General features: G+C 35.9%; 1 protein-coding gene and 8 non-coding genes across 9 annotated transcripts; 8 read left to right on the top strand and 1 right to left on the bottom strand.

The window, feature by feature from the left end:
* Positions 1-12,949: 12,949 nt before the first annotated feature.
* On the top strand, positions 12,950-13,062 carry LOC130460514 (small nucleolar RNA Z107/R87). Its single transcript, XR_008920371.1, has one exon. It is a non-coding gene; the product is annotated as a small nucleolar RNA Z107/R87 (small nucleolar RNA).
* A 560-nt stretch (positions 13,063-13,622) lies between these two features.
* On the top strand, positions 13,623-13,716 carry LOC130460562 (small nucleolar RNA SNORD96 family). The gene has a single exon (XR_008920416.1). It is a non-coding gene; the product is annotated as a small nucleolar RNA SNORD96 family (small nucleolar RNA).
* Positions 13,717-13,786: 70 nt separating this feature from the next.
* Positions 13,787-13,882, top strand: LOC130460511 (small nucleolar RNA R44/J54/Z268 family). Its single transcript, XR_008920368.1, has one exon. It is a non-coding gene; the product is annotated as a small nucleolar RNA R44/J54/Z268 family (small nucleolar RNA).
* Positions 13,883-14,149: 267 nt separating this feature from the next.
* LOC130460482 (small nucleolar RNA Z103) lies at positions 14,150-14,247 on the top strand. Its single transcript, XR_008920339.1, has one exon. It is a non-coding gene; the product is annotated as a small nucleolar RNA Z103 (small nucleolar RNA).
* An 11,180-nt stretch (positions 14,248-25,427) lies between these two features.
* LOC110792968 (SKP1-like protein 1A) lies at positions 25,428-60,505 on the bottom strand. Its single transcript, XM_056841411.1, has 3 exons — positions 60,394-60,505; positions 60,226-60,311; positions 25,428-26,059 (listed from the first exon to the last, which is right to left on the bottom strand). The coding sequence occupies exons 1-3, from the start codon at positions 60,503-60,505 to the stop codon at positions 25,550-25,552; spliced, it is 708 nt and encodes a 235-aa protein (XP_056697389.1). The 3' UTR covers positions 25,428-25,549.
* Positions 30,031-30,143, top strand: LOC130460516 (small nucleolar RNA Z107/R87). The gene has a single exon (XR_008920373.1). It is a non-coding gene; the product is annotated as a small nucleolar RNA Z107/R87 (small nucleolar RNA).
* On the top strand, positions 30,696-30,789 carry LOC130460564 (small nucleolar RNA SNORD96 family). The gene has a single exon (XR_008920418.1). It is a non-coding gene; the product is annotated as a small nucleolar RNA SNORD96 family (small nucleolar RNA).
* LOC130460510 (small nucleolar RNA R44/J54/Z268 family) lies at positions 30,860-30,955 on the top strand. The gene has a single exon (XR_008920367.1). It is a non-coding gene; the product is annotated as a small nucleolar RNA R44/J54/Z268 family (small nucleolar RNA).
* Positions 31,222-31,319, top strand: LOC130460485 (small nucleolar RNA Z103). Its single transcript, XR_008920342.1, has one exon. It is a non-coding gene; the product is annotated as a small nucleolar RNA Z103 (small nucleolar RNA).
* Positions 60,506-72,089: the final 11,584 nt, after the last annotated feature.

Genomic DNA, 72,089 nt, shown 5'->3' with positions numbered 1-72,089 from the left:
TTTAATCTTATTTTGTTGTAATTTGGTGTTTGCTTCCTATAACGTGTTTGGCTTTAGTTTGACAATAGTCCAATCAAGATTACCCCTTCTAATAAGGTAAAGTAATGCTACTAATTACAGAGTACTCCGTATTAATTAGATGTTTATGATTAGCTAGAGTTTTTTCTAAATATATTTGTTAGAAAAATAGAATATGGTCATATGCTAAGATATTCACCTGTATGGCTGTATTAATATTGACGCCCTTAATTCATACGATGGTAGGTCACATATATATTCAAATTCCCCTAATTCATTCGAACCTTAAAAAAAGTACGCACCAAAAAAATAATCTACAGTCCTATGATAAAGAATATTACTACAAACCAACTAAGATAATTTCAAAAGTTCAAGAACAATAGTTAATAGCGTAGGGGAAATTCTTCTTAAAACTCTATTGCAATACATTTTCTTAATCCCACAGTCACACACTAATATCAACATGATTTAACATAATTAGAAATTTATAATACACAATTAAATAGTATTAAAAAAAATGTACATAATTATGAAAAAAATGTACATAATTATGAATAGAAATTAAATATAGGGATATTTTTATTATGACACAACATATTGTCATATACTCCGTATGAATTACGTGTTACAAGCAAAACAATTCGCTGCACAAGGCAGACAAATTCGTAGGAACTATTATACCCCTTGAAGCACCACGAACCATTGCATTTACACGCGCAACATAATCAAGCAAGAGTATACAATTGTCCACCTTCAAGTATACCTTTGATTTACATGCCATGACACCACACATGGATGCAAATCCACAAAAACCCACATCAAATTTGATGTTCAACCAAGTATTAAGGAAGGGGATTGTTTGTTGACTGCCATCTTTTAAGAAAGCATTACCTCGGAACCCACTTGTAACTGTGCAGCAAGCTCAGCCACGGCAATCTGACTGCATTCATGAAGTCTTTCATTGATTTCTTCAGCCATAGCATCCCAATAAGAATTTGATATAATTTCCCCTTGAATTAACATAAGGGCGGGATCATCGGAAACTCAAACTTGTGTTTGTCTCTCTACATACCCATAGTTGATTATAGCCTGATGAATTTATAAGAGAATTAGATACGTTTAATCACAATCCTTAACTTATCCGAGCATCGTTTGATAACATTTGAAATTCTATCTTATTTTTAAAACCGGATAATTAAATCTTTTTTCTCTTATTATCTTTTACTTAACACTAATTTATCTTTTTAATTACTTCTAACAAAATTTATGTAATACCCCGAATTTTTAAAACTCGATTAATTATGCTTAATTATTTTTATTTAGCTTAAAATCGTTTTAAATCCTAAATTGAACTTTGTTTTAATTAACGAAGCTTTATTTCGCTTGAATTTTTAATAATTGCTAAACGATTTATTTATTATTTTCAGATTATATAATTTAATTTTTATCTTTACGTGCTTAAACGATCTTTTTAAATCTTAATTATTTTCGGATTTTTCATAATTTAATAACGTTCTTATTTTATTCGAAAACGAAATTTATTTTTCGTTAACGACACTTTTATAAAAGATTATTTTGAGACTTAGTTTTAATTAAACATTTCCATTCTAATTAATTTTCTAAAAACAGAAATTGATTTTCTGAATTTTTGCCTAACTTTGGGAAATGACTAAAATGCCCTTAGAAGAGCCAAAATCTCATTTCACCTCTTCTCTTTGCTCTCCACGTACCAGCAAGAAGGAAACCAATCCTTCCTTCTCCCTTTTCCCTCATTTCGGTCCCAATTCATAGCAAAGACAAATTTTGCTTCCTTCTTTTCTTCAGTTACAAATTCTAACATTCCAGATTTTTAATTTTAAACATCAAAACCAAAAATAAGTGAGCAAAAGAAATTGAGAACCACCCCCCCCCTTGTTCTCTTCTCTGTCGAACCACCACCACCTATTGCCACCATCATTCTCAGCCACCCGCACCCGAACCAAACCTGTCACCGTCTCCGTCTCCACCCTGACCGCCGTTGCCCCCTAGCACCACCGTACCCCACCGTACTCCCTCTCCTTTCCTACGCAACTCCCCTGCCCTCTCCCTCTTTTCTCTTCGCAGCACCACCCCCGACAACCACCACCACCTCCAGCCACCTTCATCACCTTGCCAATCAACCACCGCCACCAAACAACCCAGCGAGCCTCGCTATCGCCGCCCAGAATCGCCCAAATCACCACCCCTCCCCTGCTTTCCCCTGTTCGCGCGACACGCCCTCCCCTTCCTTGTTGTTTCGCCGCCGCGAACACACCACCACCATCGCCTAACCGGCGCGATTCCGCGCCTTTGCGCCGTCCAGAACCCGAGCGCAGCCCCAACCCCCTCTCCTCTCCTCTCCTCTCCTCTCCTCTCCCTCCCCTGTTTCCTTCGTGCCCCCTTCCCCTGTTTTTCGTGCTTCCCTTTCGAATGAAACAGGTTCCAAATTGGAACCTTGTTTCCTTTATTTCCCACGCCCAAGCCCAAAACAAATTGGCCCAAATTCTTTTCAAAGTAAATTTTACTATTTATTTAAGCTCTAATTAATTGTTGCTATTTTCTCGTATCTTAATTATAAGGATTTTAAATGATAATTAGAATGTTTATATTTTGGGCTGAAAAGTTGGATTTAATAAATATTTTCGTTGATTCATGAAATTAAATAACATTTTTGTAAATCGATTTAAGAAATGTATATATATGTTTTGATTGAAATTTCGTTTAATAAATATTTTCAAGAAATTATAAACATTCATATTTTTATTAAATTCATCATTTCAAAATTCACTATTTATAAAATTATTAATTATAAAGTTGTCAATCTAAATGTTTTATGAAAATAAATAGTTTCTTAAACATTTCAATAAAATAAATTATTAATAATGATTTAAAAATATAATATGACAGATTTTTGGAAATAAATAATATTTCATTAATTCCGAAATTATAAGATACATATTCATTATTTTAAAATCGTATCAGTTTTAAAGAAATTTATCGTTTTAGTAATTAATTCAATAATTTGATACTTTGAAAGAAATCGGACTCGGAGCTCAGGACGAACGAACTAAGGAAAAAGGCCTAGCAATCATGGAATTGAGGTAACGGCTATTGCTAGTACCCGCAATCCCCTTATAAATATGATTTATGAAATTATGACGTTATGATTGAATTTATGAATTAAATGTTTTGATGTGTTTTATGGATTGTGGGATGAAATATGATTTGTTTGAATTGTCTATTATAATATGATTTGATTGAGTTTTCTCATAAAATTATGTTTATGCAATGCTTTGAAAGAAATAATATGTTTATTGATCCCAGGATCAAAATGATGTTTTATGAGCTAAATGAGTTATGTTATTTCGAACTGAGATACAAGCCAAGGCTTGGTAAAATTATACAAAACATGATAAATGAAAGTGAAAGACCTGGTTTGTCTGGCGGTATATAAACTACCATCTTCCTATCTACCGGTCATGCATGCACCACGGACACCTGTCCACCCATGGATTACGAGCCCAGGCTCCCATGGTTTATGAGCCCAGGCTCAGGGCCCAGGCCCATGTTACGATGATGAGCCCAGGCTCAGGGCCCAGGCCCAGTGGAGAAATCCTTCACGGTTCGTACTTGCCGACAACTAGCATGTTAAATTGCAAAGTTTATGAATGAATTAAATATGATGTTTTATTAAATGTTTTACCCATTCTATTCCCCCTGTGTTATTAAATAAAATGAGTTGAAATGAATTTACGTTGCTAGGGTAGTCGTTACTGAGTCTTCGGCTCACCGTTTTGTTTTCCGTTTTAGGTACTGCGGGGAACGATGGACACGAGTAGTGGCGAGGAACTTCACTATTACATTATTCACCTAGTTTATGCTTAATGTTTTAATAGTTTAATTAAAGACTTTTAGTAATTTATGTACTTATATTTTGGGAATATAAAGGATTATTATATTAGACTTGAGGTTTTTATGGCTTATGTATGATGTTGCCTTGTAACTTCCAAAAGAGAATTACGGCAGGTAATGTCCCGACCAAATTAGGTTAATTCCGCTGCTAATTATGCCTTAATAAGTGATTTAGAGGTCGGGGCGTTACAGTTTGGTATTCAGAGCAAAGGTTCTGGACCATAAGTGCTAAACCTTACGGGTTTTGCGCATAGTAGAATTCAATAGGCTTGAAGCAAAGAGTTTAGTTAAAAAGAATATGTTCAAATCATGTTAAGTTAAAATGAAATGAGTGTGAGCGTAGGAACGCACGGGATAAAAGGGATCCATTTCTTATGATTTTGATGTTTTCTTGATTGAATATGTTATGCGAAATATCGATTATCGAACTTACCAACGATGCCACGAACGAAGCTCACAACAAAGCGCAACATTCACGATAACGTCGCCCACAATGATGTCCCCTATGATGATTTCTATGACGAGCAATCTATAATAGACTCCAAGGAGATGATGGAACGATTAAGAACTGCAAGTACGTTGTCAACTGAAGTGGTCAAAGATTCTCGAAAAAGAAAGTCACTAATGCGAACGAAAATGCGTCACTATTTAAAGTTTTCACCCTCGAATCCACCAATCTTTGATCGCAAGCCAATTCAATGGAATTTAAAAGACTAGATCAATCATACGGATCAACTACTCGAAACTTTCGACATGCTCTAACGAATGGAAGCGAATATCGTGCGAAAAACGAATACTTGTTATTTATGTCAAGGAAAAGATTATTTCGTTAAAGATTGTCCTAAACCACCTCCAACGAATACCGGAACATTAACCTCGACCAATCAGGAACGAAGCAACAACAATGCTAAATCCATCACGCCCGTCAACATATGTAAGAGCTTACATGATGAAAGACAAAGATGACGCCAACGTTGATATTATTTTAATTTAGTTTTCTCTCGCTTTGAAGTTGATTTCACTTTTATTGTTATATGTCATATTATGAGTTTCCTACCCTATACAGTCTAGGAAAAGTTGAAGTATTACTATTTTCTTAGAAGGAGTTAAGTTAAGCATGGTTCGAACTCAAAGATTCTGTGGATATGGATTGTTTTAAGGAACTTTTATGAAAGATTTAAGGATGGTATAAATGTTAGAGTGCCAAACAAGCATAAGGTTGTATTTCATGAGTGGTTGATCCCCAGTTCAGATGAGGTTATTCGAAGTTTAACATGTTAACGTTATGAATAAAAGTGATCCTTGGTCTACCTTTCCGATGCATATTTTGGTGTTTATAAGTACAAAGGCCTATTATCTAAAAGCTGATTGATATGCCCCTATTAATGAAGCTAAGAAGTTATACATAAGTGTTATGAACCCAACATGAGTTATGATAAAAGACCTATCTGAGTTGACACATGAATAAGATCTTGAGGATTTTTCCAAAAGAAGTTACCAAGAATTAGCTTGTCAATAAAGGTTGAATGATAGAGTACCGAAAGAGCATGAGTTGTAATTTTGTAAGTGGTGAACCATCGATTAAATCAAGGTTATTCAAGGTTTAAAGCGTTCAAGTATGATTGATTCTTGAGTTACTATTCCGCGCCCTTTATAATGATTGTTTTTGCGATTGCAAGTACCTAAGTGTATTTTCAGATATGTTAAGGAAGCTAAGCTAGAATTTTAAAAGTTGTGCAAGAATATTATGCGCAACCAAACATGATTTATGGTGAAAGGATGAAATTAAGGTTACACATGAAGTTCTGAGAATTTTAAAAAGAAGTTATCAAGAATTGGTCTTTCAATAAGGTTGACCTTCTGCATCATTTATAAGGAATGTTTTTGTGTAATTATCTGAAAGGATGCTTGATTATCTCCATAAAAGAAAAGTTGAACCAGAGAATGTAAGTTTTGCAAAAATGTTGTGAGGAAAAGTATGATTTATGGTGAGGAAATGAAATTGAGTTTGCATATAAAGCAAGTTATCGAGAATTAGTCCTTCTATTAGGTTGATGATATCAATGGATGTTATCGAAAAGAATTATGAATGAGTGAGGGATGCAATGGAATTTAGAATAGAAAATCGACAAAATGACATGTCAATAGAACCGAGTAGTCTGAACTGAGTTTTCTAGGAGCTAGATTGTTTCTGTTAAAAGCACACTTGATGGCTTAGCGTTATCCGCAAAATACGAGATTTACCGACTTAAAATATTAAGGATAAATAACGAAGTCGCATGTCTAGCAATGTAATTCCTGTAACATGATTGGACTCGAACCCCTGCAACGAACGTAGTCAACGAAGTTGTTCAACGTAGAAGAAAAGAGCGGATATCAAAATCAAAACAAATCGAATAAAGAAAGACAACGACAAGATTCCTGCAGCAAAGAGGCTCAAGAGCAAAACGAAAACGCAATATGTCCAAATAATCGCCTAAGAATGATATAATAAACGAACCACGATATTTTATGTAAACATGTTATGAATCAACCATACCCGTGTGTTAGATCAAATGATTATGATATGAATGTTATGTTTATGTTGAATGTGAGATTTTCAATTAAAGAATTATGTCTCTATGATATGCTTTATGAATTATGTGTATGCTGACATGATTGTATTGGTAATACCTAATCATTATACATGGAAGCCGTCTCCAATGGAAGTTCTCCTGAGCTCAGAGTACGAGATTGTGATAATAAATAACTTTTACAATTATTTGAGTATTGCAATTGATAGATAAGTATTTATTTCATTATATATATACATATATTTTCAGAATTATAATTTTGCAATAAAAACTACTATTTTTGGTGGAAAATATTTTCAAACAGGATCTCGCAAAGTAAAATAGGAGCCTAGTCTATGCTAACAAGTTTGCCCCTTTTATGTTCTTTGCTCCTCGATCCTATTATATGAAATCAAGTGGAGATACGAAAGACGATGGCGAGATGTAATTGACCTTAATGACGATTAAGGATCAATATATGTAACGCCCCGACTTTTCGGCTCCTTAATTATCGGTAATAAACCGTGCTTAACTGATCATTGCCAGCGCAATTAGGCTTAATTAACCCTGGGACCTGTGGGTATGGGCCCACAAATAAAATAATCCTCAAATAACATTTCTTAAATAATACAAATTTTCCCAAAAATTAATATAAATCATTATTCTTATAACAACCTCAGTAACATGATTTCCATAATAAATAAATTCTCGTCTCGATGTCTCCATAATAAATAACCAACTCCAGTAATAACTCTCATTTGAGCAACTTGAGTTCCTTAATCGAACCTGTACATCATCGTAAAAATAGAAAACAGGAAAAACACAGAAAATACAAAAATGAGTGGAAAACTCAGTAATATTACTCCAGCCCGTCAAAACGGTTTTATTTTGAAAATCATTTGGCACATATCAATCATTAACATTTATTGTTCGGAAATAACTAACTCAATCTCGTTATCTTGAAAACTGTGTCGGCAAGGAATCATTTCCTTTACAGCTCATTGGCAAGTACAGGCTTTGGCGGGACTTTTCTTACATCTTTTCAGGGGGGAACTGTTTCCCTTTAACTTTAACTTTGACTTTAACTTACCTCCACCTGTAACTTGCCCATTTACTAGTTCAGTTCACTTTTCCAGGCCGACAAAAGCAACATCGTCTTTAAATATCATAATTATTTCCGAACAACGTCTTTAACATCATAAAATAATAAAATACTTTAACATATCATCATGATCATAATCATAAATATAAACATATATCATATCATTTAGCACATAAATCACATAAAAATCATGTAATCTCACATAGTACACATAAGGACATAAACATAATTGCTGGACATAAGTATTACATAACGTATACGGACATGTAGAATAAAATGCTAGACATAATAATTACAGTAACATAATATAATACTTTTATATACGGACATATAAACATAATTGCTAGACATAATAGTTACCTCGGTCGTAAAAATCCGAATGCTTAACTTAATGTCGAATTCTTGCTTTCAAACCCATAATCCCGAATCATCGTAGTTGAACTCCAACAACTGGAAAATCTCAAAACCATGCTGCATTTTTCCTTGAAGCTTGCGGCCCACTCACCAAAACCCATAATAATTGCTCCATTATTACCCAATCATAACCCACTAAATAACAATCCCCTTTAATCTTTTTGGGCTTTGGACAAAAAAAAGAAACATAAGCAGTAGAAAGGAAATAACGAAGCAACAACAACAAAGAACAGGGGGAGCAAGCACGGTGCAGCAGGGTTGCGGTGGACGCCGACGACGGGCAGTGACGCCGGGTCTTGGTTCTGGGCAACGAAGGAAGGAGTTGCTGGAATATGGTGGTGGCAGCGGCGGCGGTCAAGGGGTGGTGCCGCGGTGGTCAACGGAGGAGAGAGAAAAATGGTGGTCAAAATTAATGGGGTAAAAAGTTCCAACCTTTAACAATGGTGTTTTTAATTTGATTACTCAAATTTGAGTTGGATTTGTAAGCTTGAAGATGACAGAAACTTTAATGGCTATTTATAAGCTTTCTTGACATGGTGAGTCATGAAATTGATAAATAAATTGGACATTTGGCATTTCAAATTAACAAGGTTTTGCCACGCATAAAGGAGAAAGAATGAGAAATGAGTTTTGCTTTGTTCTTGGACTGAAGAATGAAAAGTCAAGAAGCTTGATGAGAAAGTTCTCATACGTGTAAAGGAGGAAGAAGAAGGCAGACAAAGAAAAAGATGGTGTTTGGTCTTTAATTGACTTAAAGTCAAAATGAAATTTCCAAACCCCATAATAAAAATCAGATTTTTGGGAATAGATGGGCTTGAAAGATAACTCACACATGAAAAAGAGATTGGGCTTCTATTATTATGTCACAAAAAAAAGTAGACATAATAAGATAATTAAAATAGATCGGAAAAAAAAATTTGGGACGTAATTACGTTACAATCGTAATTACAGAATAATAAAAGAGGCTTAAAAATACGGGGTGTTACAATATATATATAATTTTGCCCCTTTTGCATTCTTTACTCTTCGATTCTAGATCTCGAGTTGAAGCGGAGTCCTAAAAGATGATGGCGGAATGAAGGCTAGACATTGTCAAGAATGAAATAAAATTTTTGAGATCTGGGTTTTAAAATAAAACATCATACTTTTATTCGAGCGTGTTCAATTTTCAACAAACATTTAATAAATCTAATTTTCAAGTTTCGAGGACGAAACTTTTTCTAAGGGGGTAAGAATGTAATACTCCGAATTTTTAAAACTCGATTAATTATGCTTAATTATTTTTATTTAGCTTAAAATCGTTTTAAATCCTAAATTGAACTTTGTTTTAATTAACGAAGCTTTATTTCGCTTGAATTTTTAATAATTGCTACACGATTTATTTATTATTTTCAGATTATATAATTTAATTTTTATCTTTACGTGCTTAAACGATCTTTTTAAATCTTAATTATTTTCGGATTTTTCATAATTTAATAACGTTCTTATTTTATTCGAAAACGAAATTTATTTTTCGTTAACGACACTTTTATAAAAGATTATTTTGAGACTTAGTTTTAATTAAACATTTCCATTCTAATTAATTTTCTAAAAACAGAAATTGATTTTCTGAATTTTTGCCTAACTTTGGGAAATGACTAAAATGCCCTTAGAAGAGCCAAAATCTCATTTCACCTCTTCTCTTTGCTCTCCACGTACCAGCAAGAAGGAAACCAATCCTTCCTTCTCCCTTTTCCCTCATTTCGGTCCCAATTCATAGCAAAGACAAATTTTGCTTCCTTCTTTTCTTCAGTTACAAATTCTAACATTCCAGATTTTTAATTTTAAACATCAAAACCAAAAATAAGTGAGCAAAAGAAATTGAGAACCCCCCCCCCTTGTTCTCTTCTCTGTCGAACCACCACCACATATTGCCACCATCATTCTCAGCCACCCGCACCCGAACCAAACCTGTCACCGTCTCCGTCTCCACCCTGACCGCCGTTGCCCCCTAGCACCACCGTACCCCATCGTACTCCCTCTCCTTTCCTACGCAACTCCCCTGCCCTCTCCCTCTTTTCTCTTCGCAGCACCACCCCCGACAACCACCACCACCTCCAGCCACCTTCATCACCTTGCCAATCAACCACCGCCACCAAACAACCCAGCGAGCCTCCCTATCGCCGCCCAGAATCGCCCAAATCACCACCCCTCCCCTGCTTTCCCCTGTTCGCGCGACACCCCCTCCCCTTCCTTGTTGTTTCGCCGCCGCGAACACACCACCACCATCGCCTAACCGGCGTGATTCCGCGCCTTTGCGCCGTCCAGAACCCGAGCGCAACCCCAACCCCCTCTCCTCTCCTCTCCTCTCCTCTCCTCTCCCTCCCCTGTTTCCTTCGTGCCCCCTTCCCCTGTTTTTCGTGCTTCCCTTTCGAATGAAACAGGTTCCAAATTGGAACCTTGTTTCCTTTATTTCCCACGCCCAAGCCCAAAACAAATTGGCCCAAATTCTTTTCAAAGTAAATTTTACTATTTATTTAAGCTCTAATTAATTGTTGCTATTTTCTCGTATCTTAATTATAAGGATTTTAAATGATAATTAGAATGTTTATATTTTGGGCTGAAAAGTTGGATTTAATAAATATTTTCGTTGATTCATGAAATTAAATAACATTTTTGTAAATCGATTTAAGAAATGTATATATATGTTTTGATTGAAATTTCGTTTAATAAATATTTTCAAGAAATTATAAACATTCATATTTTTATTAAATTCATCATTTCAAAATTCACTATTTATAAAATTATTAATTATAAAGTTGTCAATCTAAATGTTTTATGAAAATAAATAGTTACTTAAACATTTCAATAAAATGAATTATTAATAATGATTTAAAAATATAATATGACAGATTTTTGGAAATAAATAATATTTCATTAATTCCGAAATTATAAGATACATATTCATTATTTTAAAATCGTATCAGTTTTAAAGAAATTTATCGTTTTAGTAATTAATTCAATAATTTGATACTTTGAAAGAAATCGGACTCGGAGCTCAGGACGAACGAACTAAGGAAAAAGGCCTAGCAATCATGGAATTGAGGTAACGGCTATTGCTAGTACCCGCAATCCCCTTATAAATATGATTTATGAAATTATGACGTTATGATTGAATTTATGAATTAAATGTTTTGATGTGTTTTATGGATTGTGGGATGAAATATGATTTGTTTGAATTGTCTATTATAATATGATTTGATTGAGTTTTCTCATAAAATTATGTTTATGCAATGCTTTGAAAGAAATAATATGTTTATTGATCCCAGGATCAAAATGATGTTTTATGAGCTAAATGAGTTATGTTATTTCGAACTGAGATACAAGCCAAGGCTTGGTAAAATTATACAAAACATGATAAATGAAAGTGAAAGACCTGGTTTGTCTGGCGGTATATAAACTACCATCTTCCTATCTACCGGTCATGCATGCACCACGGACACCTGTCCACCCATGGATTACGAGCCCAGGCTCCCATGGTTTATGAGCCCAGGCTCAGGGCCCAGGCCCATGTTACGATGATGAGCCCAGGCTCAGGGCCCAGGCCCAGTGGAGAAATCCTTCACGGTTCGTACTTGCCGACAACTAGCATGTTAAATTGCAAAGTTTATGAATGAATTAAATATGATGTTTTATTAAATGTTTTACCCATTCTATTCCCCCTGTGTTATTAAATAAAATGAGTTGAAATGAATTTACGTTGCTAGGGTAGTCGTTACTGAGTCTTCGGCTCACCGTTTTGTTTTCCGTTTTAGGTACTGCGGGGAACGATGGACACGAGTAGTGGCGAGGAACTTCACTATTACATTATTCACCTAGTTTATGCTTAATGTTTTAATAGTTTAATTAAAGACTTTTAGTAATTTATGTACTTATATTTTGGGAATATAAAGGATTATTATATTAGACTTGAGGTTTTTATGGCTTATGTATGATGTTGCCTTGTAACTTCCAAAAGAGAATTACGGCAGGTAATGTCCCGACCAAATTAGGTTAATTCCGCTGCTAATTATGCCTTAATAAGTGATTTAGAGGTCGGGGCGTTACAATTTATCTCTTATTATTTATTTTATTTTATTTTAAAAATCTGAAATATATTATTCTTTGATGACGTGGAAATCCTACGTGGCGCTCTAAATGCTCTCCAAAAAACTCCCCTTTATATATATATATATATATATATATATATATATATATATATATATATATATATATATATATATATATATATATATATATATATATATATATATATATATATATATATATATATATATATATATATATATATAATACGTATTTTTATAGTTCGCATACAATACCACTCCATATCACATACAAAAATCCTAATAGAACATAAACATCAGAGAGGTTCAACGAGTACTTTGTATGAGACATCTAGGGTTGACATTTTGGGTGAATGGATAGGGTTTAGTTTTGATTTTTATTTCAGGCCATTTTAGTGTTGTGTCTAAAATGTCAGAAATAATGTATAACTAGATATAAATACATCATGTGATAAAATGGTCAAATCTGATTGAATTCAGGTCATCCGGGTTCGATTCAGATTAAAATTTTGGGTCTCTCAACATTGCTTGCTCAATTCGGGTAATTGGGTTATTGGGTCGGACATTACTTGCTCTAGTCTAGACATCACTTACCACACGGCCCACCGCCCACCGCCCACACCACATTGCCATGGATCAATTCTTAAAACCCTAATTCAAGCTCAATGTCTCTCCTATAAATTCATCTTCCAGCTCTGTTTATTCACATTCATCGCTTCTCTTCTACTCATTTTTACATCTTCACTCATCAAATATTTACAATTTTTTTCCTTTTTTTTTCTTTCAGTTTTAATTAAAATTAGGCTTTTGTTCAAAATTTGGTGGAGAATTACAGTGACGACTCACAAAATTCAAGCTCAACAGACCGTATTGCAGGAATTTCTCACTCTATTGAGGATGATTTTTTTGCGTGTCGACACACCCGCTGAACTGAGTAATTCTCTCTCCCCATTCCATCTCTTTGTTGTTTTCAAACTTCAATTTTTTTTAAAAATTAATTCATGGATTATTAATGGATGAGGATTGATCCAATGAAATATATAATTCTACACTCTTCATTGCTTCTGAATCTCTTTTTTCAATTAATTTGTTTCTTCGATTTTTACAATGTTTTTTGGTTAATTTTATGTGACGGAGATTTATCCGAAAATCTCATTTACAATTTTATTGAGGCAAATCTAATGATATTTGTAAATCTCAAAGTAAAAACGTCACAAATTAAGTTCAATTTGATGTTGAGAATCCGTCAGGATTTTCCGTTAAATTGACGGTCTCATATTCCATTGCCTTGAGTAGCGGCGTTGCTGCATTAATCTTTTGGGACAGGCCATGAGAGTCGACATTTCTCAAATTTTTATTCAACTAAATCATTTAAATTTCCTTCAATTAATCAATTTATTTCGTTGTTTCTGAATCTTCTATTTCAACGAATTTGATTGAAATCGGAGATTGAAATTAGGATTGGCATCTTTCTTAAACAAATTTAGGATATATTCTGATTAGCCTGTGATGAAATCAGTTAAAAAACACCATCTTTCGGGACTGAATGGTCTTTACAAGGCCTTGTTGACAAAATTCTGCAATTCTGAGGCTTGTTTTTGGACTTTTTATTTTAATTTGTATTATGAAAATCAGTTTTTAAAATTTATTAATCAAAATTAGTGAGTGCAAATGATGATAAAACTAGACAGGGACATCAGAAACTCTTAATGAGTGAATCCATGTTGAGTTGTCTTAAATGGGAATCTCTTTGATGCTCTTCACTAATCTTATGATTTACTTAGTTTAGGTGATTGATTAAAATAGTTTTTAGACTTATGCAGTATAGATGATTGTTGTAGGGAATACGGCAATAAATTAGAGTCTCTGATGTGCTTTGTTCATAGCACATTTAGCGCTGTACGTTGCCAAGAGTTGTTTGGAATTGATATTCTGGCATTTCCATTTTGTAATGGTTGATGCATTCAGATGTTCCTACATTTGGTTTAGTTAAATGGTTTATTTTGTTGAAATTATTTGTTTAAGAGATGGAAATGATGATTATTTCCCCAGATGAACGAAGTTGAAATCACTGAGCGTTTTTATTTCTCATTTTATGAGAAGTCAAGCCAGATTTCTGATCCGTCTCTTTTACCAATTTGTATGCAATTGACATTGTTTATCCGGTGTTGTTTTTGACTGCTGGGAGATTTGATTGAGCTAAGAACTTGGGAGATTTATTTATTCAACAGACTGAATATATCTGTTGAGATCGGTGCATATGGACTTCCTTTTCTTTGAGATTGGTTTTGATGCTTCCTATTGATCTTATGGCTTGGTTTTCATTTCGACGGCTAAATGATGTTTAGCACAATCACCATTCCAATCACAGAGTTCTTCATGATTGCTCCCGTTAAATGTCAATAATTGAAGTTCTATATGATAGACATGTTGTAAACCGAGGTGAAATATATAGAGTGTATGAAAAACATTATTTAAGAAGAGGAAGTTTATATGCATTGTTCTCACCAGATGCGGCTGTTGAAATTATATATCAGATTCAGCATTTTTTTTGCTGTGAATGTTAGCACCACTCTTTTGTTATCTTTTCTAATTAGGTATTCTACTATGTAAATGAGTTGAATTTATCATACTTGGTTATTTGTAAAATTAGTGGGTACAGCAGAATGTGTTAAACGTCAAAGATTCGACATTGTCCTTTTTGTGTAAATTACCAAATTTGTGGAAGCTGCTACTTGTTCGGCGATCAAAGTGAGAAGTTTGGTGCTGCTTTTGTATTTAATCTGACTCGGGTACCTGATCTTTGCGCTTAAACTGCCTCGGCTACCTAAATGGTGTATTCATCATTTAGCGTTGTAAAATAGGGTATTCATCATTGTTATATCTCATTCATAATGATCATGGTTTTGCCGAATTAGAATTTCGTTTGATCCTTAATGTTTTGTATTTATTAGTTTTGATTTTAATTGTATATGTTGTATGATTATTTTACTAATGAATTAATTTTACCTTAAAATAAATTAGTAATTTGCTAGTTGTGAATAGTGAATTTGAGAGAAGATTGAAACTCGTCGTCGGAATTCAAGGATTTGGTCTTTTTGTCTGCCCAATCAATATTAAAAGTTACGGGTGACATGGATAGTATGGCTTAACGGCTTCCAGTACTAGAAACCAACTCAGTATTTGAGCCGTCTTGCTAACTATAATCATGTACTCCCTCCGTCTCTTTTTGTTTTTTACGTTTTTTTTTTGGGTATTTCAAAATGTTGTTTACATTTTCTTTTATATTATCACATAAATAACTTAGTATCCTATCAAAATTTGTGTTCAACCATTATTTTAACCAATCAAATTCATTGAGTCATTTAATCTCTCACACTTTTCCATTGGAAAAATTAAAATTCTCATTTTCCAATATCAGATTTTTGATAAAAGTGAAAACATTATAAATAAACGTAATTTATTTCGTTTAAATAAAAAAATTGAGGGATTTCAATCCAAATTTATTATTTGTTAAAACGCGTGAAAAATACCAAACGTAAAAAACAAAAAGAGACGGAGGGAGTAGAAGACTAGAAGGTAAAGAAAAACCAAGACAAAGCCGCAAAGGTCAAACTTAGAAATCCTTGCTTATTATTTTTATAAATTACTCCCTCCGTTTTTTTGTTTATTTACATTTGACATTTTAATGTTTTAATGGAAAAGTGTGAAAAAATTGACCCAATAAATATAATTGGTTATAACAATCATTGAGTGTCTCAAAAAATGCGGTTTATACACCCGTTTGATACACGATAAAATCATGAATGTATCCAAGAGCAATTAAATTTCTAATGGTTTCAATTTTAGTGACAAGAGAATAGGTATCAAAATAATCAATTCCATGTTTTTGAGTAAAACCACTTCCAACAATATGTAATGGGCTTCCAACCTCTAGGCAGATCAACCAAATTCCCAAATATTACTGATTAGAATTGACTGAAGTTCGCTACCAATAACCTCTTTCTAGACAACCGCATCAACTTATACAGTAGGTTCTAGAGTTGTCTTCTAAAATAAAGACATACACAAAATCATCATTAATCAATAAAGGTTTAGTTAGAAAAGCAAAGCAGTAATGAAATCATCACCATAACTTGTTTCCTTTTTTGCCCTTGTGCTTCTTCTTGGCGAAAATTATTTACAAAAACTCAGCATCTCTTGCTTCAATAATGTTACCACATGCATAAGAGTTGTTAGCACCCTTAACAAGAAATGATAAGCAACACTTTGATAAGGATAACGAATAAGGATAGAGTCAACCGTTTGGGACCAATCTTGTCCCTCTTGAAATTGGGTATGCCAACTTTTGTTAGACACCCCCACAAATTCAAATGTGTCCCTTACCCAAGTTGCATTAGTCTAATACCAAGGTTCAGATTAATAGCAAATAATTAATTTAGTAAGATCAAGTGTTCGGAACGACTACTGGAGCAATGAACCTACAAGGTCAAAACCTTATTCGGAACCTACAAGGTCACACCAATGACATAAAGCAGATCGTCGGACTAAATGATTCAGAAATTCATTTAATGGAGTTTTGGGAAGTTTGTCCAGAAAACATAATTGTCGAATCGTTTATCGTATTGCGTATATTCGTAAGCTAGGCGAAACGAATAATCGTATCATACGACGTTGTATCGTATCATATTATACGATAAATAAATTTTCGAAAGATAATTAAGTCGCAACACGAAGAGCAACCCACGAGCTGGAGCGCACAAGCGCAAGGCCCATGGGCGCATCGCACATGGCAAAGCAGCACTGGCCCATGGCCTGCTGCTGTGGTGCACACGGCAAGAGAAAAGCAAACAACAACATCGCTCGCCAAAGGGCTCGGCCCACGGCCCAACTGCTATGTCATGTTGCTTCCCTCGCGTAGGATTGCTGCCCGACTTGTGGCCACAAGCCTTGGCCGGTTAGCATGCTCATGCTAACTACGTTATTCTAATAACCTATTGCACATGTTTTCCCACACAACTAATCATACACAAACATTTGGCATCCTTTGAGAACCCTAATTCTTTCTATGCCTCCAAACAATGGATTTCCCTAAAAAGTTACAAAATTTGAAAGAGATATAAGCTATCAATCTCAAGGCGAATATACACTTGTCGGTGGACTTAGTAGACGAATTACAATTAGAGTTCTCGATCGTGTTCGTAGACTATACGGGAGTACACGCTATCAATGTATGTTATGCTTAAACTTTACTTTGTACATGGATTCTGACATTGGGATTATTCCGCTATTATGTTAATTTTCTAGCGCTGGTGTTTACTTCCTTTTCCAGTTTTATCCGGTTTTTACCCGAATCTCACTCACAGTTTCTATCCTTTATAATATGAGTTGTGATGCAACTCTTACCCTTTATCCAACGATAGATCGTAATGCGACTTAAACACTCGGATATTTTATCTTATACAGTTACCATTCTGTGCAGCGTTCAGGCATAGCAGTTACTATAAATAGTAGTTTCTAAAAGTTGAAATATGGTTTACAAGATTATCAGCCAGACATGGATCATTCGTGGCGTACTTAGAAAAGCTTAGTCAAGCGGTGTTTGATTTCATGAACACACCGTACCGGGCCTAGAGACAAATATAGGTGCCTACAATTTAATTAGTCATACTTTCACTTTCTCAATTCTCATGGATTTGTTACATTTTGTCACTGGACTGAGTTTAGGCGCTTCGTTCGCTCATTAATTATGTAAGTACTTTTGGGGGAGGTAATTTTTTTTTCTTCTAATCTACCACCCCTGATCATATCTTAGATAGTACTCCATAGTTGTGTATTTATGTTTTTCAGGTTTATTAGGTTGGTTCTTTGTTTGATCTGATCTTGTTGTTTATAGATCGGGTAGTTCTTTAGTTTACATGAAAAAGTAAAAATAAGGGAGTTGCATCCTACAAAAGATGGGAAGTAAATTACGTATCCCTCCCTTTGTCAACCAACTACTTAAGGAAATTCCTAGTAATTTATCAAGGGAAGTTATTTTTCTTTGAATTACAACTTCTTATGGGAATTAAATTCTCATGTCAACCAAACAAGTCCTACGTATATTTTTTCATTTGATTACCACAACAATAATTAAAAGGAGGGTTTTGCATTAGGAGTTCCCCGTGTGAGGAGTGTCTCCTAATGCTTTATTTTTTCTTCTTACCATTTCCAAAAAAAATATATAAAAATAATAAGGGTTTTTCTACGTTGTAACCCTTTAGTTCATTGATTTCTACGTTGTATCCAAACGTTTTAAATTTTACACATTGTACCCTTGTATTTGCAAAAGTTACTCACTTTTATCCTTGTCGCCAACCCAATGTTAAATTTTTTTGTTGTGTTTTTAAGAAAATAAAGATTTTTCTACATTAGCGTTGGTTTAACAACAAACATAAAGTTGCATAAGATATAGAAAAATCTTTATTTGCTTAAAAAGTCAAGAAATTTTTAAAAGTTAGATTAACATCAAGGATAAGATTGACTATATTTTACAAGTACATGGGTACAATGTGGAAGATTTTAAATGCATAGGTACAACGTAGAAATCAAAGAAATACAAGGGTACAACATAGAAAAACCCAAAAGTTTATATTCCACATCATCCAAAACACACTGGGATCTCAAATTAAAAGCTTGAGTAATGAGATAGGTTTTTTTGGCATCCTCAAAGAATCATTTAAGATTCTCTTGACATGCCCCAAAATATTCATCCAAATCACCCTTGTTTTTATACTCCTATCCTCCTAGCAACTAATATAAGCTTATGTTAAGCAAATCACCCTTGCCATTATCCGCCTTATCCATCGACCAAGTTTTTTTTTTTTTTTTTTTTAATGTAAAATCAATTCATTAATAGAAAGTCATACGACATCTACAACAGAAATCGAATTTAACAAATACATAACAAGTTGAATCAAAAAGAGGTATTCCTTCATCAAAACTACCAGAGTTGGGAAGATCTTGCACTGTGGGACATCTCTCGCACATATCGCTAGAACATACTAGTACAACCTTTTCGGAGAGACGGTCTAACGATTTGTTGTAGCCGCGAGGACGGTTTCCATCCGATTCATCTAAGTCAATTTGAAAATTTGATAACTGGGTCAATCTCGTATAATTCTTTATCAACGAACTGAATTCACGACGATACTCCACCAAAACTATACTAATACTAAAACCCAAATACTCAACTAATCCCACCATAGGGGATCTTACTACACTCACTAATCCCACTATAGGGGAACTTACTATACTCAAACGTAGTTTTATTGAATCTGAAGACAAACACATGAATAATTAAACCAAAAGGGCCGAAAATAGCCAAATTTCTGAAGAAATTTGACTATTTTCGGCCTAGAAACCCTTTGAAATTTGTAAACCCTAAAGAGAAAAAAAGGGAGGTAAGACATCCATCGACCAAGTTGGTTCTCCAACTTACTTGATCACTTCAAAATGGGCTATTATTGGCTTAATTATAAGTGCGGTTTGCACTTTTCTACTCTCTTTAATGTTAGATGTAATTATTGATTATGTTATCGCCTGCACAGTTGCTTGCTTATATACTGAAAAGGGTTTCACGTTCAGAGAAGTTGTGAGTGTGATTCCAAAAGCGTGGAAACGACTCATTGTCACTTATTTATGCGAATTTTGCATAATGTTTGCCTACTTTTTTATTTTTTCCTCTGTAATAATCGTATTCTTTATGTTACTTTACGTACCAAACTATGGGAATGTAGGGATGGAGATGGTAGTAATAGTGTTGTTTATCGTCATGGCTATTATATTCACGGCGAGATCTTTTTACATGATTCTTATCTGGCATTTGGTTATTTCGGTAGTAGAGAAGAATTGTGGGTTTAATGCTTTGAAAAGAAGCAATGAATTGATCAAGGGAAAAATTAGGAATTTCATTTTCTAAAATTTTGGTGATAGGGCATTGTGAAATGCCAATTTCATTATTGGTTGAGAAATTGGCTGCATTTGGAAAGATAGAGATAATTTCTTTTGGATTTCTTGGTGTAATATTGGTTGGGATCACTTTGTTTACTACCCTCTAAAATTTTGTTGTCCAAACAGTGTTCTGTTTCGTGTGCAAATCCTATCATCTTGACTGAGTACCCTTGGTAATAGTATGTGCCTTTCAAAACTAAAGCTATATTTTTTATTTTATTTTTCTTGATAAGGAAATAAAACCGGGTTAACCCTTTGATAGGAAAAAACTAACTCATCCTTTCGGATGATGAAGGAGAGGGAATTATCAAAAGACGAAAACCATAACGACATAATAGGACAAGAGCTTCCTTTTTTATTCCTGGTGTGGGAATCGCTCAACATACATCGAGCCGCATGATTGGCTTCCCGCTAACAATGAATGACCAAAAATGAATCCAAATTTGATAAATGGCAACTAGCATCCTCAACCATCTCACTAATGTCCCACGGGACCTGCCAAATCCGGTTCATCGAGTTGATCACCACCAAGTTATCCCCTTCAATAGTAAGATTTTTTCACCCCATCGCCACCGCACTTTTGATTCCTTCTCGGAGTGCCAAAACTTCAGAAAAAAAGATGGAGTCCTCCGGGTGAAGAGCTCTGGCGCCCGCCACTAACAACGCTCCTTCATCATTGCGAATAATAAACCCCAAACATATGGAGGAACTTTCTTTTTTGGCGCCATCAAAACTTAATTTAAAGTAACCAGAAAGAGGTCGATTCCACGACACTTGCGTTTTTGCCTGAACCACACTTTTCTTGGAAAGAGAGGAAAAAGAGGCTTGATCTTCAATGTTGGACCACGTCTTTATGTGGTTAATGATTAAACAACTAATTTATGTGACTTATCTTGTTTAATTTTTAAACACTATGGAATTTCTAGTATACCAAATATACCACCAAACTATAGCTAATTTTGCTATAGATTCCCACCCTAGGGATGTCGGCCTTAATGTGAATTAAGTTATCAAGCAAGGAGACATGGAGATCAAGTGGAGTGAGACACCAACCATGTGAATGGTTGAGATGGTTGAGAAGATCCTCTCCAAATGGGCAAGAGAGGAACAAATGCTTACTAGTTTCCGTATGGTGGGAACAAAATTGGCATTCAAGAAGAACCGAAACATGGCTTCTAAATTCTTTCTTTTGAGGGGATAGCATCGCTACAAATTTTTCGGGGCTACATTTGATTTCCAAATCCAGTTGAAAGAGATTTTATTTTCCGTTTAGAGAAAGGCCTTGCACTAAGCAAGCAACTGTTTTAGTGGAAAAGTTGTCACTTGGGTCGGGGCCCCAAAACATTTTATCTTAGACATCATTCCTAGGGATAGGGATTGCCATTATTTTAGGCAGTATAGTGGGAGGAACCACTTGTCTTAATTTATGTGCATCCCATTGCTTATCATAGGTTATGAATTCTGAGATTTTTGGTTTTCGTGGGGTTGTTGACTAGCAGAGAAGCTTCTAAAGGGGGACGAAAAACCCAACTATCTTCCCAAAAATCAATGTTTGATCATTTACCTACTTGCCAGTGAATTCCTTTTCTAAGGACGGGTCTCAACTTCATTAGATTATGCCATTACCAAGAAACACTTGAGGACGGGACATAATCTTACAATAAAACACTTTTAAGATATTTCTTTTTAACAAGTTGAACCCATAGCTTTTGTGGGGAAGAAAGAATCCTCCATAGAAGCTTTCAAAACTAAAGCTATATAGATAAGAAAATCTCTTAGTATAGTTTAAAGGGCTTATGGTTGTATTTTATATATATACTTCGTATTTTATTTGTAGCGAATAAATCGCCTTATGGCTCTATACATACATCATTTAGAGGGAGGTAGTAGGGGTTCAGATTCAAGTCAGCGCTATCAAAAGTTATTATTGGTAGCGAATGGATCGTCTTTTGTCACAATTTTTTGACTTTAAAGGTCATTTTTTACAAAAAAAAACCTAAAAATAATGCATATAAATCTTGAGGGAAAGATTCGTGATATAAAATTAGGAATTAGTATCCGTTTTAGTTCTCAACTACCAGTAGAATTTTTTGATACCAATTATTCAGAGTTCTTGAACACGAACTTAGAATTAACTAGATTAAATACCGTGCACGGATATCTATAATTATTATTTTACCGTTTCTAATAAAATGTTTAATTGATATATTTCTTCTGATTAAGAAAATGTATAATTAATTATTCTTGAACATACTTATTTATTTATTTAATATGCAATATTCGTCCTACTACATGTTACACATTTTATATGCTTAATAGGCTAATTTAACAAAAATGTTAAGTAAATAACGTACAATATTAGTTCTCTTTGAAAAATTTGTCGCAAATTAGACAAACTTACTAAAATACTATTTATCTTGTGCGATTCTTCCAAAATAGCATAATATTTCCACCACTATAATTACAAAAAATAAAAAAAACAAACTATACGACTATTAGCCAAATTATTTTACTTAAAATGATGTGTTAACTATTTCTACTTTTCTTATTTTTCCTCTTAATTTTCATCATAATTGTAACTATGAGTAATATATGTTTGCAACAAGTCAATCAACAAAGAAGGGTAGCAACAACCAGTACGTGCGTGATGCCAGAAACAAGTTGGAATCCCGCCCCCTTTCGCTTGTATAGCTCTCGTGTCGTGGCTCATTCACACCAAAAGAACTAAGAAAAAGGGTAACATCTAGGCATCTAGCAGTATATCAGCAATTCTATCTAAAATTACTGAATAAAAAAACCTATCGCTAAATCTTGGAATTGTCCTATTCTGCAATAGAGCTTTTCAATCGACATTGATGATTAAAAATTAGAATTACTATTATTGTACCTGACAATCGCAAATATGATGGTGCAGGGGTGTGCACAGTGCTATTGGTGCACTGGTGTCCAAACGACATGCAATAAATATAAAACGTGGATATCTTGTTGAATCCGGAGAAGAAAAGAACAAACGTTGTTTTTTTGATAAAAAAAGAACAAACGTTGTTCTTTTGTTAAAAAAAAGAACAATGACTGCTCTGTCCCTTTTTTTTCGTTCTTTTGTTTTTCACTCCATTTTTCTGGTATATATACCTTCTTTTTTATAATTTTCGAATCAGAATTTGTGAAGAGGAGAGAGAAAAACTATGGAAAGGATAGAAAAACTGTGAAGAGGAGAGAGAAAGTAATGGAATCTCAGATATTGGTTGATTTTTCTACTTCAATATCAAATTCTATTGATTCTTCTTCTTCAAATTTGAATTCCTCTGCTGATAATCCGATTTGTGAAGGTAATTTTTCAATTTTTTAAAACGAATTACTTATTTATGATGATTTTGATTTCCATGTTCATTATTTTCATCATTTCAATTTATTTTGATTTTTTTTATCATTTCGATTTCTGCATTTCTCAATAACCTTGATTAATGTATTTTGATTCTATATTTTGATAATTTTGAGGATTAATGTATCTTGATTATATATTTCTGATGATTTTGATTTCTGTTCTTTTTTCGATTTTATATGTTCTTTTAGTCTTATCTCTTGTTCTTTTATATATTGGTTCTCATATATGTATTAAGAGATTGTAATAATACAGAAAATAATTATTGAACATGTTCTTTTTTGCTTTAGCTTGTTGTTCTTTGTTCTTTTTTGCTTTAGCTTGTTGTTCTTTTGATATTACACACTTCAGATCAAATTGTTCTTTTACCATTTTTGTTGTTCTTTTATCTTTTTTGTTGTTCTTTTTTCACATGGTTAAAATAAGTGTTCTACATGATATGTTCTTTTCTGCTATTTTTAATGTTCTTTTTCTTTACTTTATTATGTTCTTTTATGCTCTATTGTTGTTCGTTTTTTTATTGGTAATGTTGTTTTAGATGGTTAAAATATGTGTTCTACATGATATGTTCTTTCCTGTATTTATAATGTTCTTTTTCTTTATTTATAATGTTCTTTTAGGTTCATCCTCTTTTTGTTCTTTTGAGGAATTGCTCTGTTTATTCAGCCTCTCTTCTTGTTTTTTCAGCTGTTTTTGAAGATTTAACATCATTTGTTGTTGGTCAAGTAAAAGCTTCCTTTGCTCTTCAATACTGTACTTTTTGAAAAAAGAACAAACATAAAAGAACATTAAGATTTATATCTAATAAACATAAAAGAACAGAACAACAAAACCCAAAAAAAAAAAAAAAAAACAAGTGCACCGTTCTTATCATGAACATGGCTTGTATTTCTTCTCCTTCCCCTCTTTTTTTTTTATTTTTTTTATTTTTCATTTTCTATATATATAATATTTCTCCTATTGGATTCATAACTTCTCATTTTAGAAACACATTCTTGAGAGAGAAAGAGGAGAGCTTTTAGTTTCTCCCAACAAAAGAGAGATTTTATGAGAGAGAAAGTTCAAAATAAATTTTCTCCTCCTTCTTTCTCTGAAATGTGATTTTAATTGAATTATGTTTACAAAAACTAGTTTATTAAGCGAAATACTATTTCAATTTCGCTATTTTTTGAAATTTTTTATTCATTCAAAGAGGTTTATGCTGTTGATGAAGGTGCATCGGGTGATTAAGGTAAATTTTCTCGTTCTTAATTCTATGTTCTTTTTAAATTTTAATGTTCTTTTCTTATAACTTTCTATTTCTGTGGCATCAAAACAATGTGTTCTTTTTTAGAATCAGCAATTGTTCTTTTTACATATTTATAGTGTTGTTTTCAGATATCTTTTGATAAATAAAATAACGAAATTATAACATAAATTGGTTGAAAAAGAATATTTCCAGAACTTAAAAGAAAAAGAAAAAACATAGATCTGGTTTTAAAGTTCATCAAAGGTACGTCGTTTTATTTTTTAATTAGAACATAAATTGGTTGGAAAAGAACATTTCCAGAACTTAAAAGAACAAGAAAAATTATAAATCTGGTTTTAAAGTTCATCAAAGGTTCGTCGTTTTATTTTTTAATTAGAACATACTGTAAATTGGTTGGAAAAGAACATTTCCAGAACTTAAAAGAACAAGAAAAAATATAACTGCTTTTTATATTTGTACCTTTTGTCTGATTTGTCAATATTAGTGTTCTTTTTGTTAGTGTTCTTTTTGTTAATGTTCTTTTGTTAATGTTCTTTTGTTTTGCGGTTTTTATTTTTGTTGCGTTTTATTGTTATTTATGTGCGTTTTGGGACAGGTGCACCAAGAGCACCATGCACACCCCTGCACAATCTGAGCGTTGCCTAACAATAGGAATAATAGCAAAACAAAACTCACAAAATAATTCCAATGTAAAAACAAAAATCAATTAAACAAGTTCAATTAATAACTATCTAACAAGTAACAGCATTAATGGTGTAGTGAACTAATGGCGGCTGCAAATGCAATATAATGAAGTTGGAGCGATCATTCAAAGGCCCACTGGTTCTCCTTCCTAATCGCGGCCTCCTCTTCTTCGGTGAAGTCGTTCTTGATATGGAAGGTCTTCCTAATCTCCTCCGGGGTCTTGCCTTTGATCATATCGGCCACAGTTTGGCAAGTTAAGTCCAGAAGACTCTTGATATCCAGGTAGTTAGCAGCCAAGATCAAGTCGAACAGGGTATTCTGGTCAACATCAGCAAACTTAGCATCCCACTTCTTGAGTTCATCACCACCACCACCACCACCACCAGTAGCAGTAGAAGCGTCAACATGCTTCTTGCAGTATTCAATCACTTTCACCAGGATTGCACTCGTCACATTCGGCACAGGGATCACGTTGTTAGCGCAATCATCTTCGATCATGTGCTTGATTGTCTGACATTGTAGTGCAACATTCTCGTCCACGATGAATTCCTCGTGGTCAGATGATTTCAAGATCACCTTCTTCGATGATGCAGCGGATGATGATGAAGATTCCATTGATGTAGTTTTATCCTAAACCTGTATGGAAATTAAATATTTTGCGTATATTATTTTTAAGGGATTATCCTATATCTACGTAAAATATAATACGTTATCGTCTGAATTTTAGCTTTGTCCTTCTAAAACTCACTCGGTCAACCTTTCACTAGTTCACCGAGCTCTATCAATTTGACGTAATACTCCTTGTAATATTAACTTTAATTTATTTCTTGTTAACTTAAATTAAAGGTTTAAAATTAAAAAGTGCTTGTAAAACTTTGAGCGGTTGCTCTTTCCTTTTGGTTTATAAAATTTTTATTTGCCAAAAATAAAATAAAATTAAAGGTTTAAAATTTTGAACGTAAATTCAGATATGATCAAAACACTAATACACTATGGTTGACATGAATTAAATTCATCAGTTTCCTTGTGATTCCTGGTGTGGAAATCGCATAACAGGGTTTCGGAGACATTTAGTAATACGGGGAGTGTCACGCATTATCCCATGAAGCGGTTCTTACTAGTTCAATGTAACGAAAATGGACATGTGTTATACATTACTAATCTGAGTTGCTTTTAATGCACAAGTATTAACTAACTGGGACCCTTACCCTACCCTACACGATACCTTTTATACCCGTACCCTACCCTTACCCTATAGGATCTAAAAAATTAAGACCCATACCCTAATTTTAGGGTAGGGGCTTGGACCTGCTGCCATCCCTAAATGGAAGTGTACGTTAAGGTAATGCATAGACAGACGACCATACTTTATCATCCAACAACCTTTCCCCAAAGCCATATCAGTTCTTCTAGCCACTCTAGCTAGTATCACCCAACCCCTTTTTGCTCCAAGAGAATAAGTGCCATGTTCTTCACAATTCACTCACCCCAATACTAAACAGGAAAGATTCAAAGTCTTGAGCATCATACCTACTTATAGAAGCTCCATTGATCTTGTCATGGCTATTCGATTTTTGAGTCCAATTGCCTTATTCGAGTCATGGTCTTTCCAAACCAACCCTTAAAAAGTTTGGTGGCGACTCCGTTGAAACTCAATGTTCAAAGCCGTAGGGGCCCTTACTCTCTGTATTTTGAATTTTGATTTTCAATGTTCAAAAATCGGTTAACGTCATTAGTATGACTCTAGAAATTGGGTTCCCTTGGGGGTTGGATTGTCAGAAATCAAGCCAATTCTAGTAGTCACACTTCTTGATAAACCGGTTCAAGTTTGGTTATTTGGCGATTTCCAAACGAATTTCGTCAACCTTCTAAAACTTACATTCAAAATAAACTATACAAGAATACGAGAAAATAAGCTACTGCAAGAGTATGATGGCAACCCTACCTTTTGGGCACATGTTTCTGTAATACCTCGTATTTTTCGTAATTTATAAATATATTTTATTGTATTTATAAAGATTTTTACGAATTTAATTGCATTTAATGCGATTTAAATGTATTTTATTTTTAATAATTAAATTATTAATTAATTATGAAAACCGGATTTTATTAAATAAATTCAACGAATTTATTTATTCGGGAATTGTTGGGTCGTATTTTGAAAACGAATTTAATTCTAATCTAAGCCCAATCTAATTTCGTTGGCAAACCTAACAAGGCTTGCAAGAAACTAATTTTAATTAAGCCTTTAAGCAAGCCCAACCCAAATTCAAAAACCTAGCCCACGAGGGAAGGAAAAACTATAAATACAACCCTTTCCCTCATTAAATCCCCACATTAAATTCATAATTCTCTCTCTCTCTCTCTCTCTCTCTCTCTCTCTCTCTCTCTCTCTCTCTCTCTCTCTCTCTCTCTCTCTCTCTCTCTCTCCTCCCCCCTTGCGACACTCTCTCTCTCTCTCCTCTCGTCCCTTGCCTTCGGCCGCAAGCAAGCCACGAGCTTGGCTCGCTGCCAGCCTGCGCATCCCGCGCATCCCTCGCCCAGCCTCGTGCATTGCCGCGCAGCGCCCAGCGCACACCCATGCCTCGCTTGCATGCCTGCCTTGCCCCGTGCCTCACGCACTCCCTCACACACTCCCTCGCATCCCCTTGTTGCCCAGCAACGCACACTGCTGTGCGTAGTTGTTGCGTCGTGCCGAGCAGCCTGCGCCCCTCTCGTGCCTGCTCGCCCCTGCTCGCAGCGCACCCGTGAACCTCTGCTCGCCCTGTCGAGTGCTCGTGCTGCTGTTGCTTCGTGCCGCTGCCCCACACGCAACACAATCGTGTTGTGTGTGTGTGTGTTGTTGTTGATCAATTTCCGTATTCCGTATACTTTTAACTTTTCCAAATTCCGTTTTTAAATTCTTTAATTATGATTATTGTTTTGGATTACTAAAATTGATGGGAACGGTTATGAACACCGTGTTTTAATATTGTCATATTTAAATTGATGAGATTGATTTAATTTTAAGAACTATTATTTTCAGATTTAATGATTAAATAAATTGTCAATGTTTATGGTCAAAACATGGTTTTATTGATGACCTATTGATAGGATTTTAATTCCAATTGTTCAAGCAATTGATTCACATAATTTAATGACGATTTAAATTATGGGAATCAACTTAAATTTTCAGATTTATTATAAAGCTTTAAAGTGTTGATTTTAATGATTTTAAGGCCAAAAGTCAATGTTTTTGGGCTAGGACTTGAGTTGACTATTTGAGACTATTGAATTAACGAATAACGATTAATTTCAAAATCAACCAAAGGTTTTAGAATCTTAAATAGTTGCTGGAAATTTAGTAAACATGGATAAGAATTAAGTTTCTCCTTTGTGCTTATAGGAGTCGATTTCTAGCTTGAGTCGTGAGTTCGCACAGTGGCCCCCGTACATAGGTATTCTAGGTACGTACATGACTAGGGTGACCACCTATCCCATGAGGACTTTATGAAGTATATTGATTGTGAATTATGTGAACTTAAAGTGTTGAGAATTCATGTTTGATGTGTGAACAAGCATGTTGGGAATTATTTTTAATTAATTACGAAAAATTATTCTTAATTAAATACGAAAAATTATTCTTAATTAATTACGAAAAATTTAAATTAAGAATTTAAAAAATTAAATTAAATTTATTTAGTCAATGTTTATTAGAGAAATATAAAGAGAAAAAAAATTAACACAATAAACTATTTGTCAATATTAATAAGAAACAAAGTATGTCAATGTTCTTAATGGTCATTTTACATATTAAACAGCTAACAACTAATTTACCAAACACTTTTACACAAACAACTAATGCAATCAGTTGGTCAAATCAGCTAATGCAAACATCTAATCACTAACAGTTAGTCAAACCAGCTATCAGCTAAAAGCTAACATCGGGCCTATATTTTAGAGCATGTACATTGGGGCTCTTGGAGTGGCTCTCCAAGTAGCTCTCCAAGTAGCTCTCCAAGTAGCTCTCCAACAAGAACTATCTCTTGGCCAACATTGGGGCTCTTGAGTGGTTCTTGATGGGCTCTTGAGTAGCTCTTCATGGAGAGCTACTTCAAGGTAGCTCTTGCCCAAGAGCCCTTCAAGAGTTGATTCTTTTTGAAAAGTGGGGAGTAACTTTGAAAATTAGATAGTAACTTTGGTTAAAAACACAATTAATTGTGGACCACCAAACGGTTAAAATGATAATGGAGAGCTCATTTGAGTAACCCACCAATGTTGGATGTTTTTAAGAATGAATTTTTGAGTATGTCTTGTAAAGAGATAGTGGTAGAGAGAGGGGAGAGTTCTCCAAGAGCTCTTTTAAAGAGCCAACAAATGTACAAAGCTCTTAGGTCGAAGAACAAAACGAAAGTGTTTGACATGCTCTTAAAAGTTAAAACCCTAATTCAAGCTCAATGTCTCTCCTATAAATTCATCTTCCAGCTCTGTTTAATTCATATTCATCGCTTCTCTCTCTTCTATTCATTTTTATCTCTTCAATCATCAAATAATTACAATTCTTTTCCTTTTTTTTTTCCAGTTTTAATTAAAATTAGGTTTTTGTTCAAAATTTGGTGGAGAATTACAGTGACGACTCACAAAATTCAAGCTCAACAGACCGTATTGCAGGAATTTCTCACTCTATTGAGGATGATTCTTTTGCGTGTCGACACACCCGCTGAACTGAGTAATCCTCTCTCCCCATTCCATCTCTTTGTTGTCTTCAAACTTCAATTTTTTTTTACAAAACCCTATTTTAAAAATTAATTAACCAATGAAATATATAATTATGCACTTTTCGTTGCTCCCGTATCTCTATTTCAATTAATTTGTTTCTTCAATTTGAAAATAGTTTTTGGTTAACCAACTTTATGTGACGGAGATTTATCCGAAAATCTCATTTACAATTTTATTGAGGCAAGTCTAATGATATTTGTAAATCTCAAAGTAAAAACGTCACAAATTAAGTTCAATTTGATGTTGAGAATCCGTCAGGATTTTCCGTTAAATTGACGGTCTCATATTCCATTGCCTTGAGTAGCGGCGTTGCTGCATTAATCTTTTGGGACAGGCCATGAGAGTCGACATTTCTCAAATTTTTATTCAACCAAATCATTTAAATTTCCTTCAGTTAATCAATTTATTTCGTTGTTTCTGAATCTTCTATTTCAACGAATTTGATTGAAATCGGAGATTGAAATTAGGATTGGCATCTTTCTTAAACAAATTTAGGATATATTCTGATTAGCCTGTGATGAAATCAGTTAAAAAACACCATCTTTCGGGACTGAATGGTCTTTACAAGGCCTTGTTGATAAAATTCTGCAATTCCGAGGCTTGTTTTTGGACTTTTTATTTTAATTTGTATTATGAAAATCAGTTTTTAAAATTTATTAATCAAAATTAGTGAGTGCAAATGATGATAAAACTAGACAGGGACATCAGAAACTCTTAATGAGTGAATCCATGTTGAGTTGTCTTAAATGGGAATCTCTTTGATGCTCTTCACTAATCTTATGATTTACTTAGTTTAGGTGATTGATTAAAATAGTTTTTAGACTTATGCAGTATAGATGATTGTTGTAGGGAATACGGCAATAAATTAGAGTCTCTGATGTGCTTTGTTCATAGCACATTTAGCGCTGTACGTTGCCAAGAGTTGTTTGGAATTGATATTCTGGCATTTCCATTTTGTAATGGTTGATGCATTCAGATGTTCCTACATTTGGTTTTAAATAAATGTTTATTTGTTGAATTTTGGGGTTTAAGAGATGGAAATGATGATTATTTCCCCAGATGAACGAAGTTGAAATCGCTGAGCGTTTTTATTTCTCATTTTATGAGAAGTCAAGCCAGATTTCTGATCCGTCTCTTTTACCAATTTGTATGCAATTGACATTGTTTATCAGGTGTTGTTTTTGACTAGTTTGGCAAAAAAAGACTGCTGTGGGAGATTTGATTGAGCCAAGAACTTGGAAGATTTTGACAATAAACAATGTTCACAAATTTAATTAGTTTGTAAATTTTTTGACAATGCATACAAACTTCCTCTCCTTAACTGGCTTTGATGCATCCTCCTGATCCCGCCTTGGTTTTTGCTTGATAGCTAAATGATGTTTAGCACATCCACCCTATCACAGTGGTCTTCAGTTGTTGAAATTTTATGGGAACAATCATCGATTGGCTTCTGAGCATCTCCCTTCTCCAATCTTGGCATGATCAGTGTGTTTTGGGATCCCATTATAATGAAGTTTATTTATACTTGTAAAAATAGATCATTTGATCTTTGTAGCTTGCTAAGCTTGTAACATTTTGGTGTTTTCAATAATAATAAAAACAATAATAACAATAATAACAATAATAACAATAATAATAAAAACAATAATAACAATAACAACAATAACAATAATAATAATAATAATAATAATAATAATAATCCCCAGTGTGAGTTGTTGTTTCTTCGTGCGTGCACTGGAGTTTCTAAACTCTACTTTGCTATGCGCACTTGTCCGCCTCATCTTTTTGAAGCGGCCCAATTATCTTTTAATGTGGCTCTTCGGGCTTCTTTAGAGCGTATCGTGACTGCTTCGGGACCTGGGTTCGGTGACTGGAAATGGCGCCTTGCCACCTTGCCTTATTCTTATGGAGGATTGGGTGTTTATTCAGCTGGTGATGTTCGGCATTATGCTTTTCTTGCATCCCGTTTGCAGTCTTCTGGTTTGCAGGATTCGCTTCTTCGGCTTTCAGGTGTTGATGGTCCGGGGTCGGCCTTTGATGATGCTCTTGGTCTTTTCAATAGGACCGTGGAGACCGACCTTATGAGTAGCCCTAGTGAAATCGCTGCCCCCACTCTCATGAAGAAATTGGCAGACATATATTTCACGAAGGTTACTGCTGATGCGGTATCCGCCTAGTCCTTATCTTCACGTCATGTTGCCCTTTGGAAATCACAGCAGGGGGATCACTCCTCAGCTTGGTTGCGGGCAGTCCCCATCTCGGGTTTAGGCCAGACTATGGACGGTAAGACTTATCGTTCGGTTCTTTGCTATCGGTTGGGTATTCCGTTGTTCTCTGATTCGACGCCGTGTTCTGCTTGCTCTCGGGTTTTCGATGGGGACATTTATGGGGATCATTCCGTGTCTTGTGCTGGGATTGTGGGTATTAAACATCGACATAATGTTGTTCGTGATACCCTTTTGGATATTTGCTATCGGTCGGGGATTTCTGCTCGCAAGGAGGTTGATGTTGGGCTGACTAGTGAGAGTGATGGAGCTCTTCGTCCTGCGGATATATTGCTTTATTCTTGGGATGGCGGTGTAGATGTGTGTGTTGACTTGACTGGGTCTTCACCTATGACGCAATCTGGGTTGTCAGACTTCGTTCCTGGTCGGGTTGTGGCGGTTGCTGCGCAGCGGAAGCAGGATAAGTATGCGGCACGTTGTAGGGCTTTGGGTTACGGTTTCTTTCCTTTTTCTTTCTCTTCTTTTTGGGAGTTAGAGAAAGGGGCTGTTTCGTTGCTGAAGCGGGTCCAGACGTACTCCAGGACTCAAGACATAGGGGCACGGGCAGCTGCCCACATTTTCAGCAGGATCGGGTTCGCCATAGCTAGAGGAGTGGGGGCCCAGATTGTATCTCGGCTCCCCTCCAACTTCTTGTAGTTCATTTGATCTTTGTAGCTTGCTAAGCTTGTAACGTTTTGGTGTTTTCAATAATAATAATAATAACAATAACAATAACAATAACAATAACAATAACAATAACAATAACAATAACAATAACAATAATAACAATAATAATAATAATCCCCAGTGTGAGTTGTTGCTTCTTCGTGCGTGTACTGGAGTTTCTAAACTCTACTTTGCTATGCGCACTTGTCCGCCTCATCTTTTTGAAGCGGCCCAATTATCTTTTGATGTGGCTCTGCGGGCTTCTTTAGAGCGCATCGTGACTGCTTCGGGACCTGGGTTCGGTGACTGGCAATGGCGCCTTGCCACCTTGCCTTATTCTTATGGAGGATTGGGTGTTTATTCGGCTGGTGATGTTCGGCATTATTCTTTTCTTGCATCCCGTTTGCAGTCTTCTGGTTTGCAGGATTCGCTTCTTCGGCTTTCAGGTGTTGATGGTCCGGGACCGGCCTTTGATGATGCTCTTGGTCTTTTCAATAGGACCGTGGAGACCGACCTTATGCGTAGCCCTAGTGAGATCGCTGCCCCCTCTCTCATGAATAAATTGGCAGACATATATTTCACGAAGGTTACTGCTGATGCGGAATCCGCCTACACCTTATCTTCGCGTCTTGTTGCCCTATGGAAATCACAGCAGGGGGATCTCTCCTCAGCTTGGTGGTGGGCAGTCCCCATCTCGGGGTTAGGTCAGACTATGAACGGTAAGACTTATCGTTCGGTTCTTTGTTATCGGTTGGGTATTCCGTTGTTCTCTGATTCGACGCCGTGTTCCGCTTGCTCTCGGGTTTTCGATGGGGACATTTATGGGGATCATGCCGTGTCTTGTGCTGGGATCGTGGGTATCAAACATCGACATAATGTTGTTCGTGATACCCTTTTGGATATTTGCTACCGGTCGGGGATTTCTGCTTGCAAGGAGGTTGATGTTGGGCTGACTAGTGAGAGTGATGGAGCTCTTCGTCTTGCAGATATATTGATTTACTCATGGGATGGCGGTTTGGATGTGTGTGTTGACTTGACTGGGTCTTCCCCTCTGACGCAATCTGGGTTGGCAGGCTTCGTTCCGGGTCGGGTTGTGGTGGTTGCAGCGCAGCGGAAGCAGGATAAGTATGCGGCACGTTGTAGGTCTTTGTGTTACGGTTTATTTCCTTTTTCTTTCTCTTCTTTTGGGGAATTAGAGAAAGGGGCTGTTTCTTTGCTGAAGCGGGTCCAGACGTACTCCAGGGCTCAGGACATTGGGGCGCGGGCAGCTGCCCACATTTTCAGCAGGATCGGGTTCGCCATAGCTAGAGGAGTGGTGGCCCAGATTGTATCTCGGCTCCCCTCCAACTTCTTGTAGTTCATTTGATCTTTGTAGCTTGCTAAGCTTGTAACGTTTTGGTGTTTTCTATAATAATAATAATAGTAATAATAATAATAATAATAATAATAATAATAATAATAATAATAATAATAATCTGATCTGGTCTGATCTGATCTGATCTGAACTTATTTTTTCTAATCTGATCTGATCTAAATAATAATAATAATAATAATAATAATAATAATAATAATCTGATCTGGTCTGATCTGATCTGAACTTATTTTTTCTAATCTGATCTGATCTAAACTTATTTTTTCTGATCTGTTCTGGTCTGGTCTGATCTGATCTGATTAAATCTGAAATAAGTAATAAGGTCCTGAAATAAGGTGAACTAAACAGGGCCTAAATAAGAAAAGAGGATGTATATCTTAAGGTGCAAGATCTAGTAATATACTTCTTCCGTTCTTATTTTCATGATACAATTGGGTTTATGACACTATTCACACAAGCTCATTTGACTTCATTTTGTAATTTACACTTAAGAAAAAACATAGTCGTGTGGGGTCTTATTAGATTTGTCTCAATAAATATTTTTTAAATATCAACTTTTTATAATTTATTCTTATCCATAATTGAAGATATTAACATTTGAAGTAATTGGAATTTATAAATATTAAAATTTCAAATTTAAGAATTGAATTTACTAAAATAATAAAAAAATACTATAACTATTTATTCAATAAATTTGATTGATCGATACGAATGGATTTTCTGTTACGATAAATTTAAGAAACAATAGCCGGTCCAATAGCTGCTTTAGCGGCTGCAATGGCTATAACAAAAATGGAGAAAATGATTTCCTTTATTCCCTTTAATTAGCGACTATCAAAAGAATCAGAAAATGTTACAAAGTTTAGATTAATTGCATTCAATATAAGTTCTAGGCACATAAGAGCGCGAACTAAATTTCGAATCGTGACTAATCCATAAATCCCGATGGAAATTAAAAAATCACTCAGAACAAGTACATGCTCGAGTCTCATTGACCAACTCCTTATCCATCTCGATTCATTTTCAATATGGACAACAATCAAACCACTTTGATTGACTAGAATATAACAACTCATAATAGAATAAATTAAGAATAAAAAATAGAACTAAAAATTTCTAAATAAATTCAAATAGAATTAAATGAAAAAATAGAAAATTTATTTTGATTACTTGTTTTAAAAATTATAATATTATTATTGACGAGCCACATCAATTGCACCTATTAAAGCAACTAAAAGAATTATTGAAATGAGTTCAAATGAAAGAAAAAAATTGGTTGATAAATGAATTCCAATTTGTTGACTAGCATTTATTAAATCTTGTTCGAGAATCTGGTTTGATTTTGTAGTCCAAATAATCCCATACCAGGATGTATTTAGAATGGTACTAATTAATGAAACAAAAAGACTTATACAAACCAAAGAAGTAACCCTGTCCCCAACCGTCCACAAATGAAACTCTTTGTGATATTCTGGACCACTCATGAACATCACAGAAAATATGATTAATACATTTATAGCTCCCACATAAATAAGGAGTTGTGCAGAAGCTACAAAATGGGAGTTTGCTAGAATATAGAATAAAGATATACACACGTACAAGAACGAATCCCAATGAAAAGGCAGAAAATAGGATTGTAGACACCTACTTTTGTCCCCATTCCCGAAAGGGAAAGGTTCGATGATGAAAGCATAAAAACTCCACTTGACAACGCATCTCCTATAAAATAAACGAATCTCGATTCCCCATTTCATTTCACCCGAAACCTGCTATTTATGGAAACATGCTAAAAATAGTAACTGACGTAAAAGGTAGCTTCTAAAAGTGGCAAATCATAAAAGATAGAAACCTGTCAGAATTAGGTGTAGCACTCCAACGTAAATCCTAAATGAGATAGAAAACTGCAAGAATCCTATTCCTAATATGATTCGGAAATAAGAGTTACGTATTAATTAAAATCCTAATGAGCCTAGAGTTCGTAACGGGCCCAGACGCATTCCGTCATTAAATTGATACGCACTAAAAGACTCGATTAAGTCTCAAACACTCCGGATTCTAGGAATCCGAATCTGACAAATAAACGGCCCAAACATCAATTTCAACGCCCAGCCCTGGGCGCTGAAATTGCCTTGATCCTATTTTCAACGCCCAGAGCTGGGCGCCGAAATCTATGACGCCCAACCCTGGGCGCTGAAAATACTTGGGTACGTGTTTTTTCCTAATTCTTTGTGGATTAGAACTCTGCAATTCTATCTTTCCACGAACTCTTCCCTATAAATAGGCCCCTAAATTCGACGACACACACAACACACAATTATATTCTGAGTATTGACTCCAACCCTTAGCCTAAGCCTCTCGCTGCGAAACTGTTCACGCGTTCTGTCGCAATCGATCCATAAATCGAACAGAACGTATCCTGTCCCATAATTGAGATTCGTTAAATAAAAAGGAGAAATAGCAAAGTCAAAGTGGTTAGTTTTCTGAGAACCGTGACGCACCTCTCAAGGTGCGTCGTAATGTGTCCCTTTTCGATGATTTAACTGCTTTCCTCACCCTTTTTATGAACTGTTAAACTAACCTAATCTGATTGTTCTATCACGCCTAACAAATATAATATTTTTGGGAAATCGGATTATCATGCTAGGTCCCTTAATGTTATTTAAATCAGATAATCGCGACCGATCTAGTATTATATGTTGCATATTGCTAAAATCAATTCAGATTAGTTTAATAGTTAACGCATGTCCCTTCAATTATTTATGCTGAGCTAGTAAGGATATCCTGCCTCTGGAGTTATCGACGAGCGAAGTACTCCTCTCGGTAGTTACAGTCCCCCGAACCCTCAATCTCTACCTTGCGGGTGTATGTTGAGAGATCCCCACACCAGGGATCACAAGGGAACCTACGGCCGTCGTGGTCAAACATAATTGCACTCCCTTTATGTCACGATAATCGGGTTTTGTCAGTTTTTCTCATTGTCGTTAAAAATTGAATGGCGACTCCTATATTACTAGTGAATTGGGTGTAAACTCACAAGAAATCCAATTACACTTGATTGAATAAAAAGAATCGTCACACCCACGAGGGACGAGGTCACGCATTAGCCTCGTGCTTTTTCGACCCCCTCACAGTGGCGACTCCACTGGGGATAGTGAAGGAAATACTCGTGCTTTTAGGTAATCAAAATAGCCGAAGGGTGAAACGATCCTACCCCGCGTTTATTTCCCCATCAAGTTGGGACGACCTGAAAATCAGCATATTAATGTGAACGGGCAGAACAGCATAACGAATCTCGGCTCCCTCGGGAGTTGGGACTAAGGATACCTTTTTTCGCCAATAGGGGGGTGCATACGCCGCGCATGTTGCCCACTCGGTACTTTTGCAGGTAGTACACCTATCCCGAACCCAATCGCTCGCCCATTAGGTCCCTCTCGCCTGCATGCCCCCTTGGCTTGCACTTGCGGGTTGGCCTCTTGAGCGAAATTCATCTGTTGAAGACACTACCTCGACCGGGGCATGTGTTGGATCTACGATAGAAGCGGTACCAAGCCAGGCGCAAATAACTACCCATAGAAGCCTATCATAAACTACGTGACATATTTAATTTTCAAATCCATGTTTGTAATGTAGTTATGTGTAGCGAACTATGTGACTGTGTTATGATTGTGCATACGAATAATGCTAGACAAATAATCCTAGAAAAACCAACGACCTTAAAAATTACCCAAACATTCATAAACCAATTGGCCAAAGAGTTATACCAAAATACGTGTTTCACAAACCCGAACGATCGCCACAAAAATAAGCGACGCTCGGGATGGCCTGTAAAGAATCCCACAAACGCTGCACAACGCGTAAGGACGTTATTGGGCAAGCACGCAAAATCGAAGTCGCATAAACAAAAGTAGACGCAAACAGAAAACGAGAACCAGCCAGGGACGCATTTTCAACGCCCCTGGCTGGGCGCCGATATTTCTCACGCCCACTGCTGGACGCTGAAGTTGCTGCCTGGCCTTTTGGTCAGGCACAGCAGCCTCGGTGCCCGCGCAAAAAAAAACACGTAGCAAAAAAAACTTTTCGTAAAAATTGCTGCAAGGGCGTATGAAAAGGCACTCGATTCTAAAAACGACTAAAAAAATAAAAATAAATAACTCTTTGTATCGTTGTTAGGCTTCCTACGACGACAATGCTCGGCACCCAAAACCGAGCATGCTAATTAAACGACCTTGAATGTCACATGGGCAAAGTATTCAAAAAAAAAAAAAAATAATGTTCGAATAAAGTCTTCAAGAAAAAAAATAAATGTTTAAATAAAAAACAAATAAATCTGAGTCTAGACTAGGCTATGCCAAAGTACAATCTAAATCCTAAGTCTTAGTTGTCCTATCCATAGAATCGGTCCTAATGCTTGGTGTCGTTCTGCAAGTCAAAGGGTTAAACCATATTGAGTCTCCCTCCCTAACATTTAAATCAATGAGCACCCATATGTAATTGTCATCCCTTGCTAAGAATCCACGGCCTCAATACTCTCTCTCACCAATAAAAATAATATATAGTATTTGCAAAATGGAAACAGTTACATTCTGGAAATCATTCCCCCATGGTCGCACAACCCCCAAAGTGAACCTAAGGTGTCAATACCATTAGCAAAAAATTAATGGCCTCAAGGCTTATAATCACATTGGGTCATGACTATCATAGTCCTCTCGAGCCACTCGCTCCTTGAAATACTACTAAGTACGGACTAAAAGATTTTCCACGAATGCAACATGACCAACCATTAAAATACCCAAATCGGCATACCATAAGGCTACCATTGGGGTAAAGCAATACACACTAAGAGAGAAGCCGCACTAATGATTCTAGTCTTGCAAAAATAAAAATTCGATCTCCCCAATTAACTACCTTGGCAACATTAAGAAAAATGGCGCATGACAAATGAACACCCAAGGGTTAAAATCTAAAGTGTCAACCAACGAGAGTTATGGTCCAATTAGCCTAAGTCTGAGAGTCGTTTGGTCAAGTATTATAGGCTTACGCCATGTCATTATTTTGAGTCTAGGCCACCTCCTTGTATTCATACACGGGTTATAATCAGAAAGATTAATGAAAGTTTGAGTCTAAACCACAACTTCCAATTAAATCCCGAAAATTAAAATCTGAAAAGAAGCAAAAAAAATTATTTTCGATGTAATTCTTTCGTTAAATTTCAATAAGGTAAAAACAACATTTTGAATCTACGCTATTTGCACATTTTAAGAAACGACTAAATACGCTTGCAAAGTAAGACAATTTAAAGGTCCACCCTAGGCCTAATAAAGTTAAAGGTCCACCCTAGGCCTACTAAAATTAAAGGTCCACTATAGGCCTACCAAACGAGGCTCACTCAGTCTCGCCTCGTGACTCAAAGACCACAACCATCTACCTTTTAGCCCAAACGAAAAATTGATTGAAGGATTTATGTTGGGGAGAAATCCCAAGCAAAAAGAAAAAAGAGAAAGAGAAAAGGGAGAGCGAAAAGAGCCATGAAATACTTAGCCCGTACCTCCCAAAGTACGAAATCTACCCAAGTAAACGAAGGAAAAGAATTGAGTCAACCAATCCAAATCATAAAATTCTACGATGTCTATCCTTTCCAATCCTTATGCTCTTAGACGCCTTCGCTCTGGGGTCCATGTTCAGCTCATCTAACCCATCCATGTTCTCATTGCCATAACCCAAGAAACCATTACCTCAACTCTTGTTTTTGAACTTGCTATCAACCGCAAACCACGCACGGCCCTTGACACGTGCGTCATGCCCATCATTTCCAAAGTCCAAACCTGTTCTTACACCACCATTAGCATAATGACCATATAACTTGTGTGGATACATCCTGTTGATATACCCTTGAGCCGTCCCCATACTACTCATTGGCCTTGATTGATGTAAACTCGTGACACTAGCCTGAGGCCGTAAAATGTGAATCCTAGCAGATGTAATCCTTATGCTTGACCAATACCTAACTTATCCTATCTCATTCAACCCATCTTTCAAAGCCGTCTTGAGTCACAAATAAATAAAAAAGACAAATGAAAAGTACATTTTACGCTCAACGTAAAAATGAAAAAAAGAAAAAAAATGTAAAAAAGCAAACTTTGCAAAGCGCCTTTAAAAGTTAGTCTAAAAAGAAAAAGAAACATTTAGCGCACCAAAAAAAAGATCCGCCCAAAAAACATTTTCAGCACCCAACGCTGGGCGCCGAAATCTTTAGCGCCCCAGCCTGGGCGCTGAATCTCCCTGCTTGCAAAATTTTGTCCAGAAGTGCTCGTCATTTTATCCGCACATGCACGGAAAAATAACGAACACTTGGAGGGGTACAACACGTATTCAGATATACGTACCACCAAAAAAAATATACATGTACTAAAAAAATATATAAAACAAACAAATTTTTTGCTTACGGCAAAGCAGCAGATTAAAATAATAATGAACTTCACTTATCTCATCCTATTTCAAACATTACGGTTCCACCTCAGAACGTACTTGTTTAAAATCAGCATTCTAAGAAACCATTTTCTAGGCTAAGAACTACGCAAGACCTGATTCCAAATTAAATTTATTTAAGGCGGATACGTAGGCAATCCATGATTCGGTCCAACCAATTTCCAACCAATATTAAAGCCTATAGAAAAACAAGAATAAAAAATAGAAGTCCCTTATTGAAATTTAATTACTTGCAATCCAAGTCGAAAGAAAAATTTAAGTCAAAGGAAGAATCCAAGTCATCAAAATGCCAAAATTAATGAGCACACATCGAAAAAAAATAAGGGCACGTACCCTTGCCAGAAGGAGCACTCACACTCCTAGGCACTTAGCCAAGACTCAAAAGATCGATTTGCCTTAATTGAATGGGGGCTAGCGCAAACGTCCATAACCTCTAAAATACTCGACTTGACCCTCCCTAAAGCGAACTAACTCACTTAAAGACTTTCTTTCACCACTAGACATAAGTCGTTCGCTTAAAAACCTTCTTTCACCACTAGACACAGTCATAATCGCCAACGAGTAGTAAAGGCAGTAAGCTTGCAATAAAGAGGATTGTTCTACGGCATCGCCCCATTGTTCATTCGAACTCAGGGCACCCGTTCATGGTAATTCAAATGTTTGCGAATCCCCTTTGAAATAAAGACATTGTCAATAGGACTTGGCACTTAACCAAGGCTCACCCTACTCAGACATATGACACGGGCATCTAAAATCGAAATCTAAAAGCACCATTAATGGGAAGACATAATAGCAACTGGGGGCTAAAAATTGAAATGAAAGAGCTAGGGAAAGAACTAAGTATACCTTGACCTTTTGTGCAGACATACACCAAGTAAATCTAAGTCAATTTGAAAACGGTTTATATTCCCGCAATTCTGGAAAAGATGGCCTTAAAAGCCTAAAGCATATGCCAAACGGGCACAAGTATATCTTGACGCCTGCACCCTGGCTTCCAGCAAATCCTTAGACAGCATTCCAAAAATCGTAACTGTATTCTGATTCACTCGTGTAATCCTGTACGAACCCTTCTATAAGTCAACCTACTTAGGACACCTCGGATTGTACACAGTAGGACTCGGATTTGAAATAACTTTCAAATGATTTTTTTAAAAAAGACTTTTTCGAACATTATAAAGTGTCGTTGGTTTAAGCTTAGTATGCGTCTATCTCAAAGTTGCAAGTGAGTCAAAGGATTTCCAAATATGATTATGGGTAAAGAAAGGCACCTAACTTTTGGTCAAGGCACACTTCCACATGTTACTACCTTGACCATGGCGATGTCGCATAATACGACATTTACAAGAGAAGTAGCAGGTCACTACTCGAATGTACCTCGCACTAAACGAGTCTGGTTCAAACTATTCATGATCCATGTCACCATGAATGCATAAAGACATATGCAAAGCATTATAGCACCAAGCCAATCCTGTAGCTACAGTTGGGGGCTTGAGAAAAACACTCTAAAAATACTCGAAGTGACGATTTTATCGCAAATTCTCGACGCTAATGCTATACATACTTCATAGGGGCACAATCCTAAGGTTTGATCATGTAAAACGAACCTTAGAATGGCTACAACCCCTCCCAAATTCTAAGCGCTACTTAGAATATATAAAGTCACCCCACTAACAAGGGTAACTGAAATAAACGAGTCACCAAAACTCCGATCAAACCACTGCACATAACGCTCGCCCTATAAAGCACCCGTTACACAGTCTACATCGTTCCAAAGCAAAAGCGAAAGAAAAAAAATCAAGGATAAGAACTGTCAAAATATACCCAGAAATCATTTTCAACGCCCAGAGCAGGGCGCCGATATCTTTAACGCCCTTGCCTGGGCGCTGAATCTTTCTGCTAGCCAAGTTTTGCCCAGATACAAAAATAAGAAAGAAACACCTATGAATCATCGCATCGAACGAAGTAATAAGCCGTGCAAACCCACGCAGAAGGTGCTACACTTGTTCGAGCACCTGAACGATTCAGCACGATGAAGTACTCCAAATAATGATATCCCAACACTTGGGGGAATGTTCTAAGACACGCCGTTAGGCCACACAAGCCTGCGTTGCACCATAATCCCACAGTACAAGTCTAAAAAAGGGTAAGGCACATTGCACTAATGCAAGCACGACCAAGAGTAAGAGGCAAAGACTACTTATCGCCCAAATGCAAGCCACACGACTTCTACATTAAGGATTAAAGGTAGCAAAACATTACCTACCACGGAAGGGATAGCTCGCACCTACACGAGCGAAACCCCAAGGCATCTTTCTCGAAAGAACCTACAAAATCCTACGCCAAAAGGAAGCATCCCAACATGCATACTTGGGGGCTACAACCTACGAAACAACCATAACAAAATAAAAAATCTCGAAGCAAATGTTTGAACAATCGAAAGGGCACGATGTTTGATCCCACTTCATGAATGGACCTGACCCCTATCAAGCTTCTAAGCAAACTATTCAAAATCAGTCATTGCTCAAAAAAAATGATTCAAGCAAACTTATTAATGGACCGCACACAACGGCCATTCTATGAACGCTCGTTCGCACATACATATCATCATTCACGAACACGTTCAAAAAAATATAAGAACGATCAAAGTCTTACACCTCAAGGTATGTTCCTCGGGCCATATAGACTCGCCCAACTATCGCAATAACTATACGCCTTAAGAGCAACAGTTCCTTAAAATAATCTCCCCAAAGCAACAAGCACCGTGGTCCACCAATCGGCTACGGCTTCTCAAGAAAATCATCACGTTCTAAAAACAAAGAAAAAACAAAAGAAAAGAGAATACATAGAACTTCCAAGTGAAATAAACGAATGAACAAGAGGCCAACTGTGTCATCAAAAGACCAGCCCAAACAACACTTTCAACGCCCCACCTGGGCGTGAATTATTTCAACGCCCATGCCTGGGCGCCGAAAATGATCCCAGACCCAAAAAAAAAACAGCTCTGACTTCTATAGGGCCCTACCATATTCATTCGACTTTAAAATTGCCGAAAGTCGCACCTCACGGCTTTGTTAAAAGTAGCACGCCACTACAAAGATCGCTCGCACTTACGAGCGCAATCCCAAACACGATCAAGGACATTACGAAATGCGTATCCCCAAGGAACCTCTTCAACAAGAAATGACCGTCAAGCACGAATTCTTGGGGGCTCGAAAGAAAATATAGAGTATACAAAGTTAAAAACAATATTCCCAGGCTACGCTATACGAAGTCCCGTGTTTGGATAACCTCAAAAGATAAAACCGGATTACGACCTCAAGACAAAGGTCGCCGTTGATACTTATACATAGTTGAAGGAAATAATGCCCTTGGTCCAAGTATGCATTCTATGTTAAGTCTAATAAATGCGGTTCAGTATTAATTAACAAGTTAATAATTCAGTGAGATCAAGTGAGCTGAATGCCTAGCTAGAGGCCGCTTCAGTTCAAGTGGAATTAATGATATTAATCCACAGCTTACTCTTGACTGAACCCGTAGGGTCACACAAATAGTACGTAAACGGATCAAGTATTTAATGGCATTAGATACTCCATCTATGGATATTCGGAATCGACGAATCTTGGTTTCAGTGGGAGCTGAGATCGTCACAGGCAAGAAATGAATACTCCGGAAACGATGATATTGCCGGAAACGGAAATATGGATCGTGTCGGAAATATAAATATTATCCAAGTCGTAGATGTTTCCGGAAACGGAAACATGGTACGTATCGGAAAATATTATCGGAAATATTAAATATTTGTTCGAAACGGAAATTGATTCTGGAATCGGAAATATTAAATATTGTTCGTATCGGAAATGAATTCCGGAACCGGGAAATTAATCGGAAGCGTATCGTACGAATTAGCATCGGACGAGGCCTGCCGGACGAAGGCCCAGCACGAAGTCGGGGCCATCGCCCAGCAAGCCAAACGCGCGCCCAGCCAAGGCAGCGCCCAGGCCCACCGCAAGGCAGGCCCAGCGCGCGCCTAAGGCCATGGGCCTCGCTGCGTGGGCTGCTGCTCCCACGCACGCATGGGCGGCCCTCGTGGCTGCCGTGTGTGTGTGTGAGTTTGTGTTCATGCACGATTCCTAAAACTATTAGAATTAGTATATGATTAAATTCCTATTCCTAAATGGATAAATTAATTAATTAGAGTTCTTATAGGATTCTAAGTTTAATTAATTCGTATCCTACTAGGATTCCAATTCCCTTTCCATAACTCTATAAATACGTGCCTAGGGTCACATATTTTGAGAGATTAATTCAAGTATTCAAAGTGAGTTTTGAGAGAAAAATTCAGCCATATTTCTTACCTAAGAGTGCCGAAAATTCTAGTACCTTAAGGGCGATTCTAGTTGGTCAATCTTAAGGCGGATCCGGACGTGCTGTGGACTATCTACGGAGGGACGACACTTGGAGTCCTAAAGACTTGTTCTTGTTCGGTTCGGGCGCAGCTAGGGAAGGCACGCAACAAAGAGTATGCATCTAAATTATGCTATATGATTATGTGTAAATAATATGTATTCCTGGCTTAATGGTTGTTTCCGCATGATTTATGTATTGTCATATGTATCATAACCTAACAGTGGTATCACGAGCCCCTTATTATTTTCATAATCTAAATTGCATGAACATGGTTAAATATTACAAATTTGCAAGAATTAAAAGGGGTGATTAATTTTCGTAATTGTTAATTAATTGCAAATTGCGTTTATTTAATTATGCGTACGCAGTTTTTCGGCAGTTTCTTCGTTACTCATCCAAATCGCATTCTAAAATTTTGACAAAAATAGTATTTTTCTGCCGAACCCAGAATTCTCAAATTCGAAGCCTAACTATGACTTTTCGAAGGTTTTAGTTTTTCGAATGCAAAATTTCGTAAATTTAAGATGTTAAATTAAATATTTGCGATTCTTGTTGATAAATCTTGAATTTTGATTGACCTACTGTATATGTTTAACAAGTTTGAATGCCTAGCCTTGTTAATTAAGCAATCTAATTTGTAATTATGATTAATTTGTTGAAAATTAGAATAATTTAGAATTAATTTGATTTTCATAATTAATTATAATTTAATTAGAAACCTATGATTAAAAACCACCATAAAAATTGTAAATTTATGATAAATTTTAAATTTTTATGACCTAGACTTGAATCCATGACAATCGGAAATCAATTGAATAATAAATTTTCGATTTTTCGCCCTAAAATTATGAAATTAATATTATTTATTAATTTGTCATTAATTTTAAATATAAATTTTAAATTTTTATGCGATTCGTTCATATAACTTGCACGCACAAAGCAATGGACGCTTCGTGTAACCCTTAAGGGGTGTTGTATAGTGCTGGCATGCGACGACGAGCAAGGGAGCTCGTCGCCCGTGCGGCACGAATGCAATGAGCAAGGGCATGGTGCACGAGCACAAGGCAGCAGCCCTGCCTTGTGTCGTGGGCCACGAGCTATGAACAAATGGGCATGGGCGAAAGGCAAGCCAAGGCAGTCGCGTGTGGGCAGCAAGCGAGCTGCGCCACAACGCGCACTGCCTCGCGCAAGGGCGCGCAGCCTCGCGCGCAGCGAGCGCAAGCTCGCGTGCCACGAGCGCTGCGCCCAGCGTTGATCGCGTGGAATTGCTCGCGCACAGCGAGCGATGGCTCGCGCGCACAGCGAGCGATGGCTCGCACGCACAGCGAGCGATGGCTCGCGCGCACAGCGAGCGATGGCTCGCGCGCACAGCGAGCAATGGCTCGCGCGCACAGCGAGCGATGGAGCGCGCACAGCGAGCGATGGAGCGCGCGCAGCGAGCGCTGGCGAGCGCGCACAGCGAGCGATGGCTCGCGTGCGTCGAGCGCTGGCGCGCGCGCATCGAGCACCATAGCGTGCGATGGCTTGCGATGGAAGATGCAGCAGCTATGCGACGAGCGCATGGGCTGCTTGCACATGGCCAGCGATGGCTGTGTGCGTGCGGCCCATGGGCATGCAATGCGTAGGGTGTTTGCGTTGCGATTAGATCGTTTTGAATGTTTAATTTGAAAATTTTCAGTTTACGTAATTTTAATTAATTTTAAAATTAATAATTTAAATTATTTTCTTGGATTTTAATTTTGAATATTGTAATTATAATAAATTTTATTTATTCTAATTATTTTACTAAAATTAAAATCATGAATTAATTTAAATACGACTGAAATTAAATTAAACTTTTTGGATTCAATTATAAATTTATATGAGCTTTAAATTTTAATTAAATTTGTATGTTTCCGGTTAGACTTGAAATACATTTTTATGTTTAAAATTAGTAAAGCATATGAATTTATTGGTTTAAGTGGGAGCCCTTTTAGTCATAAAACTCTTGATTAGGTCTACAAATCCTTAAGGTTAAAACAACTTGATTAGAATTAATAAGGACTGAATAATTGGTAGATTATTGGTGCCCTTGATTAATTGCTGCAAATGTTTACGTGATGCATAATGTGTTTTACTAACCAGCTATGTGGGCCATTCATGATAATGAATGGGTGAATGGTATATATTGTATATGTACTGTTTTGCAGGTTATGAAGTGACTAGTATGGCCCAAATAGGATAGAAAATATGGTCTGCGTACCATTAATTTGAATGTAATTGGTCTAAAGTACCAAAGTTATTTTTCAATTCAAATATGGTCTGCGTACCATCAAATAGTTGTAATTAGTTATAGCTTATCCTATTTGAAGAAAATGGTGCCTCCCACGGAGATTTTCAAGACGGACTTTGAAGTCAAAGCTTCAAGATGAAGTCGGGCCATACTAGATCACATTTATCTTATGCATGTTTTAAGTTATTTATTGCTTTTAAATATGTCTTAAAATGCATGAGATCAATGGCTTGATTATGTTGCATGATTAAGGATTTTAGTTCACTTAAAATCTAACCAACATAGTAAGAGCCTTAAGTTCCAAACTTAAAAATTGAGTTAAAAGGTGCCATGCCAAAATATACACTTGCTTGGATATCCTTTACATCAATCTAGTAATAGTTTTCGCTCAGCGAGGTGTTACTTATTGGTCCTAAAGGGGCAAGGTACACAAATAATTGTGAGTACATGTTAGTTTTGGTGAAACTCAACGATATAAGTAAGGAGTCCTTTTATGTCGTGGCAAAATCGATAGGTTTACCTAAAAAGTTCTTAGACGTACCTATCAACCAAGAATAGTTTCTAGACTATTAGCAAAAGGCTTTTGCTTACCTAAGATGTTCTAGGATTAAGTCGACAAACTGTGCTTAGTTCTTCAATGATTTTAGGATCTTGGAATCATTTTATTCACACCTGCCGGAACACATAACTTGAATAAAATTCTTAATGAACATTGAATTATGCATGTATGCTAGAATTTAAGTTTATTAAGAAAAACTGTGAATGGTTATTTATTTGTTTATTCTTTTCAATTATAGTTTTAATTATGGCAAACAGCAATTCATTCAACATTCGATCAATTCTCGAAAAGGAGAAGTTGAGCGGGAAAAACTTCCTTGACTGGAAAAGGAACTTGCAAATAGTTCTTATGCAGGAAGAAAAGGAGTATGTCCTGGAAGAGGCGATGCCCGAAGCCGCAGGCGAAGGGGTCACTCAGGCAGCCCTCAATCGTTTGATTGATGCCAACAAGGATGTGAAATGTCTAATGCTTGCAACCATGAGTGCAGATCTACAGAAAACGTTCATCAACTCAGATGCTTTCACGATCATCAGTGAGTTAAATAACATGTTCCAAGATCTGGCTCGGGTCGAAAGATTCGAGACTCATAGGCAAATTCTTGAGACCAAGCTCAAGAAAGGCGAGCCCGTAAGTCCACATGTTCTCAAAATGATTGGACTCATTGAGAATATGAGTCGGCTGGATCAGCAATTTTCTCAGGAAATGGCTATAGACACCATCCTCCATTCTCTTCATAGCGGGTATGATCAGTTCAAACTGAACTACAGTATGAATAGTCTGGACAAAACGCTCACTGAGCTTCAGGGTATGCTGAAGACCGCTGAAAAGACGCTCAAAAGTGATAAGCAGGATGTGCTTATGGTGCGTGGGGGCAAGTTCAAGAAATCTGGAAAGAAGAGGAATGCTAAGAAAGGTGGCAACAAGGCCAGCCCAACTAAGCAAACTGGCGCCAAATTTGTAAAGAGGAAGGTCAGTCAACCCACTTCTGAATCCGAATGCTTCTACTGCAAGAAGAAGGGGCATTGGAAGAGAGATTGCTTGAAGCTAAAGGAAGATCAGAAGAACGGAACAGTCGTTCCATCTTCAGGTATTTTCGTTATAGACTGTATACTTGCTAATTCAACTTCTTGGGTATTAGATACAGGTTGTGGCTCACACTTATGTTCCAATCCACAGGGACTAAGAAGAAGTAGAAAGTTAAGCAAGGGTGAAGTCGACCTACGAGTGGGAAATGGAGCACGGATTGCTGCATTAGCTGTAGGAACTTACTATTTGTCGTTGCCCTCCGGGCTAGTTTTGGAACTGGAAGAATGTTTCCATGTTCCAAGTCTTACTAAAAACATCATTTCAGTTTCTTGCTTAGATGCTAAGGGATTTTCCTTTTTAATAAAAGACAATAGTTGTTCGTTTTATTTTAAAGAGATGTTTTATGGATCTGCTAGATTAGTCAATGGACTTTATTTATTAGATCACGACAAACAAGTATATAACATAAATACCAAAAAGGCCAAAAAGGATGATTCAGATCTCACCTATCTATGGCATTGTCGATTAGGCCATATAAACTTGAAACGCTTAGAAAGACTTCAAAAGGAAGGAATTCTAGAACCATTTGACTTAGAGGATTATGGTAAATGCGAATCATGTTTACTTGGCAAAATGACAAAGCAACCTTTCTCTAAAGTTGGAGAAAGAGCAAATGAACTATTGGGTTTAATCCATACAGATGTATGTGGACCAATGAGTACAAATGCTAGAGGTGGTTTAAGCTACTTTATCACTTTCACTGATGACTTCAGTAGGTATGGTTATGTCTACCTAATGGAGCATAAGTCTGAATCCTTTGACAAATTCAAGGAATTTCAGAGTGAAGTAGAGAATCAATTAGGCAAGAAGATTAAGGCACTGCGGTCTGATAGAGGCGGTGAATATCTGAGCTATGAATTTGATGACCATCTGAAAGAATGTGGAATTCTATCAGAATTGACTCCTCCTGGAACACCACAATGGAACGGTGTGTCGGAACGGAGGAACAAAACCTTGCTAGACATGGTCAGGTCAATGATGGGTCAGGCCGAACTTCCATTAGAATTTTGGGGACATGCACTAAATACAGCTGCACTCACTATAAATAGAGCTCCGTCTAAAGCTGTCGAAAAGACTCCATACGAATTATGGTTTGGAAAGCCTCCAAATGTGTCTTTTCTTAAGATTTGGGGATGTGAAGTATACGTCAAACGATTAATTTCAGACAAACTTCATCCAAAATCTGACAAATATATCCTTGTGGGCTATCCAAAGGAAACAAAGGGGTATTACTTCTACAATACATCTGAGAACAAAGTGTTTGTTGCTCGAGATGGTGTCTTTTTGGAGAAAGATCACATTTCCAAAAATGACAAGTGGGAGAAAAGTAGACCTCGAAGAAATTCGAGTCGAACAACAAACTCTAGAGAATGCTCAAGATGACATTCAGGATGAAACTCAGAGATCTTTAGAAGAATCTGGTGAGAATCATGGTCAATCTAGAAATGTTACCCCGCGTAGATCGCAAAGAGATAGATCTCAACCGGAAAGGTACTTAGGTATTTTGACGAACGAGAGCTATGACGTTCTATTACTTGAAAGTGATGAACCTGCGACTTACAAACAAGCTATGACGAGCCCTAGCTCCAAGCAATGGCAAGAAGCCATGCAATCTGAATTAGACTCCATGTCTGAAAACCAAGTATGGGATTTGGTCGATTTGCCAGATGGCTACCAAGCCATTGGAAGCAAATGGGTTTTCAAACTGAAAAAGGACAAGGATGGGAAACTTGAAGTTTTCAAAGCTAGATTGGTTGCAAAAGGTTACAGGCAAGTCCACGGTGTGGATTACGATGAAACCTTTTCACCAGTTGCAATGCTAAAGTCTATTCGGATAATGTTAGCAATCGCTGCATATTACGATTACGAAATATGGCAGATGGATGTCAAAACTGCTTTCTTAAACGGCGTTTTAACAGAAACTGTGTTTATGACACAACCTGAAGGTTTTGAGGATCCAAAGAATGCTAAAAAGGTATGCAAGCTAAAGAAGTCAATCTACGGATTGAAGCAGGCATCCAGGAGCTGGAATATACGTTTTGATGAAGCAGTCAAGGACTTTGGTTTCATCAAGAACGCAGACGAATCTTGTGTATACAAGAAGGTCAGTGGGAGCAAAATTGCTTTCCTAGTATTATATGTCGACGACATATTGCTTATCCGAAATGACATTCCTATGTTGAACTCTGTCAAGATTTGGTTTGGGAAATGTTTTTCGATGAAGGATCTAGGAGAAGCACAGTACATATTGGGCATCAAGATTTACATAGATAGATCTAAAAGGATGATTGGACTTAGTCAAAGCACTTATATCAATAAGGTGCTTGATAGGTTCAAGATGGCGGACTCCAAGTGAGGCTACCTACCCATGTCTCATGGAATGACTCTAAGAAAGACTCAGTGCCCAAAAACACTTGATGAGCGTAGACGAATGAATGGGATTCCATATGCATCATTGATTGGTTCAATAATGTATGCTATGATATGTACACGCCCGGATGTTGCGTACGCACTCAGTGCTACGAGCAGATACCAGTCAGACCCAAGAGAGGCGCATTGGACTGCTGCCAAGAACATTCTGAAGTACCTGAAAAGGCACAAAGATGACTTCCTGGTCTATGGTGGAGATGATGAATTAATTGTTAAAGGCTATACGGACGCAAGTTTCCAAACCGACAAAGATGATTTCAGATCACAGTCTGGGTTTGTCTTCTGCCTCAACGGAGGAGCAGTAAGCTGGAAAAGTGCTAAGCAAAGCACCATTGCGGATTCTACAACTGAAGCGGAGTACATTGCTGCACATGAAGCAGCAAAGGAAGCTATATGGCTAAGGAAGTTCATAGGTGAACTTGGTGTAGTCCCCTCCATTAAAGGACCAATAGCCCTGTATTGTGACAATAACGGAGCTATTGCACAGGCAAAAGAGCCTAGACACCACCAGAGAGTCAAGCATGTACTTCGTAGATTTCACCTTCTACGAGAGTTCGTTGAAAGAAAAGAAGTCGAGATAAGCAAAATTGGAACTGATGACAACATATCAGATCCATTAACTAAACCTCTGCCGCAGGCGAAGCACAACTCGCACACTGCAGCTATGGGAATCAAGCATATTGGAGAATGGCTTTGATGTCTCTGTTTAATGTTTTGAAGTTTTAGAGTTTAAATCTTTGTAAAACATTATTGGTTAATCATTCACAATAAATGAAAAGAATTCATTTTTCCATTTAATTTGTGGTTTATTAAATGATGAGTCCCTTCAATTTGACGATATATTCAAGATAGACTGTCAGGACCAGTCCTGTGACTAAGAAATGTCTATCAAGTGAACTTGAATGTCAAAGGTTGAAAATGGTCCCTAGTCGGAGTTTTCTATAAAATTGGACGCATAGAAAACGTTAGACGATTAGAATGCAAGATGACTAGTAGTTCTGTTTCTTGAACTATGTGGACATGGCAATGTCATAATCATTTGCATAGATACTTACTTTGGGAAGACTAGTATCGGACAAGACCTATGAAACTTTACTGTAAGAGATGAAAGTCTGTCATAAGTAAATTTCATTAAATTATTAGACACTAAATCCTCAATACCTGAGTGATTTGAGATTACTTGTTTGAGAACTGGTTGCTTTGACGTTGACCAACCGTCGCACCGTAAAAGGAGGCTATAAAGGCAACGCTCAGGTAATCACCTATCAAACGAAGTCTAATCTCAAGATCGCAAGATTGGGATTGTCCTCCCATAAATCGGGATGAGATGCTTAAAAGTTGTACAAGTCCACTCGGAGAGCTAGAAACTTTGAAATGCATGGCTGTGCTCGGATGAATCATAGGCTATGATTATCTGTTTATTTGATCAGTTGAACTCTGAAACCGAGGAACACCTCTGGACATAATAAGGATGACAACTCTTACCTTATGTTCAAGAGCAAGCATCGAGCGACAAAGGAATTAGGAAATGCACACTTGTCCCTAAGGACAAGTGGGAGACTGAAGGAAATAATGCCCTTGGTCCAAGTATGCATTCTATGTTAAGTCTAATAAATGCGGTTCAGTATTAATTAACAAGTTAATAATTCAGTGAGATCAAGTGAGCTGAATGCCTAGCTAGAGGCCGCTTCAGTTCAAGTGGAATTAATGATATTAATCCACAGCTTACTCTTGACTGAACCCGTAGGGTCACACAAATAGTACGTAAACGGATCAAGTATTTAATGGCATTAGATACTCCATCTATGGATATTCGGAATCGACGGATCTTGGTTTCAGTGGGAGCTGAGATCGTCACAGGCAAGAAATGAATACTCCGGAAACGATGATATTGCCGGAAACGGAAATATGGATCGTGTCGGAAATATAAATATTATCCAAGTCGTAGATGTTGCCGGAAACGGAAACATGGTACGTATCGGAAAATATTATCGGAAATATTAAATATTTGTTCGAAACGGAAATTGATTCCGGAATCGGAAATATTAAATATTGTTCGTATCGGAAATGAATTCCGGAACCGGGAAATTAATCGGAAGCGTATCGTACGAATTAGCATCGGACGAGGCCTGCCGGACGAAGGCCCAGCACGAAGTCGGGGCCATTGCCCAGCAAGCCAAACGCGCGCCCAGCCAAGGCAGCGCCCAGGCCCACCGCAAGGCAGGCCCAGCGCGCGCCTAAGGCCATGGGCCTCGCTGCGTGGGCTGCTGCTCCCACGCACGCATGGGCGGCCCTCGTGGCTGCCGTGTGTGTGTGTGAGTTTGTGTTCATGCACGATTCCTAAAACTATTAGAATTAGTATATGATTAAATTCCTATTCCTAAATGGATAAATTAATTAATTAGAGTTCTTATAGGATTCTAAGTTTAATTAATTCGTATCCTACTAGGATTCCAATTCCCTTTCCATAACTCTATAAATACGTGCCTAGGGTCACATATTTTAAGAGATTAATTCAAGTATTCAAAGTGAGTTTTGAGAGAAAAATTCAGCCATATTTCTTACCTAAGAGTGCCGAAAATTCTAGTACCTTAAGGGCGATTCTAGTTGGTCAATCTTAAGGCGGATCCGGACGTGCTGTGGACTATCTACGGAGGGACGACACTTGGAGTCCTAAAGACTTGTTCTTGTTCGGTTCGGGCGCAGCTAGGGAAGGCACGCAACAAAGAGTATGCATCTAAATTATGCTATATGATTATGTGTAAATAATATGTATTCCTGGCTTAATGGTTGTTTCCGCATGATTTATGTATTGTCATATGTATCATAACCTAACAATAGTCCCCTAATCAAGGACCCAGGTAATGGCAAAATTGATCCATAAAGACTAGCTCAAAACCATGAAAGAAGATGACCACAAGACAATGGTCCGTCTAAGCACGTTGTCAACCCACATTCAGGTTGCAACTAAATCCAAGCATCCCTCGAAAGAATTCACTCCTGCAAGAATAAATAAAAAGAAATTCTCAAAAGAAATCACAAGAAAAGAAATGAAATAGGGACTTGCCCACCTCAATCGGGCAAGATCGCGTCACAAACCGCGCGAGTTCCCAAATCGAAAAGAAAACGAATTCAGGGACGTCCACCCTCAGCGGACAGGGCTCGCCCACCCTCAACGGGCGGGGTCTGCGTCACTAGCCGCGCAGGTCCTCAGTTTTTGAAAAATAAAGTCTTCAAATTTAAAATAGGCTCGCCATCTTCAGCCGGCGGGGTCTACGGCGCAAACCACGTAGGTCCTTATTTTCAAAAAAGCAAAATAAATTTCAAAATAGATTCGTCCACTTCTATCGGACGGGGTGTCCACCCTCAGCGGACAAGGTTCGCCATCTTTAGCCGGCGGAGTCTACGTCACAAACCGCGTAGGTCCTTATTTTCAAAACATCAAAACAGATTCGTCCACTTCTATCGGACGGGGCGTCCACCCTCAACGGACAGGCTCGCCCACCTTCAGCGGGCGGGGTCTGCGTCACTAACCGCGCAGGTCCTTAGTCGCTGCAGCGATAACTTCTTTGGTTTTCCGTTTTTCCCAAAAACGATGTGAGTAGCCTTTGGTTTTCCGTTTTTCCCAAAAACGATGTGAGTAGCTTTTGGTTTTCCGTTTTTCCCAAAAACGATGTGAGTAGCCTTTGGTTTTCCGTTTTTCCCAAAAACGATGTGAGTGGAGTTTCCTTCGTTTTACGTCCTATAAAAACAAGGGGGTTTTCTCGTTTAGCTAGCCCTGAAAATGAGAATCTTTAAAAAACGTTTTTACCTCGTGATTGGGCTTGGCCAGGCCCAATTACACTTTATAGCTTTGATTTTGAAAAACTCTGTAGCTACTCCCAATGACAAAGTGAGGGAGTTTCTACGCACCTTTAGATCCTTCCAATGACAAAGTGAGGAAGTTTCTATACTATTAGTTGACAAATCCCAATGACACGTGAGGGATATGTCGACACTTCAAGTGATGACCCTTAAGTCAAATGTTATCACTCGGGGGCTCGTGAGACCCTCGCAAAACAGGTCACAATACACCGTGGCTTGTGTGACGCACTCCGTCTAATACTTTGACCATCGTCTTACTCCAAGACTCGGTCAAAGTGGGGGCTAACTGTAGACACCTACTTTTGTCCCCATTCCCGAAAGGGAAAGGTTCGATGATGAAAGCATAAAAACTCCACTTGACAACGCATCTCCTATAAAATAAACGAATCTCGATTCCCCATTTCATTTCACCCGAAACCTGCTATTTATGGAAACCTGCTAAAAATAGTAACTGCCGTAAAAGGTAGCTTCTAAAAGTGGCAAATCATAAAAGATAGAAACCTGTCAGAATTAGGTGTTGCACTCCAACGTAAATCCTAAATGAGATAGAAAACTGCAAGAATCCTATTCCTAATATGATTCGGAAATAAGAGTTACGTATTAATTAAAATCCTAACGAGCCCAGAGTTCGTAACGGGCCCAGACGCATTCCGTCATGAAATTGATACGCACTAAAAGACTCGATTAAGTCTCAAACACTCCGGATTCTAGGAATCCGAATCTGACAAAGAAACGGCCCAAACAGCAATTTCAATGCCCAGCCCTGGGCGCTGAAATTGCCTGGATCCTATTTTCAACGCCCAGAGCTGGGCGCCGAAATCTATGACGCCCAGCCCTGGGCGCTGAAAATACTTGGGTACGTGTTTTTTCCTAATTCTTTGTGGATTAGAACTCTGCAATTCTATCTTTCCACGAACTCTTCCCTATAAATAGGCCCCTAAATTCGACGACACACACAACACACAATTATATTCTGAGTATTGACTCCAACCCTTAGCCTAAGCCTCTCGCTGCGACACTGTTCACGCGTTCTGTCGCAATCGATCCATAAATCGAACAGAACGTATCCTGTCCCATAATTGAGATTCGTTAAATAAAAAGGAGAAATAGCAAAGTCAAAGTGGTTAGTTTTCTGAGAACCGTGACGCACCTCTCAAGGGTGCGTCGTAATGTGTCCCTTTTCGATGATTTAACTGCTTTCCTCGCCCTTTTTATGAACTGTTAAACTAACCTAATCTGATTGTTCTATCACGCCTAACAAATATAATATTTTTGGGAAATCGGATTATCATGCTAGGTCCCTTAATGTTATTTAAATCAGATAATCGCGACCGATCTAGTATTATATGTTGCATATTGCTAAAATTAATTCAGATTAGTTTAATAGTTAACGCATGTCCCTTCAATTATTTATGCTGAGCTAGTAAGGATATCCTGCCTCGGGAGTTATCGACGAGCGAAGTACTCCTCTCGGTAGTTACAGTCCCCCGAACCCTCAATCTCTACCTTGCGGGTGTATGTTGAGAGATCCCCACACCAGGGATCACAAGGGAACCTACGGGCGTCGTGGTCAAACATAATTGCACTCCCTTTATATCACGATAACCGGGTTTTGTCAGTTTTTCTCATTGTCGTTAAAAACTGAATGGCGACTCCTATATTACTAGTCAATTGGGTGTAAACTCACAGGAAATCCAATTACACTTGATTGAATAAAAAGAATCGTCACACCCACGAGGGACGAGGTCACGCATTAGCCTCATGCTTTTTCGACCCCCTCACAAGGATTGGTAAACAATATCACTCCTAGAGCCCCTGATATAAGACCCGACCCAAGAAAGACTAAAAGAAAATCATGTATTGGTCCAGGTAAATCCATTATATGTCAAATAAGAGATAAAAAATCGGAATGTTTCATGATCTTATTGATTTGAACAGGAAAAAAGAAGTTTATGCGTTGCTAATTGTTAAATCCTAATGTGTATGACTTGATGTAAGTAAAGTCAATTTATTGGACCCATCCCATTTTTTTTTTTATCTCAAAGGGTAGTTCTCAACTAAAATTATTTAAAATATTTTACAGTAAACCGAACACCTATTGTAAATACAAATATTTTTTTTGAATTTACACTTAAAAAAAAGAACCTTAATAAGTGAAAATTAGTCACCCTTGCTTATTATTTTTTGTACCGCTTTTGATTTTTATAAATTACTCCCTCCGTTTCTTTTTATTTATTTAATTTGACATTTTCATGTCCTAATGAAAAAGTGTGAAAGATTAAATGACCTAGTAAATTTAATTGGTTAAAATAATCATTTGAGTGTCTCAAAAAATGCAATTTTTACACCTGTTTGATACACGATAAAATCATGAATGCAAGCAAGAGCAATTAAATTTCTAATGGTTTCCATTTTAGTGACAGGATAAACAAGGGAGTTGACATTCCTACAAAACATGAGAAGTAAGTTACATTACAAAACATGAGAAGTAAGTTACATTGCCCTCCCTTTGTCAACCAACTACTTAAGGAAATTCCTAGGAATTTATCAAGGGAAGTTATTTTTCTTTGAATTACAACTTTTTATGGGAATTAAATTCTCATGTCAACCAAATAAGCCCTACGTGTATTTTTTCATTTGATTACAAGAAAAATATTTAAAAGGAGGGGTTTGCATTAGGAGTTACCCTTGTGAGGAGTGTCTCCCAATACTTTTCTTTTTTCTTCTTACCATTTCCAAAAAATAAATTATAAAAATAATATTTAAATGCACTGGTTGATGCAAATAAGTTTAACCATATATATCTTTTTTTAATGGAACACATCCACAATACAACACAAGTAAAATACGAAGTATATATATAAAATACAACCATAAGTAATTACCAATAAGCACTTTAAACTATACTAAGAGATTTGCTTATCTATATATCTTTAGGTTTGAAAGCTTCTATGGAGGATTCTTTCTTCCCCACAAAATCTATGGGTTCAACTTGTTAAAAGAAATATCTTGGTAATGACGTCCTCAAGTGTTTCTTGGTAATGACGTAATCTAATGAAATTGAGACCCGTCCTTAGAAAAGGAATTCAGTGGCAAGTAAGTAAAGGATCAATCATTGATTTATGGGAAGATAATTGGGGTTTTCTGTCCCCCTTTATAAGCTTCTCTGTTAGTCAACAACCCCACGAAAAACAAAAAGTCTTAGAATTCATAACCTTAGATAAGAAATGGGATGCACATAATTAAGAAAAGTGGTGCCCCCCACTATAATGCCTAAAATAATGACAATCCCTATCCATAGGAATGATGTCTAAGATAAAATGTTTTGGGGCCCCGACCCAAGTGACAACTTTTCAACTAAAACAGCTGCTTGCTTAGTGCAAGGTCTTTATCTAAACGAAAAATAAATTTTCTTTCAACTTGATTTGGAAATTAAATGTAGCCCCAAAAAATTTGTAGCGATGCTATCCATTCGATCAAAAGAAAGATTTTTAGAAGCCATGTTTCGGTTCTTGTCGAATGCCAATTTTGTTCCCACCATACGGAAACTAGTAAGCATTTGTTCCTCTCTTGCCCATTTGGAGATAATCTTCTCAGCCATCTCAACCATTCACATGGTTGGTGTTTCACTTCACTTGATTCCCATGTCTCCTTGCTTGATAACTTAATTCACATTAAGGTATCCCTAGGATGGGAATCCATAGCAAAATTAGCTACAGTTTGGTGGTATATTTGGTATACTAGAAATGTCATAATGTTTAAAAATGAAACAAGACAAGTCAAAAAAATTAGTTGTTTAATCATTAACCACATAAAGACGTGGTCCAACATTGAAGATCAAGCCTCTTTTTCCTCTCTTTCCAAGAAAAGTGTGGTTCAGGCAAAAAAGCAAGTGTCGTGGAATTGACCTCTTTCTGGTTACATTAAATTAAATTTTGATGGCGCCAAAAAATGAAGTTCCTCCACATATTTGGGGTTTATCATTCGCAATGATGAAGGAGCGTTGTTAGTGGCGGGTGCCAGAGCTCTTCACCTGGAGGACTCCATCCTTTTTGCTGAAGCTTCGACACTCCGAGAAGGAATCAAAAGTGCGGTGGCGATGGGGTGAAAAAATCTTACTATTGAAGGGGATAACTTGGTGGTGATCAACTCGATGAACCGGATTTGGCAGGTCCCGCGGGACATTAGTGGGCTCGTTGAGGATGCTAGTCGGCATTTATCAAATCTGGATTCATTTTTGGTCATTCATTGTTACCGGGAAGTCAATCATGCGGCAGATTTCTTTGCGGAAAAAGGAAGCTCTTGTCCTACTATGCCGTTATCGTTTTCGTCTTTTGATCATTCCCTCTTCTTCATCACCCGAAAGGATGAGTTAGGTTTGCCCTATTAAAGGGGTTAACATGGTTTTCTTTCTTTATCAAAAAAAAAGTAGCTTTAATTTTCTCGCTTGGATAAAGACCTACAAGAACTGGAGCTTGAAAATTCGTGTAAAAGTTGCTAATTCTATTGGAAGGCACATACGATTACCAAGGGTACTCAGTCAAGATGATAGGATTTGCACACGAAATAGAACACTGTTTGGACAACAAAGTTATAGAGGCTAGTAAACAAAGTGATCCCAAACAATATTACACCAAGAAATCCAAAAGAAATTATCTCTATCTTCCCAAATGCAGCCAATTTCTCAACCAATAATGAAATTGGCATTTCACAATGCCCTATCACCAAAATTATAGAAAATGAAATTCCTAATTTTTCCCTTGATCAATTCATTGCTTCTTTTCAAAGCATTAAACCCACAATTCTTCTCTACTACCGAAATAACCAAATGCCAGATAAGAATCATGTAAAAATATCCCGCCATGAATATAATAGCCATGACGATCAACAACACTATTATTACCATCTCCATCCCTACATTCCCATATTTTGGTACGTAAAGTAACATAAAGAATACGATTATTACAGAGGAAAAAATAAAAAAGTAGGCAAACATTATGCAAAATTCGCATTAATAAGTGACAATGAGTCGTTTCCACGCTTTGGAATCACACTTACAACTTCTCTGAACGTGAAATCCTTTTCAGTATATAAGCAAGCAACTGTGCAGGCGATAACATAATCAATAATTACATCTAACATTAAAGAGAGTAGAAAAGTGCAAACCGCACTTATAAGCCAATAATAGCCCATTTTGAAGTGATCAAGCTATACATATTGTCAAAATAAGCTGGAGAACCAACTTGGTCGATGGATAAGGCGGATAATGGCAAGGGTGATTTGCTTAACATAAGCTTATATTAGTTGCTAGGAAGATAGGAGTATAAAAACAAGGGTGATTTGGATGAATATTTTGGGGCATGTCAAGAGAGTCTTAAATGATTCTTTGAGGATGCCAAAAAAACCTATCTCATTATTCAAGCTTTTAATTGGAGATCCCAGTGTGTTTTGGATGATGCGGAATATAAACTTTTAAAGTATTACGAAGTTTATCTATATCTATACTTGTAAAAACGAAGTGGATTGATTGACTTCAAGTCAACTGAATCGTAGACTTGTAATTTTAGTCATAAACTTGTCAAATGAAATTGTTCTGTTTTCGTTTTTGAAAAGATATTTTTTGTTTTGTGTGTGTATGTGGTGGTGATTGAGAAGATATTTTTTTTGTAATCATTGGTAGCAAATAGATCGCCTTATGGCTCTATACGTCACCGAGAGGGAGGTAGTAGGGGTCAGATTCAGGTCAGCGCTATCAAAAGTTATTATACAAAAATTTGAATAAGACGGACTGACAGCGTCAGACGGGTGACGTGGCAGCGCGGGTCGTGACGCGGGTCAGGACGCGGGCTAAATCCGAATCGGGTTGAAAACGGTTATTTTTTCGGGTTTAGTATAAAAGGTTTTCTTTCCCACGTTTTTGCCCATTTTCAAATCACTGTTCACTTTTAGAGAGAGAACCGCCGAGTTCTTCCATTTCAGGAGAGAGAAAGCTTCTACTCTTTGATCTTCTCTTCGATTTCTTCAATTTCTGTAAGTTTTTGCATTTTCACTTGTTTTTCTTTGTTCGTGTGTAGTTCTTACTGATTTATCCTCTTTTTTTTCGTTCGATTTAGGGTTTTGAAGGTGTGATTGTGATATTTTCCGATTTACTTCAAGTTTCGGTAAGTTCTTTCTATTTTCATCTACTTTTTGTTCAATTTTGTCATCATTTGATGTTCGTTTTGTTTCTTACTGTTTTTGGTTTTGATTTAGGGTTTTGTAATTGTGATTTGTGATAATTTCGGTTGTTCTTCATTTTCGACAATATTTTTGAAGTTTTGTTGTCATTTTTTCTCCTTTTTGTTCAATTTTGTTATCATTTGAAGTTCGTTTTTGTTTCTTACTGTTTTTGGTTGTGATTTAGGGTTTTGTAATTGTGATTTGTGATACTTTGGGTTGTTCTTCATTTTCGACAATATTTTTGAAGCTTCTTGTCCTTTTTCCTTCTTTTTGTTCAATTTGTTCATAATTTGAAGTTTGTTTTGGTGTTTTTGTTCAATTTGTTCAATTAAAAGTTCGCTGATAAATAGTTAGTTTTTTAATCAATTAGTTAATTATTTTTACCAATTAGTTATTCTTTCAAAGCAATTAGTCATATTCTGACATTCATAAATCAAGTATTAAACGAATTAGTTAATTTATTTAATTTCAAACTTTCTTGAGCAATTAGTTCACTTTTTTGACCAATTAGTTAATTGCATAATCCAATTAGTTAACTATTTTAACCTGTTAGTGAAACATTCAAAGCAATTAGTTACACAATGAAATTGTTTTGTTTTTATTGCTATTTATACTGCTTATGTTCATTACACATTCTTTTTATTTGCGCATTGCAATATATTGAACTACATTCATTTATAGTTTCAGTTCACATAATGAGGTCAAAAAATGCAAACAAAGCATCTGATTATCACGATGCTGGGAAGTCGAGTCAAGATGTTGAAGGCAGTTCAAGGCCGACTGAAGATATTCCAGCTAGTCCAAAGCTGAGTGCAGATGAGAGGAAAATTGGAAGGGGGCCAAAGAAGTCGAAAGTTAAAGTAGAATATACGGAAGATGGCGGGGAAGTTGTAGAGTTGGATAGGTATAATTCCTATCTTTGTAACTGTTATTTATCACTGTTTAATTAGTTGGATAGGTATGACTATTTAAAAATTGATTTTGCAATTATCATAACTTATTTTACATTTAGTGAACTTTTTGCATAATTTAGTTAACTTTTGACTGCAATTAGTTAAATATTTTTCAGTAATTAGTTAACCTTTTATAAAAAGAATCTTTCCACTAATTAGTTAACTTTTTCCACTAATTAGTTATCCTTTTCCATTAATTAGTTAACTTTTGACTGCAATTAGTTAACTCAATAATTAGTTTACTTTTGACTGCAAATAGTTAACTTTTTTCATTAATTAGTTAACCTATTTCATCAATTAGTTAACCTATTGCATGATTAATGAAGTTTTTTTCAGTTAGTTAACCTATTTCATTAAATAGTTAACCTTTTTCTTCAATTAGTTAACCTATCTTTGTAACTGTTATTTATCACTGTTTAATTAGTTGGATAGGTATGACTATTTGTTATTTATTTTTAAATTCATTACTTTTGCTTTGAAACAAACTGTTTTACCTATATGAAGTAGTTATGTAATTAAAATAATTAGTTAACCTTTAAACACAATTAGTTAAATATTTTTCAGTAATTAGTTAACCTTTTTTTAAAAAAGAATCTTTCCACTAACTAGTTAACTTTTTCACTAATTAGTTAACCTTTTACATTAATTAGTTAACTTTTGACTGCAATTAGTTAACTCAATAATTAGTTAACTTTTGACTGCAATTAGTTAACTTTTTCCATTAATTAGTTAACCTATTTCATCAATTAGTTAACCTATTGCATGAATAGTGAAGTTTTTTGCAGTTAGTTAACCTATTTCATTAAATAGTTAACCTTTTTCTTCAATTAGTTAACTTCTTAAGCAATTAGTTAAATATTTTCATTAATTAAATTCTTTTGTTTTGTGTAGGGGTTACAAACTAAATTGTAGACCAGAGGCGTTGATTAATCTTCTTAATTCTATAAAGAAGAATGATAACAAAGTGAAAGCCATTAAAGAGATTGGTTTTGGTGGTTTGTTGAGTGTTCGACTTCATGAAGTCAACACACGCCTTGTTCCATGGCTGCTTCAACATTTTAATTGTGTTGGTCATATGCTCCAGTTTGGAGAAACACAAAATGTTCAGCTATATGATTATGATGTCTATGACGTCTTTGGCTTGCCATGGAACAAGGATTTTGATGTTCAAGAGACGCCAAGAAAGCGGGTTGAAGGAGATGCCAACCATGAAATGATTCAAAGATGGAATGAGAAGTTCCACAAGAAACCAACTGTTCAGGCACCCACCTTGACGGAGTTGGAATCTTTTTTGAAAACAGATGAATGTGGAGATGATTTTAAACGTGCCTTTGTGGTATATGTTTTAGGTAAAAATTTCTAAATTAATTATGCTCAAGTTATTTACCTTTAACAGCAAGTATATAGTTCACTATTTACATTAATTAGTTTACCTTTTTTTTATTAATTATTCTTCTTTTTTCATTAATTAGTTCATTTTAATAATTAGTTTACCTTTTTTATCCACTAGTTACTGTTTTCATCAATCAGTTAACCTATTTTACATTTAGTTAACTTTCTTCATCATTTAGTTAACTTTTTACATTAATTAATGAACTATTTTTATGAATTAGTTAACCTATTATCTTATTGATTTCTGTAATTATCTTATTGTTTTTATAGGTGTATTTTTGGCTCCTACGTCTAACCGGTTGTTAGACATCAAGGTTTTGAAGGCTGTTGAGGATGTTTCACAGATTGTGAAACAAAATTGGTGTAAATACGTGTTAAACCAGCTTGGGTTTGCTGTCGAGAGGTGGAGAGAGAGTGTCAAAAATGACAAGGTTGGTGGCTGTGTTCTATTTTTGGAGATAATTTATCTCCAAAGATCGTTATTTCGGGGTGTAGTCCCCCTTAAGGAAATCCCACTTGTTCAACATTGGAATGATGAACAAGTGACTGAACGTCTGGTTTCCGAAGAGAAGATGGGTTTTGGGGTAGCTTTGGTTGATATAACCAGCTATCCCGTGTCTAAGACTTTTGCTGATTTGTTAGGGGGTCTTAACCCTATCAAACTCGAGGTTCCTGAAGCTTCTGCTGCTCCTGAAGCTTCTGCTGCCCCTTCTGCTTCTGCTGCTCGTGCTGCTTCTGGTGCTCCTGCTGCTTGTGCTAAACCTTCGGAAGGTGCACTGGATAATTCCCAAGCTGATCGAAGCAGGATTATTGAGTTTCAAATTCCGGAAAGTCTTCAAACAGATGCTGAAATTCAAGCTACCTGCGATGATGTAAGTCATGATAACTTTCATATTTATTTTTGTTCATATTTAATGAATCTTTTTAATAGTTAACCTATTTTGTCAATTAGTTAACTTTTGTTATGAATTAGTAAACATTTTTATTCAATTAGTTAACCTGTACCATCAATTAGTTAACCTTTTTATGAATTAGTAAACTTTTTTATTCAATTAGTTAACTTGTACCATCAATTAGTTAACCTTTTTTATGAATTAGTAAACCTTTTTATTCAATTAGTTAACTTGTACCATCAATTAGTTAACCTTTTTTATGAATTAGTAAACCTTTTTATTCAATTAGTTAACCTATCTCACAATAGTTAACCTTTTGCTTAACTTAGTTAAGTTTTTACAGCAATTAGTCAACTTTTTTCATTAAGTAGTTAACCAAGTGTTACTTGTTTTATGAATTAGTTAACCTATTTCAGCAATTAGCTATCTTATTTCATCAATTAGTACTATTTTTCTCTATAAGTGAACTTATTTTTTAATGAATTTTTCCAATAGTTTCATCATTCCATCAATTAGTTAAGTTATTTCATCGAATAGTTAACCTTTTTCTTTAATTAGTTAACTTTATACAGCAATTAGTTAATGTATTCCATCAAATAGTTATCTTTTTCCATGAATTATATAATTGTTTAGATAATTCAATTAGTTAACTATTTAGCTGTTGTTTTCTTTTCTTAATATTTTTTTTTGCGTGAAGGAGTTGCAATTGGCAATGAGAATATATTGTCGCGATTTATATGTTGTGTCCAGTTTCCATAAGGACCGTATAAATTTGTTAAAGAGTCGGCGACAATAATTATCAGACAGTCCAGGATACAGTGATCCTGTGATTTTGGAGATTATTGACTCAATTGTTGCCTATGCTGAACACTTGAGAAACGAAAATAATGCTGTTGATGATAATGCTCCTTCTCAAGCTGTTGATGGTGCTGCTGACAAGGGGCCAATTCAGGAGAATGTTGGTGCTGCTGACAAGGGTCCTGGTGATAATGGACCTGGTGATAAGGGGCCAATTGAGAAAAATGTTGAAGGTTCTGGAAATGTTGCTCCCCAAGTTGCTGAACCTGAACGAGAAGCTAGGAGTTTCTATAGCAGTCTTCCCATTAGTTCTGCTACAGAAGAAGTCTTCTGCTTATCTGAGTTAATGGAGAGATTTCCGAAGACCCTTGGTCGTCTGAGGAGACTGGAAAAAGAAGTAATTGACTTCTGTTTCTTGGATGATGAGGCACTTGATCAACGGTAAGTTAACAATTAGTTATCTTGTGAGATGAATTAGTTAACTATATATGTCATTAGTTGAGATTTTTACATAATTCAATATTTTCCTTATTTATTTGTTTTAATTTTTGTGTAACAGGGCTGATTTTTTTTATTTTTGGGATGCTCCACAAAATAAATAGGGAGGAAATGCAATGTTTGGTTCCTGAGGAATATATCTTATCCAACATTGTTGAGATTTGGTCTATTCTCTTGAACAAAAATCAGTTCATGTTGAATAAAGAACAAAACAATTTCTATTTTGGTGTTGAGCACACGGTTAGTTTCTATTTTACGTAATTTTTTTTATTAATGTCCTTTACTTTTTTATGTTGCATCGTTTAAATAATGAGTTACTTATCTTTTTACCACAATTATTATTTTTTTACATCAATTAGTTAACATTTTCCATCAAGTAGTTAACTTTTTAACTTTTTAAATCATTTAGTTAACTTGTTCTGACAATTAGTTAACCTTTTCAAACAATTAGTTAAGTTTTTCCATCAATTACCTACACTGTAAAGTAACTAGTTTTGTATTCATTTCAATTAGTTTGTGGTATTATTAGTTGCTATCAATTAGTTAACTTTTTCTATCAATTAGTGAACTTTTTCTATCAATTAGTTTCCCATGAATTAGTTATTCTATTAAGGTACCTAGGTTTGTATTCATTTCAGGTAGTTTGTTGTACATTTAGTTAACCTTTTCTATCAATTAGTGAACTTTTTCTATCAATTAGTTAACCTTTTCTTTCAAGTAGTGAACTTTTTCTATCAATTAGTGAACTTTTTCAATCAATTAGTTAGCCTTTTCCATGAATTAGTTATACTATTAAGGTACCTAGTTTCGTATTTACTTCAGTTAGTTTGTTGTACAATTAGTTAACTTTTTCTATCAATCAGTTAAGTTTTGCTATCAATTAGTTAACATTTGCAATCAAATAGTTAACTATTTCTATCAACTAGTTAACTTTCTCCATGAATTAGTTATCCTTTTCCATCAATTAGTTACACATTAAAGTACCTAGTTTTGTATTCAGTTCAGTTAATTTGTTTATACTGTTTTCTAATTAAATTTGGTTTTTTGCTTATGCCAGAGGAAGCTTGAAGGTGCTCTTAAGACGAAGTCAGCTGAATCTCTAAATCGAATTATTGAAGAACTTATCAATAGTTGGAAATATTGGGTGCAAATCAATGACCACATATTCGATCTGAAAAATGTGGGAATGGTAAGTTGGTATTTTGGTAGTTATGCCTTTATATGTAATAGTTAATTTGTGATATTAAATAGTTAAGTTTTTATATATTTTAGTTTGATTTTTCTTACTTTTTTTCCTTGATTCATTTGCAGTTTTTCTTTCCCATTATTTACCAAGAACACCTCTCTCTGTTGATTGTCAACATAAATCAGAGAAGTCTTGTCTATGTTGACAACATAATTTGGAGTAAGAAGATTCATGATGATTATATGGCAATGGTGTCATTGCTTATTGAAGGATTTGCACAGTTTCTGCTAGAGATTGGCCATGCGGCTGCTGCTGATTGCTTAACTTTGGAAATGTCAATTCTGGACTTTGCTGGGAGATCAGATAACCCTGATCATGTAGATTGCGGAATTTTTTTGATGACAGCAATGCAGTACTTTAATGGAAAAAATATTCCCATGGACCTTTCCTATGTAAGTCTACTTTAGTTAAGATTTTCAAGCAATTAGTTTATCTTTTCTAGTTTCAATAGTTTCAAATTAAGTATTTCATGAATTAGGTAACTTTTTTCTGCAATTAGTTAACTTATTACTTCAAATAGTTAACCTTTTTTCCGTTAGTTACTTTTTAAATTAATTAGTTTACCTTTTGCATCCATTAAGCTTTTAACAATAATTAGTTAACTTTTTGCCATCTATTAGTTAACTTGTCCCATCAATTAGTTATCTTTTTCATCAATTAGTTATTGTTTTAACTTTTTAACAACTTTTTCTATGAAGTAGTTAATCAATTTAGGTAACTTTTTACTGCAATTAGTTAACTTTTTACTACAATTAGTTAACTTTTTACAGCAATTAGTTAACTTTTTACAGCAATTAGTTAACTTTTTACAACAATTAGTTAACTTTTTACTGCAATTAGTTAACTTTTTATAGCAATTAGTTAACTTTTAACAGCAATTAGTTAACTTTTTACTGCAATAAGTTAACTTTTTACAGAAATTAGTTAACTTTTTATAGCAATTAGTTAACTTTTTACAGCAATTAGTTAACTTTTTACAACAATTAGTTAACTTTTTACCGCAATTAGTTAACTTTTTACAACAATTAGTTAACTTTTTACTGCAATTAGTTAACTTTTTATAGCAATTAGTTAACTTTTAACAGCAATTAGTTAACTTTTAAATTTATTAGTGAACTTTTTACAGCAACTAGTTAACTTTTTTAATCTATTAATAAACCTATTTTTTGTTTCATACAATCAGTATTTAGTACACATACATTATCTTATATATTATGTTTTTATTTCAGCGCGGTACAAGGACAATGTTATGGGCTAAGATTTGTTCAACCTTAGTCCTTTCTGATATGAATGAAATTCGGGCTGATGTGCTGGAGGAAATGGAATCATTCAACATGATTAAAGTTGGTATTTCCTATGCTGTTCGTGATCGCCGAAAGAAAAAGAAAGAAGAAGAAGAAATACAGAGAAAAGAAGCAGAAGCAAAGAAGAAGCTAGAAGAAGAAGAGGCTGTAAAGTTGAAACAGCAGGCTGAATTAAAAAAGGCTGAAACTACAAGGAAAAGGTTAGAAAAAATTGCGAAAAGAAAAGCAGCAGCCCAAGAGAAGCCAGAAGAAAATGACAATGCTCCTTTGAGAACATACAAGTCATCAAAGCGAATTGCCAAGAACAACGAACCAGTGGTAGCAGCTGAAGCAGTGCCAACAGTAGAAGCAGTGCCATTCTCTGATATGGATCAAAACAAAGCTACTGTTGCACCGAAGCAAAAGAGACCAAAAGTTGTTCATCATAAGCCACCTTCCAGTTAATCAGTAAACTTATCTATCAGGTTGTTTTTAGTTGTTATTTAGTAAACAATTTAATATGTGAATATTTTTATTAACTGCTCTGTTTGGTTGATATATTTTGAGAATAGGTTCTTTAAAACAGAAATTTAATCTTTGAATATTTTGGGCAAGTAGCTCTTTTGGTATATATATATATTTAGTAGGAGCTTATTTTGAATTATTTACTTGATATATTTCATAAGTCAGTCAAGCTAATTCAATATATTAGTTAAGCATTAAATTCAATTAGTTAAATATCAAATTCAATTAGTTAACTAATTGATGCAAAAAGTTAACTAATTGATGGAAAAGGTTAACTTATAGATTGTAAAGGTTAAATAATTTATGCAAAAAGTTAACTACTTTTAGGTTAACAATATTAGTTAAACATAATCATCCTGCATATTGTGACATCAAGAATAATTATAGTAACTTAACTTTTGAAAATAAAATCAATTTGTTAACTTATTAAGGGAACAAGTTAACTAATTGATGTACAAGTTAACTAATTGATGAAAAAAGTTAACTAATTGTACAACAAACTAACTGAAGTGAATACAAAACTAGGTACCTTAATAGAATAACTAATTCATGGAAAAGGCTAACTAATTGATAGAAAAAGTTCACTAATTGATAGAAAAAGTTAACTAATCGTACAATAAACTAACTGAAGTGAATACAAAACTAGGTACCTTAATAGAATAACTAATTCATGGAAAAGGCTAACTAATTCATAGAAAAAGTTCACTAATTGATAGAAAAAGTTAATTAATTGATAGCAAAAATTAACTAATAATACTATAAACTAATTGAAATGAATACAAAACTAGTTACTTTATAATGTAGGTAATTGATGGAAAAACTTAACTAATTGATTCAATTAGTTAACTAATTGCTGCAAAAAGTTAACTAATTGATGGAAAATGTTAACTTATAGATTGTAAAGGTTAACTACTTTTAGGTTAACAATATTAGTTAAACATAGTCATCCTGCATATTGTGACATCAACAATAATTATAGTAACTTAACTTTTGAAAATAAAATCAATTTGTTAACTAATTGAGGGAACAAGTTAACTAATTGATGGTACAAATTAACTAATTGATGAAAAAAGTTAACTAATTGTACAACAAACTAACTGAAGTGAATACAAAACTAGGTACCTTAATAGAATAACTAATTCATGGAAAAGGCTAACTAATTGATAGAAAAAGTTCACTAATTGATAGAAAAAGTTAACTAATCGTACAACAAACTAACTGAAGTGAATACAAAACTAGGTACCTTAATAGAATAACTAATTCATGGAAAATGCTAACTAATTCATAGAAAAAGTTCACTAATTGATAGAAAAAGTTAACTAATTGATAGCAAAAATTAACTAATAATACTATAAACTAATTGAGGGAACAAGTTAACTAATTGATGGTACAAATTAACTAATTGATGAAAAAGTTAACTAATTGAGGGAACAAGTTAATTAATATATGGTACAAGTTAACTTATTGATGATAAAAGTTAACTAATTTTTAGAAAAAGGTAACTATTTGATGATAAAAGTTAACTTATTTTTACGAAAAGGTACCTATTTGAGGGAAAACGTTAACTAATTGAGGGAGCTTATTTTGAATTATTTACTTGGTATATTTCATAAGTCAGTCAATCTAATTCAATATATTAGTTAAGCATTAAATTCAATTAGTGAAATATCAAATTCAATTAGTTAAACGTTATTAATGAAAATAGTTAACTAATTGCTGCAAAAAGTTAACTATTTGGTGGAAAAGGTTAACTAATTGATGGTAAAGGTTAACTAAAGAGTGGTAAGTTCAACTAATTGATGCAAAAAGTTAACTACTTTTAGGTTAACAATATTAGTTAAACATAGTCATCCTGCATATTTGAAGGAAATAATGCCCTTGGTCCAAGTATGCATTCTATGTTAAGTCTAATAAATGCGGTTCAGTATTAATTAACAAGTTAATAATTCAGTGAGATCAAGTGAGCTGAATGCCTAGCTAGAGGCCGCTTCAGTTCAAGTGGAATTAATGATATTAATCCACAGTTTACTCTTGACTGAACCTGTATGGTCACACAAATAGTACGTAAACGGATCAAGTATTTAATGGCATTAAATACTCTATCTATGGATATTCGGAATCGACGGATCTTGGTTTCAGTGGGAGCTGAGATCGTCACAAGCAAGAAATGAATACTCCGGAAACGATGATATTGCCAAACGGAAATATGGATCGTATCGGAAATATAAATATTATCGATGTCGTAGATGTTGCCGGAAACGGAAACATGGTACGTATCGGAAAATATTATCGGAAATGGAAATATTCCCGGAATCGGAAATATTGCCGGAAACGGAAATATTGTCAGAATCGGAAATATTATCGGAATCGGAAAATAATTCCGGAAACGGAAATATTAAATATTTGTTCGAAACGGAAATTAATTCCGGAATCGGAAATATTAAATATTGTTCGTATCGGAAATGAATTCCGGAATCGGGAATTTAATCGGAAGCGTATCGTACGAATTAGCATCGGACGAGGCCCGCTAGACGAAGGCGCAGCACGAAGCCAGGCCATCGCCCAGCGAGCCGCACGCAGCAACGCACGCCTCGACCAGGCCCAGCGCAAGGCCAGGCCCAGCCAAGGGCGCGCGCGCGCGCGCGCAGCACTGCACATGGGCTGTGCGCCTGTCGTGGGCCGCAAGGCC

This window comes from Spinacia oleracea, chromosome 4 (genome assembly GCF_020520425.1).
Source record: "Spinacia oleracea cultivar Varoflay chromosome 4, BTI_SOV_V1, whole genome shotgun sequence".
In the NCBI taxonomy this organism is placed as follows: domain Eukaryota; kingdom Viridiplantae; phylum Streptophyta; class Magnoliopsida; order Caryophyllales; family Amaranthaceae; genus Spinacia; species Spinacia oleracea.
Note: the sequence above shows the minus strand (reverse complement) of the source record. Positions and strands in the feature narration are given on the sequence as shown.

Bases quoted from the DNA above. Each gene is read 5' to 3' on its own strand.
- LOC110792968 (XM_056841411.1), bottom strand. From the start codon at position 60,505: ATGGAGATGGTAATAATAGTGTTGTTGATCGTCATGGCTATTATATTC. The intron at 60,312-60,393 runs GTGGGTTTAATG...TTTTGGTGATAG, and splicing joins TTCGGTAGTAGAGAAGAATT to GGCATTGTGAAATGCCAATT. The intron at 26,060-60,225 runs GTAATATTGTTT...ATACAGGTTTAG, and splicing joins TTTCTTTTGGATTTCTTGGT to GATAAAACTACATCAATGGA.